Genomic DNA, 72,089 nt, shown 5'->3' with positions numbered 1-72,089 from the left:
AAACAGCAGAAATGTGATTTTAGTTTTTTTCAAGAAGTTCATTCAACGCCTAAAGATGTACATTTCTGGAAAGCTCAAAGGGGTAATGATGTTTGGTTTGCTCATGGGTCTGAGCGTACAGCTGGTGTTGCAATTCTAAAAAACAAATTTTCTGGGGACATTTTATTTTCTGAGGGGATTCCCTTGGCCATTTCATTATTTTAATTATTAAACTAGATCTGGTGTCTATAATTATTATAAATTTTTATGGGTACAATTCTAAAATTGAAAATGATGCTCTACTCAAAAAGTTAGAGAGTCGTATTACACACTGTTTATCTAAATTCCCAAATTCACTTGTTATTATAGGAGGAGATTTTAATATCACCTTAGACCAGTGGTTCCCAAACCTGTCCTGCCGGCACCCCAACACTGCACATTTTCTTTGTCTCCCTAATCAAACACACCTGATTCAACTCATCAGCTCATTATCACATGGGTTGGGGTGCCGGCAGGACAGGTTTGGGAACCACTGCCTTAGACAACTCCCTTGACCGATGGCCACCTCGTAGTGTAAATGATCATAACTCCACACTAAAGGCCTTTATGCAGAAGTTTAGTGTAATAGATATTTGGAGAGAGAAATTCCCTGGTATTAATTCTTTCACGTGGAATAATAAGGCATGTACCGTTATGTCTCGTATTGACTGCTGGTTAACTCCGTGCAATTTACATAAAGAAGATATCTCTGTCAATATTCTTCCCACGCCATTAACCGATCATAATGTCTATCAACATTTCTTTACATTCCTCTCCTTCCTCCAGCTATCATAACTCTTATTGGAAGCTCAATAAGTCATTATTGGAACATGAATTTGTTAAGGTGACCATTCGCAGTTTGATTGCACAATATTGGAATATAGCTCAAATTAGTAATAATTATTGCACCAATTGGGAGTTATTTAAATTTGAAGCTTGTAAATTTCTTAGACAATTTGGTAGTTTTTTATCTAAAGCTAAAAAACTTGAAGAGGAGATGATCATTTCTAAAATTACGTCTTTTACTCATAAATCTCCTCCAAATTTGTCAGATAGTGAATATCTTGAGTTATACACGCTTCAAAGCCAATTAGATGATATTTCTAAAAGGAAGGCAGAGGGGGCTTTCATTAGATCTAGACAGAGATGGTTAGAAAAAGGTGAGCAGAATTCAGCATATTTCTTTCAATTTGAAAAATTCCATGCAAAAACAAATACAATTTTGCATTTGAATATTAATGGTACGATAACACATGATTCAAAGGTGATTGCAGATTACTGTTCAACCTTTTATAGCACTCTTTATAAATCAGGATTTAATGAAAATTACTCCTCTGTTTTTATAGATAGTCTTACTAATTCGAAAACTATAAATGAAGATCAAAAAGAAAACTGTGATAGTTCTATATGTATAAAAGAAGTCCTTCAAGCTATTGCAGAGCTTAGATTAAATAAATCCCCTGGTGTAGATGGGTTAAACTCTGAACTCTATAAAACCTTTTCAGAAGAACTTGCTCCTTTTCTATTAAATCTTTTCTTACAGTCTATTGAATATGGTAAACTCCCGCCTACTCTGACTCAAGGCCTAATTATCTTAATTCCCAAACCAAAACACTTTAATTTTAGACAATTGGAGACCAATTTCCCTACTTAATAATGATTATAAAATGTTAGCCTCTATATTAGCTTCTAGAATTAAGACAACTTTGGATTTCATTATCGATGACACACAGTCAGGGTTTATGAGTAATAGACACATCTCGAATAATATTTGCTTGGTATTAGACCTTGTAGATTACCCACATCTATACCCAGACGAGAGTTTCATTCTTTTTTTAGACTTTCATAAGGCCTTCGACACTGTTGAACATCATTTCATATATTCAGCCCTAAACAAATTTGGTTTTGGTGATTTCTTTATTAATTCCGTTAAAACTTTATACTCTAATGCAAATTGTTCAATCAAACTGCGTAATGGCACCTCACCCAGATTTAATCTCAGTCGTGGTGTCAGACAGGGATGCCCTATTTCCCCATATTTATTTTTACTTTGTTCACAACTTCTTGCCGACCGTATTAAACAGAGCCCTTTAAGAGGTGTCACTGCTGCTGGCGGTGAAATAATTATTAGTCAATTAGCCGACGATACCACACTTTTTTTAAAAGATGTAGGAGAAATACCTTTAGCCCTCAAGATTATCCATACATTTTCAAAAGCTTCAGGACTTTACCTGAATTTAAATAAGTGTGAATTAATGTCTCTTAAAAACAGTAATCTTCTGTCAATTTGTAATATCCCCATTAAAGATGAAATCACATATTTAGGTATTAAGATTGTAAAGAATGAAGAGGAACGATATAAACTTAATTTTTCACCAGTCATTGACAAAACAAAACAAAATGAAATCAGTGGTTATTGAGAGACCTATCCTTGAGGGAGAGAGTACTGATCACAAAGGCATCTCGAGACTTACATATGCAGCGCTCTCCCTAGCAGTTAATGATAATACTTGTAAAATTATTGATAAAATGCTGTTTAACTTCTTATGGAAAAATAAAACCCATTATATAAAAAAATCTGTGGTTATGAACTCAACTGAAAATGGAGGCCTGAACTTCTTAGATTTTACCAGCCTTAATCACACCTTCAAAGTTAACTGGATTAAGCAATTCCTTAAAAACCAACATCTATCTGGAATATTATACCACACTTTATCTTTTCACAAGTTGGTGGTCTCCAGTTTATTTTGCTTTGTGACTACAGTATTACCAAGCTTCCTTTAAAACTTTCTAACTTTCATAAACAAATGCTTCTTTCCTGGAATTTAATCTATAAACACAATTTCTCTCCAAACAGATGTTTTATCTGGAACAATAAGCATATTCTGTATAAATCTAAATCTTTATTTCTTATGAAATGGTTTTGTAATTATATAGTTTTTGTTAGACAACTGTATAACAATGAAGGTCTTATGTTGACCTCTGAATTCCTTTCTAAATATAATATTCCAATTACTCCTAAGGACTTTGCTGTGGTTATGGATGCTGTTCCCTCTGGTCTAAACATGCTTCTTAAAAACACCTGTCCTCTGCTCTCTCCATACTCGCTGGATCCTGCTGATACTGAAGTAGGCCGTTCTGTTTCTCTCTTTCCTGTATGAAAAATAATAATCGTTGTGTACGGGCTTTGCTCCAAAGGGATATTGTCTCCAGACCTGCTATTATATCATTTTGGAATGGTTATGCTGATAATCTGTTATGGAATAATATCTGGAAACTTCCTCACAAATATTTAATCACAAACAAAATCAAAGAAATTTCACTTAAACTCATTTATAAATATTACCCATGTAATTATTATCTTGTGAACAGATTTAATTGTGATATTGATACAGTTTGTACATTTTGTGATCTACATGATGAAACATTTTATCATTTATTTTGGAGTTGTCCTCATACCATTTGTTTTTGGTCAGATTTCTGTTCCTTTATTAAGGCTCATGTCATGCCCAGCTTTCAACTGTGCTTTAAAAATGTATTATTTGTTTTTTTCGCTTATGACAAATCCTTTCATAAGGAATATTACTTAATTAATCTGCTGCTTCTGTTAGCGAAATTTAGTATTCATAAGAGTAAATTTGGAGGAAACAAGCCTTTATTTTTCATTTTAAGAGCAGAAATTGTACAATACCTAAACACAATATTGGGTTTGAAAAATAAGAAAGCTACAAAGTGTGTCTCAATCTGTAAACACTTTAAAATTGTATTTAACTTGTAAATTTGTCGCTATTTATGTATGTATTTTATGTTTGTTTATCTGCTTTACTCGTTGTACCCCCCCTGACTGTAATTGTAATTCTTAAAATCAATAAAAAATAAATAAATTAAAAAAATAAAAAAAAAAAAAAAAATATCAACACTATATAGAGAAAAAATTGCGCCAAAATGACATTTTTTTTGGAAGATATCCATAGACATTTATTAAACCATAGCAAAAGTAAATTTCTTACTTAAGTTAATTTTTCATCTCTATTTTTTTGTGTTTATTTAAAATAAGACAAATCTGATATTATTTTAATCTCCAAGATGTTATTTAACAGTTGAGATAGTTCTTTAATGCTTCGCTAACTATCAGAAGACACTAGCAGGGTTTAAATCCCAGTTGTGCAGGCGGGGGCATGTTGTCACACTGCGTTACAATGTGCCCCTATTAGAAATATGCTATTATATTCTATACTTTTATTAATTTTATTGAGAAAACATGAGAAAAAGGTGAATAAAGACTGAGAGTCAATGTTCAGAAATTACTTATTATTTATTTGTTTTGAACTATGTTGTATAGCTGTGTTTTCATGTGTTCGTAGTCAAAACTCAAAAATGAGTTTATATTTAATTATTAAAAATTACCATTATTTTATATGAAAAAGTTTTTTAATTGTATTTTATTTAGAAAATATTTTAGTTTGTTTTGTATATTTTTTTATTAGATCAGATAACATTTTAAGCTGTCATAAGGTCATGTTACAATGTGCCCCACACATGTTACAATGTACCCCACCTATGGGGCATGTTGTCACATTTCACTTCCATTCTTTCGGGGTATATCAAGAAAAAAGTATATACTGTATTGATGAAACAAAAACACATAATTGTAGTAGACATGTGGGAAATTAATGTGGGAAAAATAAATACTCTGAACCATAAGTAGATTTACACAAACTGAGAAAGTCAAAAAGCGTTACTTTGTGCCCCGCTCTCCCCTACTCATTAAAAAAAAAAAAAAAAAATTCCTTCCTTCTTTAAATCCTCGCTTATCGGGCTTATCAGCTACTCTGAACAATGCCTGAACTTCGGATTTTGAGCACTACTTGCGTTGTTTCTTGCTTAATTTAGTCCTAATTTGTAAGTCGCTTTGGACAAAAGCGTCTGCTAAATGACTAAATGTAAATGTATTAGTGATGTAATGTGGGTAATACCCGCCCAATCTAGTCATGGTGATATAGTGATCAAGGAAGAGCCAGGGCGTGTGGTTTGGACACACACACACACGCGCGCGCGCAGAGAGAGTCCACAGGGATGATGCTGGATCAGGTCGTGTTGTTGGCAGCCGTCACAGTGCTGGGAATGATGGAGCAAGGTAACTATGGTCAAATCAATGTTCGTCAGTCTGCTCAGAGAAACAGTTTTATACAGTGTGATGAAAGTGCTTGAGGAACTTGCCTCTTTCAAGTAGGACACGTAAACTAGTACGTGACCAAAGTAACTCCAATAATCATGTTGGCTCGTAGATATCCTAGAGGAGAGGATATGAGAGGATACCTCGAAACGAGTAAACAAGTGGAATTATTGTATCACATGTTATTGTGTACTTAAATGGATAGTTTACTCACCCTAATGTCGTTTATGACACAAAAGATAGTATTTTAAAGATTGTTTTGGTGACCGTTGACAAAAATACTGAAACATGTTTATCAAAATATCAGTTGCGCTTGACAATAAGGTTCATTAGTTAACGTATTAACGTATAACTAACATGAACTTAAATGAGCAATACGTTTGTTACTGTATTTGTTCATCTTTGTTAACGTTAGTTAATTAAAAAAAATACAGGTGTTCATTTTGTGTTAGTTCACAGTGCATTAACTAATGTTAACAAGATTTTTTTAAAATTATAAGTAAATGTTGAAATTAACATTAACACAGTTTAATTCTGTATTATAAGTGTAGTTCATTATTAGTTAATTATGAATTATCCCTTTAAGATTTGTCAGAACAGGAAAGTTATTTATACATTCACTAAAACAAGTGTTAATATATTTTTGCTTGTCAGGTGAATGTATGACGACATGTTTCAATTAAAGAAACATCCGGATTAAGAACGGGATATTTCACAATGTGTGTTAGAAATTTGTTTGCCTTAGGTTAAATCTGCGTTCCAGGCAACCTGTAACCCGTGTTTTTCCAACCTTATACCCGTGAAAGTGCACTGCACGGCAGTCAAACCCGTGACTTCCCACCCGTGAACTCGTACTAGATCGATGTAACGTTACTCCCAGTACGAGTTGGAAACAGGGGCGGACTGGCCATCGGGAGCACCGGGACATTTCCCGGTGGCCTGACGGTCGTTCTGGCCTGCCGGCTGCCGCTGTGCAGACCATCAGCCTGGCATGTGATAGGCTGGTGTGCAACTACGAATGCAGACGCAGCAAGCTGCTGCAAAATCCCAGCCATGTTCGCCAGTAAGGGAACAGGTCGGTCAAGATTACATTTACATTATATTTATAATAATTTGGCATTGGGGTGTGCGATATGACGATTTTTGATCGTGGACGATTAAAATGTCTCCATGATCTGCTTTTGAAGAAATATCGTAGAATCGTGGTGCATTCTATCAGTTGCTGTTCTGGCGCCTCTGTCCCAACATCCTGAACAACGCGACGTACACGCTGCGGAACGGGACACTGCAGTTTACAAAAGTTCATAATTTGCATGTGCTTTAATGCCTTGTCGGTTAAACATTTAATTCGCGTGCTGATGCGCTGTTCTAACGTGTGCGTTTCTCAGCGCGTACATGTGAAGTTCACATGCACTAAAAGCCTGTCTACCAGCGCCTGGATACTGGACAAAGTTATCCTTTGAGTCTTATTGTGCTAATACTGTCAAATACACACAAGGTTTACATAAACAAAGTCGGTTATGTCTAAAGTGAACGCAAACTTGAGAAAATTTAGAGAAAATCTGCTTGTCAAATGCGTGTATAATAGACGCGTCGCGCGCAACTCTTAAAGAGACAGTAGTAATAGTAAACACGATGCCGCTTCTCCTTAAAGGGATAGTTCACCCCAAAATAAAAATTCTCTCATTATTTACGCACTCTAATGTTATTCCAAACCTGCATTAATTTCCTTTTAATATTTTCTAATATTTTTCTAATATTAATATTTTGAAGAATGTGGCTATCCAAACAGTAGCTGGTCCCCATTGACTTCCATAGGAGAAAAATATACTATGGAAGTCACTGGGGTACATCAACTGTTTGGTTACCCACATTCTTCCAAATAACTTTTATTTTCAACAAAAGAAAGAAACTTATTCGAGTTTAAAACAACTTGAGAGAGTAACTTATGACAAATAGCATTTTTAGGAGAACTATCCCTTTAATGTTAAAAAACAACAAAATGCAAAGAGAAAATCACTCACTGCTCCTGACTGATAATTTTTAATAGTAGCTTTAATAAGTATCAATGTATAATTTATACAGTGAAGTCTATGTTTTGTTTTATTTTCATATTTGTTATTTTTGTTATTTTAATTACTTTCTTCAATGCTACTGTTAAATACACCTACTGTAGCTGAAAACATAAAGCAAATGTTTATTTAATTTGTATATTAAGTTGTGTATGAGTAATGTGTATCTTTGATCTTAATATTTAATAACAAAGAAAATGACAAAAAAATATCTTCGCCCCTGTCTGCTATTCTTTTTTATTTTATATTTTGTTACCTAAGGCTTTGTTTTTAAAATATGGACATTAGTTTGGCTGTAATGCTCAGTCACAAAATAGTAAAACCAACATTAAAAAAAGAATCGTGATAAAATCGTGAATCGTGATTTTTCTGAAAAAAATTGTGATATTATATTTTTGCCATATCGCCCACCCCTTTTGAGCACTGAAAATACATAAAATGTAAATATTTCAACATGTGAATGTGTCTCTTATTATCTCTTTTAAAAAGCCAATTTTCTATTTGTCATTGGTTTGGTAGTATAAATGGTGTATTCCTAGTGAGTTTTTAAGGGTTATTTTTTTATTCATTTATATTGCATCTGGTAGTCTACCTGTTACATTAATAGGGTTAGCCTACAAGTTTATCAGTCCAGTAGATTACATGAATAGGGTGGTGGTGACTGCAGCAGCAGAGGTGGCCTGGCAGTGGAGTCAAATTCCCGGCCTGAATTATTGTCCCAGTCCGCCACTGGTTGGAAAAACACGGGTTTGCCTGGAACGCGGCATCTGCGTTGAAGCCGGTGTATGAGGGTAATTTATTATTAATTATACCATTATTATTATTGTATGTAATTTATTATTAATTATACAATTATTATTATTAATAATATTATTATTACATTATCCCGCTTATTAGCCTACACGGCTACTTGCCACATAAGTAAATCATTAAACACGAAATATTGATCTGAGTTGAAATATTCTATCAGGTGTTTAAACGCAAGCTCGCGGAGAGAGCGGTTTCAGCGGCGAGATCAAACTAGACGGACATTTAAGAGATGCAGTATACAGTTATTATTAATTTCAACACATTAATAATTATGGAGATAAGAGATATTGATTTCAGAAAACTGTTTTAAAATCGTTTGTATCTTATAATCCAACAGTGTACAAAACAATAGTCACAAAATGGCGGCAGCTGCGTTTGTGTGAAACAAGAGCGAGTCCACGATACTGGATGGCATAATTAAATAACTGTACACAAAATATTTGATTCGACTGAGTTTTAATATTTTATTTGCTCACCAAATGCAAAACTTCCACAAAGCGTATAGCGCTGCTGACTTCAGTGACCCGGATGAGCCTGTGTTTCTGTATTCAGCGGTTGTTATCTGGGATTATTACATGGCTTGGTTGAATTCCAATGCGGTGTGTTATTTCGCGTTTACACGTTGCATTTCTGCTATGGCAAAGTCGCTGTCTACGTGCTCGCAACATCATAACAACGTAGAATTGTAAGACGTGACAGGGCTGTAGCAACGTTGTTGCGCGACATTCAGCAACTGCAAGACAACGTTCTGACAATATTTTTATATGCTGCTATATCCCCCATTTAGCATTTTGTTAGATAATTATATACTTTTATCGTTTATTGTTTATCTATTTTAATGGGGCTATCAACACCTGCAAGTGTAGCCTACACTTTGAAGAGTAAAAATGAAGGTTTCGTTAATTCAACTTTATTAAAACTGCATATGATCAAATTGCACTTCCAAAAGTCATACATTTGTGGAAAAAAAGGGGGAAAAAAGAAATAAACGAATATACAAATTTATTTTAAGTATAATAAATAAAATATAAAAAGCAAAGGCAGATCAGAACATTTAAAGAACAAAACCAGGTCTGTATGGCGGACAGTAGCCGAAAGCCGGTGTCACCGGGGAAACATCCACAAATCCAGAGGAGCAAAGAAACGAATGAGACTAAATAGCGGAAAAATCAAACGAAAAACTAAACAGTGCGAGCGATGCTACATTAATCACATTATAAATTAAAGTTGCAGGTTGTGTTTGATAGCTGAGGTAGGCTAAACGCAATAGGCTACTCGCGTATCCTTGCTCGATGATGAATGAGAACACAATGGAACAACAGGTGGTTGGAATTTAAAATGCTGGTTTTCCCGCTTCAGGGCAGTGAAGAGTAGGCTAGCCTACATTATGTAGTCCAGTGGTTGTCAAGACACCGTTGGCACAACCTTAAGCAATGGCCCTGAACGGTGGTTTAATGTCAACATTGTGACAACGCTGTAACAACCTTCACTACACAACGTAGTTATAGCAACCTTTTGGCCATGTTGTTAAAACATTGTTATAAAGTTGGCTACGTTGTGCCAACGTTCTGTGTTTGCTGGGATGTATAGCGGGGCGGTTGTTATAGCTAGGGCTGGGACTCGATTCCAAAAAGAATCGATTCCTCGATTCCGAGGCGTTGGGAATTGAGAGTCGATTCCAAAGGTTGGAATCGATTCCATTAGGGGAATCGACTCCTCTTTAAGATTTTTTTTTTTTTTTTTTTAACACAAACCGCAGCCAGTTGCTGAATTCATCTGTCAACACAGTCACGTCACCTGTAAAGAAATAAAGTTCAGACTGCTAATATACAATAGTGGCCACGCGACCTAGGATACATTTATTGCATTCGCCGCGTGAGCTGGAGGAATGGTTATTGTGGGAACAGTGCTTGTGTGTAGGGGTGCGTGCGAACCATAGACGGTGCGAACATTATAGTGTGCACGTGACCTACGTATGACACAGACAGAAAAGAGCTCTTTTCGTGCTTTATTTGTGTCGCCGCAGGTGTGCGTGTAAAAATAGTTTATATGTGTAAAGGCCTAAAAAAAGTGAATATGTGTAAAGGCCCTAAAAAGAGTTTATAGGCTATGTGTAAAGGCCCTAAAAAAAAAAAAAGTTGTGTAAACTAAAAGGCCTAAAAAGTTTGTAGCCTATGTGTAAAGTGTGCATGAGTCTGTTCCTGAACAAAATGCTTTTAGAATTTAACAGGAATTTTAGCTATAGTTTAATGATACTGGATGAAATATATGTACCACAAATAAATAAAAATCGATCTATCCACATACAAGTGTATACACTTAGTATGTGGATAGATCGATTTTATGTGTGTGTGTGTGTTTAGTTAGGTATGTATGTAAAATAAAATCTACCGCATGTATATGGTGAACATATTCCTAGTCTTTGCACTGTACTGTCTACACCTGATGCAGGAAGCACGACGTGACAAATCCCCAAAGTAAATGCCTCGTTCTATTTATGACCAAGCACTCGCAAGTCACAATACATCTATAGGAAGGACAAATGGATTTGCAACGGTCGCTTTGTCACGCCCGGTGTAGAGAGTTTCTTGCTGTGTGGCACGGTAAGACGCAACAATGTTAGACATGCTGTTGGTATTAAAAAAGAAAAGAATCGAAAATAACAGTGAGGAATCGATTCCAAGAATCGATTCTTTTCGATTCCAGAAACAGGAATCGGAATCGGAATCGATTCCAAAAAATCCGGAATCGAACAGCCCTAGTTATAGCGAATAACAACCCCTTCAGGTGATTCAAGACCCCTCCGCTTGTCGGCGTTGTTATTCGCTATAACAACCGCCTCGGTCTACATTATCCCTTACATATCACACCGCTGGATGGAGCTGTTATAATTGTTATAAAGAACGAATCAGAATCAAGTATTCCACAGAGCCGTGTAAGTCTAAAGATCGTATTTACCAGCTGAACACACACCACCACAATGTCATAAATACAAGTGGGAAGCTCGGGATTTTCTGTAAGCCCTGATCTTTATGAGTTGGGGGCGTGTCAGTGCGAAACATGGCGGAATACCCCAATACTTATTTATCAGTGATATTGTCAGGCTTTTCTATTTACAGCGAAGTAAGCTAATTGCCTGAACAGAAGATGATGGCATTATAATATAACGATGTAATATGTAACGATAAAGTTTGCAGTGGCTTCATAAATTAATTAAAAACATAAAAAAGCGAAGCACACCTGATGCACATTTCTTTGTTCTTCATTTTCTAGAATTAGAGTTTAAGAACCTTTGCTGTATTTTTGTGTAATTGATTAAGAGAAAGTACACCGCCATCTTACGCCAACGAAAGTGACTTGAACGCACATACCGTCGTAAACACGACTACCCAACTCGTAAATATGAACTTCCCAGGAGGACTTGAACACACCATAACATACCACTGGATGGTGCTATTAACCAATCAGAATCAAGTATTCCACAGAGCCGTGTTATAACCATAGACTGTAGGTAATAACGTGTTTATTCCCTGTTTCCCTCAGCGTACTTCTCCCTGAAGGTGATCTACGCGCGCCGCAAGCACTCGGTCTCTCCGCCCGCCACCACCGGCCCGCCCGAGTTTGAGCGGGTTTTCCGAGCACAGTGAGTCAGAGGAACCGCACTTACACACATGATATGAATGCTGAGAGGCTTTGTCTCATATGTTTGTCATCATCTTGCTTTTCCAGAGCGAACTGTTCAGAGTATTTCCCCATTTTCATCTTCTCTCTTTGGCTGGCTGGAGTTTTCTTCAGTCAAGGTGAGTCTCTCTCAGCTGAAAGTCCAAGCATCATCATCATCAGGTAGACTACTGCCAACTTTGTTCTCAAAGAAGAACATATTAATTAATTATGTTTCCGCCACTGAATAAAAAATGTAATTGCGACTTTTTATCTCACAATTCTGACTTTTTTTCTTGTGTGATATAAATTCACAATTCTGACTTTTTTCTTGTGTGATATAAATTCACAATTCGGACTTTTTTCTAAAAATTGCGAGATATAAAGTCGCAATTCCGAGTTATAAAGTCATAATTGCGAGATATAAACTCGGAAATTGTTATAAAGTCAGAATTGCGAGATACAAACTCTCGATAGTGTGTTATAAAGTCAAAATTGCAAGATATAAACTCATAATTGTGTGTTATGATGTCAGAATTGCGAGATATAAACTCGGAAATTGTTATAAAGTCAGAATTGTGAGATATAAACTCGCAATAGTGTGTTATAAAGTCAGAATTGTGAGATATAAACTCGCAATAGTGTGTTTTAAAGTCAGAATTGCGAGATATAAACTCGGAAATTGTTATAAAGTCAGAATTGCGTGATATAGTTATTCCAAGTTATAAAGTCAGAATTGCGTGATATAGTTATTCCAAGTTATAAAGTCAGAATTGCAAGTCAGAATGACTTCTTTAAACTCTAGACTTTATATCTCACAATTCTAAGAAAAGTCATAAAATAATAATTTAACCCTCTTACTGCACACAATTTCTTGGCTCATTTGGGAACATTTTATTGATTTATGGATAACTCCCCCGACCCTGGCCCCCCGAAATTAGCATCATACAATGCTCAGAGAGCAATACAAAAATCACAAATCTTTTTCAAAAATGTTGATAAAAATCATTAAGTAAAATGGGAAAAACACTTGAAACTCATTGATATATTTGATAATATACAGGCATAGGTTTGTATCATGTAGTGTGTCATGTCATATCATGCACTTCACGTAATGATATTTCACTCCTTGTGCAGAAATATAGCAGTTCCTCTCTGCTGTGAAATAGAGGTGTACGTTACACTGGGTGTTCCTGTGCATCCAGTTTCTGAACATGCAAAATAAAAAAACTTCATAAAACCTGCCAAAATACACACACACACACACACACATTTTTTATGTAAAGCTCATGTCATTTAAATAAGATAAATAAAGCAAATAATCTTGTCTTCTTCTCACACAATGTGCTCCTGTGACCATGTGTCAGAACAGGACATCGCATCTTCAAATGGTGCATGATAGTGACTCTTAAACCTTACTGGACTGTTCTTTGATACTTTTTCAACCATTCTAATTGGTTGCAATCATTTAAAAAACATGTACTGAACATAGGCTTAAGAAAACGTCCCGTTGCCCTGTGCTGTAGAGGGTTAAACTCGCATTTGCTAAAAACAAGTCAAAATTACACGTTTATATCTCACAATTCTGAGGGATAAAAGGTCAGAATTGTGAGAAAAAAAGTTGCAATTATCTTTTAAATTGTTTTATACCATGGCGGAAACAAGCTTCCATAATTAATCGTGATAAAATGCAGCTGTAATATTTTGTGGTATTAATAAGACTAGCTCAAGCAGCTTGCAAATACAGTTGTAATCGAAATTATTCAACCCCCATTGCAAATCAGATTTAATGGCACATTTACAGACTTTCAGCTGTTTGCAATGAACAAATCAAACAAAAGTAATTGAAATGGCTCAACACAACAAATGTTTCATGTGAAAGAGCTTTTGAAAAAGCAACCTAAGCTAGTTATGCTGGCATGTTTTCGTGGATTATTATTGCATTCGACAGAAACACACCGCACTGAAAATGTCTTGATTTATATACAGTAACAGAGAGCATCTAATGTTTCATTTGAAAGAGTGAAAATGCCTATATGTTTGGTCAGACTGGTCAGTTTTGACGGGTTTAGAAGGGTTTTTTGGGAACTTGACGGATGGTAAGTCTAGCAAACCACCTTAGGCTGGCCTAGAAAGAGGAACTTCCCCTTGTGAGAAGTGTACAAATAATACCTGCCTTGTTACTGTGGTTAACTATATTAAGTCTATCTAGATTAAACAGCTCTCACATCTGACATTGACTTCCACCATAATCTGACATCACACACCTCAGTTTTGCATGCAAACAAAACAAACTTTGAAAATGTTTTATGCAAAACAGTGCAGTCCTGTTGTTTTGTTGTGCTCTTTAAAAAACACCTCGGTTCAGATCTAAACGAATGAAACAGGTCCATAAGCTGGTGATCAATGTTAGGTTAAATCAAGCATCACAGTTACTATTACACTCTTAAAAATAAAGCTTCTTGATTGGCATCTATGGTTCCGTGAAGAACATTTAAAGTCCCCCTGTGGAGAAAATCCAGCTTTTAATGTTGTTTATATGCCTATGTGGTGTTTTTAATATGCTTTAAGACAAACCATGTGTAAATTCATAAGTCGACTCCATTGCTGAGTATTTTCTCCTTAAAACTGCAGTGAACCAAAGACTCAGAGTATAGTGCAACACGTACCTGCTTCCGTTGAGGGGCAGAGTGAGTGTGTGGAGGCCTCTTGGATGCGTCCGGAACACAGACACTGCTGCTCGCTGGCGATAGAAGAGGGGCCTGAGGGTGATAAGGCATAGCGTCGTACACCGCCAATCGCGCCCTCTTGGGACCCAAAGGTTTCAGAAACTGCTCTTTTATTGAAATTGTGGGTACCACTGGCCAGTGGTGGAACAAAAAGAAAAGAAAACAAAAGATTCTCCACCCGGCCCTCTTTCGGGGGAAGGAGCGGACGGAGGGTTTGAATCTGCAGCCTTCTGCCGGCGGACGGGTGGGAGCAGCAGCAGTCCTCCGGGGCAGGATGTGGCGGATGGCCTCCCTCTGCTTCTTGACTGTGTTGCTGAATAACCCAACCTGGGAGGGGGGAGTCCATGAACCGATATTTATCGGTCTCCTTCATGTCTGCCAGGTTGAGCCAGAGGTGGCGCTCCTGGACCACCAAGGTGGACATCGCCTGACCAACGGAATATGCAGTTTCCTTTATCGCCTGGAGGGTGAGGTCGGTTGCTGCTCTGAGCTCCCGGAGGAGTTCTGGGTCAGAACCACCCTCGTGTATGTCCATGAGTGCCTGGGCCTGGTGGACCTGCAGGAGCGCCATGGCATGGGGGGGCGGAAGCAGCCTGTCCACAGGCTCTGTAACCCTTCGCCGTTAGACCGGACGTAAACTTACAGGCTCTGGATGGGAGGCGTGGATTACCCCTCCAAGAGGAAGCAGATGCCGTACACAGTTGCATCGCAACGGCACGCTCCACTGGCGGGATATCCACATATCCCTTAGCTGCTCCGCCATCGAGAGTGGTGGTGAGGAGGGAGGAGCCACTAGGACGGCTTCTGGCACTAAATGGTGCCGTCCACATCCTAGTGAGCACCTCCGGGGGAGAATGGCACCGGGGTGGAACGAGGTGGAGGGTTGGAACGAGGTGGAGGGTCCATTCTGGATCCGGCTCAGGCATCGCTACACTCCCCAAAGGGGGCAACGCAGCCGAGTCCTCATCTCCAGATGAGCTATTCACAAAAGCAGCCTCAGCGTGCTGAATGCCCAAACACGAGAGGCACTATTGTGGCAGTCTGCTGGCGCCAGGGAACGACAGCACCCAGAAACGCACAGGCAGAATGACATCCTGAAAAGGACAAAAATCTTTTTAGTGCTGAGGCACCCAGGGATAGCCGCGGTGTAACAGCAGGGATGTAGTGCAGCCTGCTGTACACTCTCAAAGGAACGCCCACCGAAACCGACACACTCAGTAATGATGCTGTGAAAACAGTAGTTTGTGAGCTGTAGTGCTCACAGCTACCGCTAATCGCGCTATCACGCCAACACTGGATACAGAGCTTTTTTCTTCAATTGCAGAGTCTCTTGCAGCACTCGTGAAGACCAGTGAAACCACTCGGCTGCGAAGTGAAAGACAAAAGGTGCGTGCATCCGTTTCTGTGTTTATACCCGCCCTGCGGGGCGGGGCGCAAGATGCAGATCTCGCATGCCAATGTGCATTGGCTCGTTCTGTAGGAAGGACATCATAGACTGCTATGAACTTGATCCGCTGTGGATCTGCCTGCCAGATCTCGGTCCAGGAGATCTTCATCTCCAGCGCACTCTCCCACCTCTGCTGCACCTGTCGTCGGTCCCTACCTTGGGCCTGATATTTTTATAATGTCTTGTACCGTTAAACATGGCATCACGTGGATGAATATACTTATGCAAATGATATGCATAGTAAAACGAGGCGTTGCAAGCTCATATATGGTTATTTCGGGGTGGAGACGCGAATGCGCACAATCTTCCGTTTACTGGGATTTATAAAGGGATTTTTGCGCAGGTTCTGGCAAACGCACAGGTTTATAAGGCTGAATTTTTTTTTTGCCGTAGGCCCTATGCCATTTTTGGCTTCCGGGCGCACGTACACTTTTAGTAAGAATCCTACGCACAGTTTTATAAATGAAACCCCAGATCACTGAAAGATTCTTTGAGTAACCAAAAATGGTTCTACTATGTGATATTTTTCTCTCTCTCTCTCTCTCTCTCTCTCTCTCTCTCTCTCTCTCTCTCGTGCATGCTGGGAGTTTGTAGACGGAGCATGAGTGTGTGTTGGAGTGAGCTCTACGGTGCGAGTGAGTTTTCGATCTTTTTATCTATCTCTTGTGGTTTTGTTGCGGGGTAAATAGAGGAAAGTTTGTAGGTGTTTGTGAGGAGCGTCGTCGGTCTGCACTGATCACTATGGCGGCGTCTCAGCACGCGAGTTTGGAAAGTTTAACGCGCCGACACGGTTAAGGTAGTACCCGCGGAGCGTTGTTCAGTTGAGGACTGCGTCCTTGCTGTTGCTGCTGTTGTTGGTCATGATTGCATTCTTTCTACATCAAGAATGAATAGCGCAATAGTAATGTTTTTGAACAATGTTGACAAAGTTAACGAAGTTGTAGAAACCGGGATTGTTGTGAATGATTCCCTCACTCCAGTCATGCCTTTAGTACAACCAGCGAAAAGAGTAATATTATCAAATGTCCCACCGTTTATTAAAAATGAAGTGATTGAAAGGGAATTGTCCAGACACGGAAAGTTTGTGTCAAAAATGAAGAAAATCCCACACGGTTGTAAATCGCCACAGTTGAAGCATGTTGTATCATTTGGGAGGCAGGTGCACATGATTTTAAATAACCAGAATGAAGAGCTTAATTTAGCCATGAAGTTTAAGATTGAGGATTTTCATTATGTTATTTTTGCTACCTCAGATTCGATGAAGTGTTTTGGTTGTGGACAAGAGGGTCACGTGATACGCGTGTGCCCTGAGAAGAGTGCAGACCAGAATCACAATACAGGCGAAATGCAAAATACAGATCATGCACAAACAAGTGATACAGTATCTTGTGTTGACAAAAGTGGAAGTGACGATCGTGAAAGCAACAAAGATGAGAGTGTGGCCTCAAACGAAATTGTGCATGAAGGTGGTGTTTCTGAGGTCAGTGAACAGGCCATATTAGAGCACGCTGTGGATGTTGACATGACATAAGATCAGAGTATTTTTAAAACACCGACTTTAAAAAGGAAGACTAAGACCAAAGAAAACAGGGCTGTTAAAAAAGCCACTGGAGCAGCTGTTGTTGATGCAAGCGAGGTGGACTCAGAGTCGAGTAATGTTGAGGAGTCTGCTATGAGCCGCTTTCCAACCAAGTAGTTACAGGAACTTAGTTCTAGGAACTGTCCACTTCTAAACAGTTCTAAGAACTACTCTCCCCCAAACTCGGTTTTGCTGTTTGCGTTCGCACTGGCCAAGTGGCCATAGGAACTGGTAGGAGGGGTAAGGGTGTGACGCAAGCACGGTGACTTTTATTTTGCCGGCGCGACGGACCTTTATTTTGGCGGCGCTGAGAACGCCAGAGCAAACAATGCTCGCATTCTCTGTGTTTATTAGTTAGCGATCTGTCTAACAGTACTGTTTAACATGTTATTAGATAGAACTGTTATAGAAAGTAGACAGTATATGAAAAAAGGTTATTAGCCTATGCCGTGTGGTTGATGTCCAGTGTTGCTAGCTGGGCAGATAAACATAATCATGTTTGGCTTGGTCCCCTCAAAGTTGCGTTGGATTTTCTCTTCAGCATAAAGGTTTAGAGACCCATCTATCACTGTTTTCCATGTTTGTATAGTTAGTTTATGGAGTAAATATATAGGCTATAATCTGTGTGTTTACATTATAGCTGTTTTAAAAATGGCGGGTGCTGGTGTTCCGCGTGCGTTCGGTCAATCAGCGTACACTAACGTCACGGGTAGTTCCTATAGAGCTCGGGCGTAGACGTTATGGAATGATGCATTGTGGGTAACGGCGGCCATTTTAGAGGCAACGCAGAAGCGTTCGGAATAAAGTAATAGCGTAGCCGACCGGTCTCCACCGGCACCGAGAAAGAAAGAGAAAAAGTTATGGGCCGTGACAAAAAAAGTTGGCTATACCGTATACTGACAAACTTAATAGGTATCTCACTATAGGTGAATCGATCCCTATGAATAAAGTCTGGAGTAGGCTAATACCAAGCCTCAGTTTCCCTGATATTTTCCTACCTGGTCTGTGGAGTGAGCGCTTACACCTCCGATCCAGAGCCGGATTTACAATTTCCTGAGCCCTCGGCAACAACATTCACACACACATTTTAATTGTTTAATAAACAAATGGGGTTTTTTTTGTCACAGTCGGCTGCAAAGATGAGGTTGACGATGCTGATTGGCGATCTTCGCTGTAAGTGAACGCGCCAGAGAGACATGCAAATTGCATACGGATTAACTTTAACCGATTAACCGAGCTCTATAGTGCTGGTTTAGACCCTACTCTGAAGTAGGACCTAAATTAGTTCCTCCAAATGGAGTTCCTAGAACTAAAATCGTTCCTAGTTCCTGCGGTGCGAACACGCCGACATCCGGGTACTTTAGCCAATAGTTCTAGGAACTGTGAAAAGGTTCCTCCGGTCGGAAAGCAGCTATGGATAGTGATTGTGAATCATCGGACTCTGTGAGCTCAGCTTCACAGAAGCGAACTGGCCGCAGTGCTTACGTATTGGACAAAATTAAAAAGTTTCTTCAGACCACGAAAGGCATGAAAGGTGTAAATGTAGAATATTATTTCCCAGATCGTGAGCTGTTTATAGATTCTACCAGGGCTTTAATGAAGGAGGGTGGAGCTTTCACTGAACAGGAAGTTTTTAGGCTGAAGAAAATTGTTAAAAGAAGTTAAAAATAAATTTATTAAACGATGAATTCGAACCAGTCTAGCTTCCCTTCTTTTTTTTTGAGATGTTTGTTACTGGTGTGCTCATATTACCTTTTTATGAGTAGGATACGATTGGGCACACTTAACTTAAATGGTGCACGGGACAGCAAGAAAAGAGCAATGCTTTATGAACTGATTAAACAAAAGAAAATTGATGTAATGCTGGTTCAGGAAACTCATAGTGATGTTTTTAATGAGAATGAATGGTTAATGGAATGGGATGGGTCAATTATTTTAAGTCACAAAAGTCACTGTAGTGGTGGCTTTCTTTTTAAGAAAAACTTGAAACCAATTTCATATGAGACAGAACATGTTGCTGAGGGACATCTAATGAAAATAACAGCAAAATTTGAAAAAATGTTTTTAGTTTTTATAAATGTGTATGCTCCTGTTGTTGGTCCTGAAAGGGTTGGGGTTTTTTTGGATAAATTAAGTAATATTTTGTCAAGCTGTAAAGAGGAAGAGTTCGTATTTTTTGGAGGAGACTTTAATTGTACGGCAAATGATGGAATGGATAGGAACCATAAAGAGCCACATCTAGCTTCTCAACATGCTATAAGAAAACTTATAGAAGAGCATGATTTGTGTGATATATGGAGAACTTTATATAAAGAACAAAGGCAGTACACATGGGCGCAAACAAAAGAAAATTATATTTCTATGGCTAGATTGGATAGGTTCTATTGTTTTAAATACCATTTTAATGTTATTAAGAAATGTAAGATTTTGCCTAGTGGGTTTTCTGATCACAGCCTAGTAATCTGTAGTGTTTTCATTAATAATATAAGGTCTAAGAGTGCCTATTGGCACTTTAACACTTCTTTGTTTCAAGACTGTTTTTTTAAGGATGTTTTTAGTTATTTTTGGAAACAGTTCAGTTCCAGGAAAAAAGAGTTTTCTTCCCTGCAACAATGGTGGGATCATGGGAAAAAAGAGATACAGCAACTGTGTCGTCAGTACACTCTCAACGTATCCAAGGACATTTCCCAATCAATGAAGCCTTAGAGATTGAAATAGTGGAACTTTGGTAGAGTCCACAGGAAATCGAGGACATATTGAGCTCCTCAAAGAACTCTGGATAACCTGTTAGGCATCAGAGCACAGGGAGCTTTGATCCGCTCATGTTTTCAGAGTGCAGTAGAGATGGATGGCCCAACTAAGTTCTTTTTCGGTCTGGAAAAAAAGAATGGTCAAAGCAGACTTATACATTCTTTATACTCTTTGGAGGATGTAGAAATTGTGGAGCCTAAGGAGATTAGAAAAAGAGCTGTTTTATTTTATTCTGAGCTTTATAAAAGTGAACATACAGAGGGAAGGTGAGCTGGACAGCTCTTTTTATATGGGTTTGCCTAAAGTTCCAGAGGAGACCAATTCTTGGCTTGAGAGGCCGCTTTCAGCATCTGAACTGCATGTTGCTCTGCGGAGCATGGATTGCGGTAAGGCCCCGGGAATTGATGGTCTACCAATTGAGTTTTATAAAACGTTTTGGTCAGTGCTGGGGGGTGATTTGCTGTCTGTGCTCAATGATAGTCTGGCCGGAGGGTTGCTACCGTTGAGCTGCAGGAGGGCGGTCATTACCCTGCTACCTAAATAAGGTGACTTAAAAGAAATGAAGAACTGGCGCCCTGTTTCACTTTTGTGCTCTGATTTAAAGCTCTTTTCTAAAGCTTTGGCCATTAGGTTGAGGGAGGTAGTTGGGCATGTTATTCATCGTGATCAAACTTACTGTGTGCCTAACAGGTCTATTCATGATAATGTTTATCTAATTCGGGATATTTTGGACCTCTCTAGGCTATTGGACATAGACACTGGTCTCATTTCTCTAGACCAGGAAAGGGCATTTGACCGGGTTGAGCACAGCTATCTCTGGCGCACGCTAGAGGAGTTCGGGTTCAGCTCTGGTTTTATCGCCATGATTAGGGTTTTGTACCGGGATGTTGAGAGTGTACTGAAAATTAATGGTGGTCTCAGTGCTCCTTTTCAAATTAACAGGGGTATTAGACAAGGTTGTGCACTTTCAGGAATATTGTATGCTCTTGCCATTGAACCTTTATTGGTTAAGATCAGAGAGAGCATTGAAGGTTGGACCATACCTTGCTCTGGAGCCAATTTTAAGGTATCTGCATATGCAGACGACATTATTGTTTTGGTTAAAGGGCAAAATGATGTTGATCATCTTAAAGACATTTTAAACAAGTTCTGTTTATTCAAAGGTACCTCACAGGACCTAAGGATCTAGTCTGGAGAAAAGTGGCTGATGTTATCTTTAATCAAGCTGTCAGACTGGGATTGAACTCTGTTTTGTTTTTAATGGACTCGAGTAAGCTGCAGTGCAATGGACTGACTCCTTTTTATAAGGGACTTTTTAAAGTTTGGGACTTATTTGAAAAGAAGAGGTTGGAGCCGTCTTCCTCGTTGTACTGGCTTCTGGAGGAACCTCTTGTACATGGTGCCCGGTTTGATGTTACTTGTGAAGTTACACCTGGACTGAATCATTGTTTAATTACCACCAAGACTTTAAAACTGCATTGTTGGATGTTGCTGGTTCTATCTTGAATAATGCTCAGTCCATGGCCTCACATCTAGGTATGCATTCGGTACGGTATGTAGGAAAGAGTCTGGATGTTTTTAAACAGAAATTCGCAGAGGTAGAAAATAATCTGTTAATTGATTATTATAATGGAAAGGGATCTGTACAATTAGGAACCAGTTTCCCAAGTATTTCTCTTAGTCCCAATCTCAAAGGACTGTCTGGACCTTTTCTGAACCTAAGGGGGCTAGAAGGTTTAAGTTTGCAGGATGTCCAGAGTAAAGTTTTGTATAAATGTCTTGTAAAAGTTTTAAATAAAGCAAAATTAAAAGAGCGCAGTGATACAGTGTGGAGAGAGAAATTGGGAATAGATGATGGAGATAAACCTGTCTGGAGAGTTTTATATAAACCACCAATTGAAAAACGTACAGGTGATATTCAATGGAGAGTTTTACATGGCGCAGTTGCTATAAATGCATTTGTGAGCTTAATTAATCCCAATGTATCAAGTGATTGTCCTTTTTGTAAAATGAGGGAGACAATTTTTCATTGTTTTTTAGAATGTTCAAGACTGCATGATGTTTTTTTTTTTGGATGTTCTTTTCATGAATTTTGGGGAGATTTTTTCTTCTAAAATTTGGATTCTTGGACCCAAATATAGTGTGGCGCAAAGAGTAAAAAGTCAATTGTTGAATTTTTTAATTGGGCAAGCCAAACTTGCTGTTTATATAACTAGGAAAAACAAAATAGAAGGTAGAGAAGGACAACATGTGGTTACTGTATTTAAAAATATGGTAAAAGCAAGGGTTATGTTCGATTTCAAGTTCTATAAACTGATGAATGACTTAGAAAGTTTTTTACCCAAATGGTGTTTTAATGGAGCTATTTGTGCAGTTGATGAAGAAATGTTGTTCTTCACTACCATGTTACAATAAGTCTTGTTTTTTGTACCTCTGTTTTTGTTTTCTGGATAATGTGATGTTTTGCTGACGTTGTAATGATATAAATAAAGTGTGTTGAAAACTCAACTCTCTCTCTCTCTCTCTCTCTCTCTCTCTCTCTCTCTCTCTCTCTCTCTCTCTCTCTAGCATTGGCAGCGCTCTTCGGGATCCTGTACCTCTATGGCCGCTATCTGTACTTCCACGGCTATGCGGAGTCGGCTCAGGGCAGGTAAAACGCTGTGTGTGGTCAGTAATGTTGATGTTGGTGTGTGTGGTCAATAATGTTGGTGTGTGTGGTCAGTAATGTTGGTGTGTGTGTGTGCTGGTGTCGGCTGACCTGTGGCTGTCCTCCGGCAGACTGGAGCCGCTGTACTTCAGTGCTAAGATGCAGTGGGCTCTGATCGCTCAGTCCGGGGGGTGTGTGTGTGTGTGTGTGTGTGTGTGTGTGTGTGTGTGTGTACTCACCTGTCTCTGTCCTCTGTTAGACTGGAGCCGCTGTACTTCAGTGCTAAGATGCAGTGGGCTCTGATCGCTCAGTCCGGGGGGTGTGTGTGTGTGTGTGTGTGTGTACTCACCTGTCTCTGTCCTCTGTTAGACTGGAGCCGCTGTACTTCAGTGCTAAGATGCAGTGGGCTCTGATCGCTCAGTCCGGGCTGGGTGTCGTCTGCTCCCTCACACACGCCTATCTGGGACTGGACCTGATACACTCCGTCACTCATCTACTGGGCCTGACTGAACACACATGAACAACAAGCAGCAATATAAAACATTTATATAGCATTACATTTATAAATCAAATATCGGATGTTAATTAGTGTTTTTTTCTACTGAGAATGTCCAATAGTGGAAGTATACATCTCACAGGAGAATTATGTCTTTTGTATCCTAAATACAATTAATTCATTTCTTTTGAATAATTTTATACAAATTACAACTTGACCAGAAATGACATACAATAAAAATATTCTGCTTCCAAGTGATATTTGGTAATATTTAGTATGTTTTCTTCATACATCACTTCTCATATTTACTCTCAAGCTTTTCACTGACAATGTTGTCTAACAAGGTAAACGAGTATTGACTTAAGAAATTAATTTAATGGATGGAGATAGACAGATAGATAGACAGATAGACAGATAGACAGATAGATAGATAGATAGATAGATAGATAGATAGATAGATAGATAGACTGAGATAGATTAGAAATAATAGAGAGATAGAAAGATTAGAAATAATATATATACAGACAGATAGAGAGAGATAGATAGACAGATAGATGGATAGGTAGACAGATATAGATAGATGGATTGACAGATAGATTAGAAATAATAGATTGATGGATAGATAGATAGACAGATGGATGTTAAACACATGATATAAAAAGTTTAAATCTGTTAGTACAAAATATATGTCAAGACTCAACTTTTTTCCATAATCATTTAATCTCAGTATATTTTGATAAATATTTTTTCTCTGTGGTTATGTTTAAAGGCATGTTTTTCTAATCTGTAAGCATTAGTAAACGGTAAAGACTAGACTGTTGTTTGACAGACTTCACACAAAAATCTCTAAATCCTCAAGTGTTTGACTGAATTGCTCTGCATCTGTGGACAGTGTTTTGTATGTTTGACCGCTAGGAGGCGCAACAGCTGCGTAGATCAGTGCCTGTCAGTAAAGACTTGATCAGTGTGAATTCTTTATTCCCTGCTCTGGTGTTTGATGAAATACCATAAAGCAGAGTCACTGAAGGCTGTGCTGTATTGAGCTGATGGACATCTGCCAACATATAGAAGCCCTAGAATGAGGCTTTGCTTCTGTACAGCAGCACCACAGAATCACTCAAACTACCATTCCTGATGGTAAAGATTATAGGACCAGATTTAAATAAGCTTTGTAATTTCAAAATCTGATTTTCTCCCTTTAAAAAAATGCATGAATTAATAAATAATTTCATAAATAGTAATGCTAATTTTATTTGTTATTTTAAAAGTTCTCTCATTTTCCTTTACAATTAAGCTGAAGTATACGCTCTGTGACGCATGCTAACCAGCTGCGCGTTTGGACCAGACCTGCATGAAATGACTGTAGAAATTAGTCTTGGAAAACACATTTCTTAGCTATTGTCTTAATTTCGTGATACAATAAACATGTTAAGACAAAAAACCAAACACACAAATGCACAGACACCATGAGCGAATTACTGGATGTCTGACTATAGCCTGGCTATCTTTGATTATGTCTGCCTTCTAAACTACTTTTAACTCTCTCGCATTTTTGATCATTTTCGCAAAACTTTCATGTCCCCCAGAATATTTTGTTGCACATAAAATATAGAGCCTCTGCTTTTAAACATTTTATTCTAGCTCTATGTATTGTTTTTTTTTTATCAACACTTTAATGTGGGTAAGTTTCATAAAAAAATCTACATTTTGAGCAAAAAACTGAGAAAATCGCATTTTCTCAAAGATTACGTCTAGATCGGATTCAGATCGATGATCAAAACACAGATGAAGTAGATTTTGAGTCCATCAACCCCCTTAAAGCTTCAGTCGTTTCCTCTTCATGGGTGTTGTGATTAGCAGTATCAAGGTAAACAGTCACTCTCAGGAATCATACTGTAGCACTGATGAGGTAGGTATTGTAGCGAACGAAAAAAATTATGACCTTGAGGGAACAAACATAGTCCCTGAACCATCTCAACGGCCTCCTGACTCACTGAGGCCGCAGTTGCCCTTGTGTAACTGAGGCTGGGCTGTATATGAATGCGAGGTTTGCAGCTCAAGAACTGGTGTGGCTGCATGTGGGTCTGCCAGAGGACTGGAAGTGCTCGACTGGGGTCCTGGTCCAGCCTCTGGGATAGGCACAACTGTAGAGGAGGCCGGTATTTGGGCTGTAAACAAAGCGTTTTTAATGCGTTTCAATGCGTTTCTCAAAGTGTTTTTAACCCACTTCCTCTATAAGGTGCCGATCTGTCCCGGTGCACGGCCACCTTCCTACCCCTCGAGGCAACTGAACTCGGTCAACAACTTCTCAGATTCTCCCCAGAACACTGCACGGCCCAACCCACTTGGGGTCAAGTTTAGGGCACCTGCCCTTCTTTTTCTCAGGGCTGTACACCCACACCAGCTTTCCCGCTGTGCAATGGTCATAATTTCGCTTCTGCCGGGTCACCGCTTTTAACAACTGCTTCCTTGCAAAATTATGAGCGGCTTCCAATGAGTCCTGAAGCTTTCTAGCATACTCAGGCCCCGGGGGCACAGCAGGCGCATCAGGTGGCCTCCCGAAAGACATTTCCCCAGGTCTTCTGATCTCACCGCCCCAACATCAAAAGGGTGGGTGTGCAAGAGGTTGAGTCTTGCACAGCGGATCGGCACGCCATTAGGATAAAGTGCTTATCCCAGTCTCGCTGATGCTTGGCAGACACAATGGCCAGCTGTTCCGCCAGTGTCCTGTTAAACCTCTCAAGGAGGCCATCACTTTAGGGATGCAAAGGGGTGGTTCTTGTTTTGTGAATCCCTCATTTTTCACACATCACAGAGAAGACACGCGACTCAAAATCACGGCCTTGGTCGCTGTGTATGGATTCTGCAACCCCGAACCAGCTGAACATGCCATCCACCAACGCGTTCACCACTGTCTCGGCTTCTTAATCAGGCAGGGCGTAAGCTTCTGGCCATTTAGTGAAATAATCCATAGCCGTCAGCACAAACCTGTTAACACTCTCCGATCATGGAAAAGGACGCATTACATCCACCCCCACTCTCTCCATTGGGCCTCCTACGGGGAACTGTTGCAGGGGAGCGAGGGACTGGACAGGCGAGCCCTTGTGTGAAGTGCAACCATCACACCGCCGACAAAAATCCTCCACATCTCTCTCGAGAGAAGAGAGAATGGCCACTCCCTCCCACAGAGGTCACTGCTGTGTTCGGACCCACTGGATTACTGGCTGCAGGTCCGCATCTTCCTCTTGCAGCCGCCTCCAGTCCTCTACTCCCACTGTCCCCACCGTCAAACAGCCCGGCTTATCACCATGCTTACAAACCACAGAAGCCCCCCTGGCATCCAGGTCCTCCAGCTCTCTTTCCCTGGTTTCTCTTTAGTCACAGTACCGACACCCGTAGGCAAAGCATGGCCGACGAGAAAGAGCATCTGCGTCTGTATGGTCTGACCCTGGACGGTGTACTACTCTCATGTTGTATGCCTGAAGTTCCTCAATCCAGCGTCCCAGCTGGCCCTCTGGCCCTTTGAATGACATTAGCCATTGGAGAGCTGAATGATCAGAGCGTACAGTGAAAGGTAGCCCGCACAGGTAATGTGTCGGACTGCAAAAAGCACTGCAACAAGTTCCCGTCTGGTGACACAGTATCTGCGTTCGGCCTTTTTGAATGCTTTAGGCCACAACTTGCTCACCCCCACCCCCCGCCTGAGAGAGAACCGCCCCCATACCCACATTGCTGGCGTCAGTATCCAGAATGAAGGGCAGTGCCAGGTCAGGGGGGACCAATACAGGGGCTGTGACCAGAGTCTCTTTCAGGGCAGCAGAAGAGTTTTGACACCCCTCAGTCTAAGCGAAGGACTTATCCTTCTTCAGCAGGCGGAATAGTGGGTCCGCAATGCTGGAAAAACCATGCACAAACCTCCTGTAATATGAGGCCAACCCCAACAGCCCTTGATCATCTTCCCTTTGTCCATCTCTTGAGACTCCTGCTGGTGATGACTCATATTGGGATGATCATGCGGACCCCGTCACATTTCCCTGGTTACTGGCTAGCTTAGGACACTGACGAACTAAATGTCCAGTCTGCCCACAACCCCAACAAATCCTTGGCCGTGTGCAGGGGCGTTGATCAGGTTGCAGTGCCACAGCTCGAATTAATTCAGTAATCTCTGAAACCCAGGCTGGCCTTTCGCTTAGCCCCTCCCCCACGCCAGTAGACCTAACCGACACAGATTTGTGCTGTCTCTCGTCCGGCATGCAAGTTCCCCAAACAATCTCCCTCTCCAACACCATCTCCAAGGCATCCTGCAGGGTTTAAGGATCGGCTAGTTGTGTCTGTCTACGGAGCTTCACAGGGGTAAGGCCCTGTATGAATTAGTCTCTCGCAAGCTCACCTTGAACTGACGGTGACGTGGTCAAATGCTCGCCGAGTCAAATTTTCAATATCATTTGCCAGCACTCTCAGTTGCTCTCCTGACTGTCTACGTCTATTACTCAGTTCAGAACACAGGAGCCCTGGCCTCTCAAACTGCCCAAAGCGCCTTCTCAGTGCCTCGACAAGTGCATTATAATTGTGTCTATCCTCTGGGTTGAGCAGTCACAAACACTTTGGGGGCCACCGGTTCCCTGGGCGCCGCCATGATATAACCCGATATAACCCCCTAATCTTGTTATAGTTGTAATATATTCGTTACTATGACTGTCGTGCTCGTGCTATCGAGTTGATCATGATAACTTTGTGGGTGTTGAGCGTCGTCTTCCACGTGAAACCAAGCTGAACCATTAATGCGTTAAAACACACATTACTACTTAAACACATGCGACATGGATTACCATAGTAACACATTGCTTTCACCGGTACAGCAGATTCCGACATATTAGTTGCCTGGGTTACGGTCGCGTACGTAAGTGTGGGGTGGAGCTATCGAATTAAGGGCGAGATCCTTTTGGGCTAGGGGCGTGTTTGTTTTGGGCTAGGGGCGTGTTTGTTTTGGTGATTTCAAATATCAACATTAGCCAAAAGTGTTTTTCAAAAACTACTGATCTCACCTTTAACAGTTTTAATGCTCTTTTATTAACGTGAGCACCTGTGTGGCTGATGCTCTTTCTTCACAGTCCAGCAAACCTCCAACTTCTGGACCTCTTTTCCCCAGATCCCAGCCACACATAACTGCTCTGGCTCGTTCTTCAGGAAAACATCCCACGCCCTAAAGCCCCACACAACCAGAACACATAACACATGAAAGAACATACATGTACCTAGATCACACTTGATATAGAACATCAACAGTCTTTAGACTTGCTTGTTTATGTTTCTTCTTCTCCTGTGTTTTGATCAGGAGATTCAGTACTCTTTCAGAAGGTGTGTAATAGCGCCCCCTACAGTATAACAGTGTAATTCTGTCAATGGCAGGGAAAGAGTTAAAAATCAAATGGACCAACATAGTTTCAGAATTGAAACTAGTTAAAAAGAAAGAAAGAAACCTCAGTGGCAAAGTCAGCGACTGCATGTGCTGCTAAAACTAGGTGTGCTAGGCGAGCTTCAGCCAGACTGATGTTGACATGTTCAGTAAAGCTGGAGGTGGAGGTAATGGTGAACATGTGTCTGTTTATAAGAGGAACTGAAGGAAGTAATCGAGGCTTTCATGTTGCATGAAAGAGAGCGCTGCACATCTGTGTGACTGTGCCGCTGACTGAAGGCGTGTGGCATCGTCAAGATGTGATGAAGTGCTGTGAATAGTTCTAGTGTGATGATGAATTGTGTCCACTGGTCAGATGGGTCAGCTGACGATAGCAGACAGATCAAGATCAACGTGATTAGGGGTTTTAATGATAAAATATGCCATTTAGAAATTACATTTGCCAAGTCCATTGTCGTCCTAATGTGAATATTAAAGGGTTAGTTCACCCAAAAATGAAAACTCTGTCAGTAATTACCAAGGGTGTAGGTTTGATTTTGAAATTGGTGGGGACGGGGACATCCACTGAAGCTGAGCTGCATCTGTCATTAAAGGGACAGTTCACCCAAAAATGAAAATTCTGTCATCATTTACTCTCCCTCAAGTTGTTTTAAACCTGTATGAATTTCTTTCTTCTTCTGAACACAAAAGATATTTTGAAGAATGTCGGTAACCAGACAGTTGATGGACCACATTGACTTCCATAGTAGAAAAAAAACTCAATACTGGTTACCGACATTCTTCAAAATATCTTCTTTTGTGTTCAGCAGAAGAAAAAAATGCATACAGGTTTGAAACAACTTGAGGGAGAGTAAATGATGACAGAATTTTCATTTAAAAGTGAACTTACAGAAATTAACTGTTGGCATATTTGTTTCACATCAATAATGTCCAGTTTGCCCTGTTGGACATGACACACAGCAATACTGTTAAGTGTCACTTGTGCCATTGTTCTGAGCCATGTTTTCAGTGTCCTAAGTAGTCCAGTCATTTTAAGCCAAAATGGGGGTCAACCTTGAACAAACTGCAACAGAAGCAAACTCAACTGATTTTGTATCCTCAATATGTCCTGAGTAAGCAAAAAAAAGCCCCGAAGAATCCCATTAGGGGAAAGTTTTGAAAAAGACCCAAATATAGCCTATTCATATGCCTATTCATTCTTTTTCTTACTTGAATAGGGTAAAAAATTTAACCTTTAGATATCACCATGAAAATTACTGAGTTGATTACTTACATCAAGACAAGCAATGTGTTTTTATGTTTTATGGGGACTTTTTACAGACATAATGATTTTATACTGTACAAACGGTATATTATATCCCCCCTACATTAACTGCCTATCACAGAAAACTTTCTGCATTTTTACATTTTCAGCTGTTTTCCAAAAATAAATAAATAAATAAATCCCCCCATGGACAAGTATTTCGGATATTGCCATCTTTGTGGTGACATTTTGTCCCTATAATGTAGTGTTACAAACACTTATACACACAATCTCTCTCTCTCTCTCGATTGTCAAACTAACGACTGTTCGCCACTTATCCCGCGATTGTAATACAGTAGTAAAAACTGATTTGTCCCGCATGTTTGTGCACAGAACTGTTGATTTCTCCCTAGCTTACCGCATCTAGGTTTCCTTCGGATGAGCATTGCCGCTTCACACCAGAGTAGAGGTCTGCGCGGGACTGTTTTTTAAGTCCCGCTCCCGCCCGCTCCCGCTGGGGTTATATCCCGCACCCACCCGTTCCCGCTATATATACACTATTTGTTCACCCGCTGTCTGCTTAGAATAATTTTCTTCCCGACCCGACCATCCCGCTTAATATAGATCTCCCAGAATTTCACATGTAGGCCTACATTTTCACAGAGAAAATAAAAATGTAGTCTGCACAAATTATTATTATTTTTTTTATTCGCCTTGTCAATATACAAAATTTAACATTTTGCTGCAGACAGTAGGGGAAAAAATGTCGCAGCGAAAAAAAAAAAGAAGTGTAGGCTATTATTTTTATTCGTAGCCTATTATCAAAATTCGTAACATTTTGCTGTCAACACAGGAAAAGTGTCAGAGAAAGAAAGAAAATATGACATGTCATTAAGCAAAATATGTAGGCCTTAACCGAACAATATGTAGGGCAGGTCGATAAGATTAAGATTAGGTAAAGCGAAGATATGCTGTTCTTAAAGAACGTCGGCGTCGGGAACGTGATATTGAATGACCGACCGCTCCCGTTCAAATTACACCAGAGTAACCGACCGCTACCGTTTTTTAGTCGGAAATTTAATCCCGCGGCGCAACATATCTGGTCGGGTATGCAGACCTCTACACCAGAGCCTCTCACTAGTTAGATAGAAAAAACAAAGCCAATCAGTTTAGCGATGTGTGTTAGCAGGCGGGACTCAGATTAACCGTTTGTGTACCATGAATTGCGCATTTTTCTCAGAACGCTCTTGTAAGAGATTTTAATCTAAATAAGATGTTTCCTGATTAAATAAAATAAGCCTAATACATACAAACCACAAGACACAACCGGACAACAGTGGTTATATATATATAAATATATTTTAAGTTTTGATCGAAATTATTGATAGGGACATATCAGTGTCACTGGATATTGGTAGGGACACGTCCCTAGCGTCCCTACTAAATTCTACGCCCCTGGTAATTACTCTCCCTCATGTTGTTCCAACCCCGTAAGACTTTCGTTCCACTTTAAGGGGGATTTTGTATGTAGAATTGAGAAACTCTTGTTATAAGCGACACCGGTGGCGGTTAAATGAACTGCAGCACACGCTTATTGCTCGCGCTCGATACTAAAATATATAGGCTATGTATGTATACTATAAAGTATATGACTATAAACTGTATAGATCTGGCAATGTGATAGTATATTTTGAATGAATCCCTTTTCTTTGCACAGCACATTGACATTACGTTACAGAACGGCTCTTGTCTAAGTCTCAGCAGTGAGACAGAAAGCGTTTTGAGAGAGAGGTGTAGTCGTTTCTGTATTTATCCATCACATCACAGAAGTCCTTCACATCTGTCAACGCCTCTGAAGGAACAGTGTGTGTGTGTGTGTGTCACGTGGCATATAATGATCCTCATGATCACACACACCCTTCAGAGAATCTGGGATTTCCACCTCAGAGATGAAAGGAACTTATAATAATTAGCTGCAATAAGAAAACTGGTTCAAAAATTAGATTATTCATACACACACTGACTGACAATCTCACCATTTTACTGCTTCTCCAGATGTGAAGATGAATGCGTGTTTCTCTCCTCGAGTCTCTGTCGAGGTCAGCTGGTTTGAGGTGGAATTTTTAGCAGAACATTATCAAGAAATATTTTGCTGAGGGATGTAGTAATGTGTGTTTTCAGAGTCATTGGTTGTGTGTGTGTGTGTGTGTGTGTGTCGTGTGTGAGAGACAGAGAGAAAGACAGAGAGAGAGAGAGAGAGAGAGAGAGAGTGTGTGTGTGTGTGTGTCTGTGAGTGATCTGCAAAACAACAGTTTATCTTAGAGATACAGTAAACAACAGGAGCACCGGAATAATCTTAACAGTTTTACATATTTGCATAAACAAAAAATAGCTGCCTGTCCTCCATAAACAAGCTATACACCTGCGACACTTACCACAAGAGATCTTACCCCAAGTTTGAAATGAATGAAACAGCTGTTCAAACATTCAAGTATTTTCTGTTAGGCTGCTTTGAAACTGTATTGTGAAAAGTGACATATATAAATGTTTATAAATTGAAAGACATTAACCTGAGCACCATCTGAACATCTGAACTGCGTGAACTGATGCATTGAGCTTGATAAATGAGCGTTTGAGCGAACACACACACACACACACACATACCAGCTGATGTGCTTCAGTGATGAGTGTGTCTCTTGGCCTCTGGTATCAAACTCTCACATCCAGTGGTGTTTCACTGCTTCCTTAACGATTGTGTGACCCATTAACCCCTGAGGGCTCTGTTTTATTAATGAATATAATATAAACTTACACATTGAACGCACTGTCGCTGCGGTGTGTTTATTTTGCACACTAATGCGAGGCTTTACCATGTGAGAACTGATAGGGCGATTGTTACGAGACCCCCAGAGGAGCCATTCAAACATCATCATCATTGTCTCTCTCTCACTCACTCACTCACTCACTCACTCACACACACACACACACACAAACAGGCGCACACATCTTTGTGGGGACTCTCCATAGACTTAATGGTTTTTATACTGTACAAACTGTATATTCTATCTCCTTACACTAACCCTACCCCTAAACCTACCCATCACAGAAAACTTTCTGCATTTTTACATTTTCAAAAAAATATAATTTAGTATGTTTATTAACCCATTTCCCTCATGGGACCGCTGGCTGGTCCCCACAATGGAGGTGATCTCAGGTTTTACCATCCTTGTGGGGACATTTGGTTCCCACAATGTAATATAAACCAAAAGACACACACACACACACACACTCTCTCTCTCTCTCTCTCACTCTCTCACACACACACATACTCTCTCTCTCTCTCTCTCACACAAACGCACACACACACTCTCACACAAACACGCACACACACACTCTCTCTCTCTCTCTCTCACACACACACACATACACACACTCACTCTCTCTCACACAAACACGCACACACACACTCTCACACAAACACGTACACACACACACACACACACACACACTCTCTCTCTCTCTCTCTCACACAAACGCACACACACACTCTCACACAAACACGCACACACACACTCTCTCTCTCTCTCTCACACACACAAACACGCACACACACTCTCTCTCTCACACTCTCTCTCTCTCTCTCTCTCTCTCACACACACAAACACGCACACACACTCTCTCTCACACTCTCTCTCACAAACACACTCTCTCTCTCTCACACACACACACACACACACACACACACACACACACACACACACACAGGTGCTGGTTCTCCAGATTCACACTGATTTCCTCTGACCTGGCCGTGTGGAGAGGAAGTTGTGTGTTTGGCCAACAGGAAAAAAATCATAAGGGACTTTAGCAGCTTCCTGTTGCAGGAAACACGTTCAAGGATGCAGAAGGGGAGATGTGTGTGTGTGTGTGTGTGAGAGAGAGAGAGAGAGAGTGTGTGAGAGAGAGAGTTTATGTGTGTGTGTGTGTGTGTGTGTGTGTGAGAGAGAGTGAGTGTGCGTGTTTGTGAGAGAGTGTGTGTGTGAGCGTGAGAGTGTGTGAGCATGTTTGTGAGTGAGTGTGTGTATGCGTGCATGAGAGAGAGAGAGAGTGTGAGTGCGCGAGTGTGTGTGTGTAAATTATCCCTAAAGTCAGAGGTTTAATGATGGTGAATAACACTGATGTAGAAGCACTTAACCTAAACTTGACATAAACTGTAAACATTTCCCTCTAATCTGATTGGCTGATTGCATGAAGCATAACTAACCAGCTGACCAGTCTCTCTGCACAACATCGGAAACACCAGGCCGGTGAGTTAAACCGAACTCGAACAACATTTTAACATGAAAATCCTCCTGCATGTATTTAGTGCTAAAAATGTAATCATACTCAACACCGCTGGAAACATGTTTCTGCAGAGGTTTATTGATATCAACATTCATACATCAAACAGATGTTTTAACAGTGTTGTACAGTAGAGATGAGCTGATCATGTGACTGTGTTAGCGATAGAAGAGCAGCACAGCTGAGTCAGTGAGGCGTCTGGAAGCTCCTGTGAAGTCTCCACACTGATCACTCGTGGGGAAATATCCTCCTCCGCCGATGCAATACTGCAGAACACACACACACACATCAGACTGACTCCTCCACAACATCACGGTCTGAGAAACACATGACTTACGTGCTGAGGACTGCACTGGGTCGGCCTGACTCCAGAGCACATGGCCATGGCTGCTTGATCCGCGCCAAACACTCGGAAGGTGACAAAGCCAGACTCAAACTCCTCTGAGAAACACACACACACAACATTTCTGCATATGCATCCTCTGTGCTTCATCATCAGTGTGTCGAGGGCCTGTTTACACCTGCTCACACGCGTTCTCTCTGCGCCGACACTGTTGCTGGAGTAAGAACTCGAGCTGCTGCGTTTTGGACCAGCTGTGGTTTGTTGATTAAGCGTGCAGGGCAACCACCCAGTAGAGCATTACAATAATCTCGTGAACGAATAACTAATTGTTCCGCATTTGTCAATGAGTGCATATGATGTAATTTAGATATATTTTTAAGATGGAAGAATGTGGTTTTACAGATGAAGAAATATAGAGCTGAGTATCGTCAGCATAAGAGTGAAAACTAATGCCATGTTTCCTAATGATATCTCCCAAGGGTAGCATGTACAGAGTGAACAGCAACGGTCCTAGTACTGAGCCTTGAGGCACGCCATACTGAACTTGTGATCGATGAGACATCTCAAGCTAAGTGTAATTGAAACGGTTTTAACAAATCACCCAGAGAGCAACATAGTGTCGGCCCAGATCCGACCCACATCTGGGCCGTGTGGAATCCATGTGTACCGGATCTGGGCCGGATCTGGGCCGACACTATGTTGCTGTCAGGGCCGATAGCTACAAACACATGACGTGAGCAGGTGTGAACAGGCCCTGTGATGTGAAGTAGAGTTGAGTACTTCCAGCAGACTGCCCGTATAAGTCTGCAGTCGAGTCTTTGTCTCCCGTGTCAAACACCACCGGACTGACGGCTCCCGCATCACTGTCACACCGTCCGGCTCCGAACCGCACCGGGAACTTCTGTTACACATTCACAAAACATCTCATCGTCAGCTCAAGTGGCACGTTTACATTTGTTCAATGAAAATACTAATAAAAATGCTTTAAAACATTTAGATTTTCCCCCAGAGTTATTTTGGGTATGTATGGGGTCAGTGTCTGTCAACGGGAGTTTTTGTAGTTGAACAAATGCCTTTTGCTTCGAGGAAAGACACTACAGGCAAACACATTGTTTTTATCAGGCACTGCTCAGGTTTGAGATTCTGGGCTATTTGCTTCCATAGCTTGTCTTTTTTCAGACTCGTGGAAAGAAAACCTCCAAAATGTACATTTAGTTGTTTATTTTAATACACTTTATCTATTTGCATCTGTAGATTTACAAATACAATACATATCTTGATTTTTTTCACTCTTTTTTTCCCTCTAAATATTTTTTTCAGAAATCTTTACACACACCATACTTCACAGTTTTATTCCTATCTACAAAGACAGCAACATAGTGTCAGCCCAGATCCGACCCACATTTGGGTTGTGTTTAATCCACTTGTACCCAATGTGGGCTGGATCTGTTGCTGTCTGGGTATATTCTGAAGGTTTGCTTATATAGCATTCATCTGATATACATTTAACATTTTATTCTTAGAAACAAGGTAAAAAAAATAAATAAATTCTGGCGGTTGACAGCATAATTTATGGAGTGATAAAACAAGATAAAACTGTAAAAAAAATAAACTCTAATATATTAACAAAATTTCAGTTTCAAAATGTATGCAAATTAACACATTTAAAGTCACCCTGTGGTCAATAATTTTATCCCTTAAAACTCTTTGATTTCAAAAACACACTTTGACATCGCTGGTGTTTCTGACGTCACAAACTACCTTGTAACCAATCAGATCAACGTGTGATCGTCAACCAGTGGATCTCTGAGCTGAGTGAGTGAGTGGAGGCGGGGCTCATTTGCTTATTCATAGAACCACGCATACTAAATGAGGCAAGGGTGTCGAGTTACATTCAAGATATTTTAAGACATGAAGAATTTTTTTCATGGAAAATTTTTTTAAATATGAGTTTTAAGGGATAAAATGATTGACTACAGGGGGACTTTAAAAAATGGTGCGGAAAGCAAAAGCGTGTATTATCGTTTCATCTGTGTCCACTGCAAATCACACCGTTTTTACTTATTACAAGCATCAGTGTAAATGTGGCCGACTCTTTAGAGGCAGTACATCCGTGCATGTTGGATCTTTATTCTGCAGGGCGACTGCACACAGGAGAGTGTGTCTGACCTTGAATAGGTGGTAAAGGTTCCCAGTGTCTCTCAGGAACCCGCTCTCTGTATGGTAGCGCAGGATGGCAGAAGACGTCCAGTTGCTCAGCTGCTCGTTGTTGGGAATGTGCCACACGGACACGTCTTGAGCAGGGATGTCGTAGTAGCCTGGATTCTGTGGGATTCGACAACATTCGGGCATCAGATTATCAGTAATAGACTCTCAGTCTCGGTGGAGTCCATGATGTAGGAGTGAGAGGGGCTAGTTGTCACACACTAGTTTTAAACACTTCCACACATTCATGACGAAACTTGGTGTATTTACTAGTTGCCATATCAACACTATATAGAGAAAAAAAAAATTACATTCAGAAATCTTTGGAAGATATCACTGAACATTTATTTGACCATAGCAAAGTAAATTTCTTATGTTAATTTTTCATCTCTGTTTTTTGTGTTTTTTTAAAATGAGACAAATCTGATCTTATTTTAATCTTATATCTGTTATTTAACAGGTGAGATAGTTGTTTAATGCTGATCTAACAGCAGAAGACACTCGCAGGGTTTGAACCGGGGCATGTTGTCACACTGGGTTACAATGAGTCCCTATTAGAACTATGATATTCTATTCTATGAATTCTATTGAGAAACCATGAGGAAAATGTGAATAAAGACTGAGAGTCAATCTTCAGAAATTATTAATTATTATTATGATTTGAACTATGCTGTATAGCTGTGTTTTCCGGTGTTTGTTGTCAATCTCAAAAATGTGTTTATTTCTAATAATTAAAAAATGCCATTATTTTATATAAAAAAAGTCAATAATTGTATTTTATTTGACACAATATTTTAGTTTGTCTTGTATATTTGTTTGATTAGATCAGATAATATTTTAATCTGTCATATTATAATGTATGGGGCATGTTGTCACATCTCACTTCCATTCTTTTTAAGGGTAAGTCAAGAAAAAATATACTCTGTATTAATGAAACAAAACCACATAATTGTACTAGATATGAGAAATGAATGTGGGAAAAAGAAATACTCTGAACCTTAAGTCGGTTTACACAAACTGAGAAAGTCTAAAAGTGTGAGGTCTCTCTTACCTTGTAGTCGTCGCTGGTGGAGCCCTCTGCGGTGCCGAAGGTGTGTGTGTTGGCCCACGAGCCGTCTCCTTCGGGCCGGTTCTGGTCGTTCCCCTGCTGGCTGGACCAGCGGTCTCCAGAAGAGCACTTTCCTCTGATGTTGTTCTCATGAACGCTGGCCACCAGAGTCCACCCGCCTCCCGCCGAGCTCATGTCACAGAACGCCTGGTAATACGTGCCGCTCGCTGTGCTCAAGATGTACATGCCGTCTGACGAGAAACAGCCCAGATACACTTTCAGAACGGGCTTACTCGCTCTCTCTTTATTCTGATGGTCCCTTTAACACATTCTGTTGACTATAAGTAACGTTACACCTACATGTGTACTAACTCTCATTAGAGTGTTACTAGAGTATTAGTAGAGTATTAATAGAGTATTAGTAGAGTGTTAGTAGAGTATTAGTAGAGTGTTACTAGAGTATTAGTAGAGTATTAGTAGAGTACTAGTAGAGTATTAGTAGAGTGTTAGTAGAGTATTAGTAGAGTGTTAGTAGAGTGTTAGTAGAGTGTTAGTAGAGTATTAGTAGAGTATTAGTAGAGTATTAGAAGAGTGTTAGCAGAGTGTTAGTAGAGTGTTAGTAGAGTATTAGTAGAGTGTTAGTAGAGTGTTAGAGTATTAGTAGTGTTAGTAGAGTATTAGTAGAGTATTAGAAGAGTGTTAGTAGAGTATTCGTAGAGTGTTAGTAGAGTATTAGTAGAGTGTTAGTAGAGTATTAGTAGAGTATTAGTAGAGTATTAGTAGAGTGTTAGTAGAGTATTAGTAGAGTATTAGTAGACTGGTAGGGTTCGGGTTAGAATACGTTGACATGTAGGTACAATATAGTTATTTATAGTCAGTAGATTGTCTGTTGGAGGAGCAGCACAATAAAGAGTTAGCAGATATTAAGCAGACAGTCTACTAATACTCTAATGAGAGTTTGTTGAGCAGCAAAGTTATGTAGCAGCAAAGTTACTTATAGTCAACAGAATGTCACCTTTCCAAGTGTTACCTTGACTCAACTGAAAGCTTGTAAACAGCCTTACATTAAATCATCATATAAAACAAATTGAAGTATGTGAATTATGGAGTGACCAAATAATGTCAAACTAATCAAAAGTATGCATAACACATCCTAATCCTACCCTAACCCTATAGTAAGAACATGTGGTTAATTAATAATGCAGACACAGTACTTACATGTATAATTACACTGTAACAATGACACCTTAAAATAAAGTGTAACCCAACACTCTTGAGTTTGAGCTTCTTCTCTGTCCAGACTCCCGCTCTACTCATTCTGGACACTCAAACTTTAAATCAGTTTAATGCCGTTCAATACTATTCCTTCTATTCCAGCACTAACAATACTTTTTAAAAATGAATATATTGTTAAAAAACATTTTCAACACTGATAATAATCAAATGTTTCTTGATCATCAAATCCTCATATTAGAGTGATTTCTGAAGGATCATGTGACACTGAAGACTGGAGTAATGATGCTGAACATTCAGCTTTGATCACAGGAATAAGTTACACTTTACTAGATATTCACATAGAAAACATATATATCCACATATATATAGAAAACAAACATTCACACATATATTCACTTCTCAAACATAAGAGTGTTTGGTTCCCCTTTATTTAAAAAATGATTAAAAAAGAAAAAAGATGAGAAATATAAATTCATTAAGTGTGTCTGAACGTTTGACTGGTGGAGTTTTTAAGGATGGTTTTAAGATTGAAATCTAACAGAGCTATGGCAGCACTCACCCTCCGTGACGCTGTATTTGTCCCGGATCTCCAGGCAGCTTCGAGCGAGAGTCCTCAGTCTCGCGTGATACTTGCCCAGCTCTGGGTTAATGTAGGTGCCGTTGATGAGGATCGGCTTCGGGCTGATAGCGGCTCCCAGAACTGCAGACAGAGATATGATGACCACCACGCCTACTAATCTGCCCCACAGCAACATAGTGTCGGCCCACATCCAATCCAGGTGTGCCAGATGTGGGCCGGATCTGGGCCGACACTATGTTGCTGTCTGTGTTGAGTTAATGAGTTAGGTGTAGCTCCACATTTCAGAATAATTTCACATCACACTTGCAAAAAATGCTTTTCAGTCTTTTCTTAACTATTCTTAAATCAAGATGCATTTACTAAAGTAGTAAAATGCCATATAACATTATGCCTTGTTTTCTGGGGAAATTAATCAAAATTAAGGGAGTTTTTGCTTAAAACACGCAAAATGATCTGCCAATGGGTTAAGAAAAATAATCTTGTTTCTGTTGAGAAAATTGAGATTAAGACAAAATCTTATGTCATTTTACTCATCTAGTAAATGCATCTCGATTTAAGGATTTTCAGATATTTGGACTGGACACGAGACAGAAGTAGTGAGTTGTGAAAGTGTGTTCTGCAGTGTGTCCACTCACCGGAGCGCTGCAGGTGCAGAAGGCACATCAGGAATGAAGCGCAGCGAAGCATAGTGTTGAGTTCCAGCTCTCAGTCACGTCTGATGAACACTGTTCTGTCCTGCAGCTTTTATCCCATCATCCCAGCGGATATCTGGAGTGAAACGGCCTGATTGTGCAACACCAGCTCAGTGTGTACTCATCAAACACACTGTAGAGCCAGGGCTGGAAATCAGGGAAATGCCCATTACTGAAACACCAACACATCATCATAGACTGTTTACTTTTTTTCTGCAACTTATCAGTTTGTTATTGAACATTACATCCCATATTTATGTTCTCGGCACGTGCTTTCATCACAACACATTACAGGAAAGTGCATGTATTTGTGAAGTGATGAATGCACTGGATCATTCTGAGATTATGTTCTTATATGAAATAAATGGTAAAATCTAAATCATTTGGCTTTATTCAAGTCAAAAATATTATTTAACATCTCAGAATTAACCTATTGATTCATACAAACAAAACTTAGTTAGTATGTGAAGCAGTTTTTACTGTGAATGTTTCTTTTTCGTTTCCGTCTAGCTGTTGCTTTGTGTTTCTCCTTTATTTCTCTGTTTGGCACTTGGGTGTTTTACACTGAAGCTTCTGGTGAAAACTGTGTGATTGTGCAGAATTAAAACTGTTCTGTGGCCAGCGGGACGTTTGCTTGCACAGTGAACCCAGCCGAGGCCAATGTCCACTGAAGTGTGTCCGTCCGTCAGTATCGGCTTCATTCAGGCATTTCCCAATCGCTGATAATCTGCTGAACTCCCCAGATCGGATCCTTCCCGAGTGCTTTCGGGAATTTACCACATCACAGAATATCAAGAATTAGGCAATGTGGTTCGTGAAATATTTGGCAATAATTCACAATTTGCTTGTTTTCAATATATATTATAAAACACAAAACTATTTTTCTTCCTAGTCAGCTTGTCAAATAGAAAAAAAAATTAGTATTCGATTACTGTTATTTTATTAATATGACTACTGTAACTACTGAACTCTATAGAGATGAATTTACAGTCCTGATACACTCACCAATCATTGCTCTTGCTTGGCATCTTTCTGAAGTGTCAGATTAAAAAAGCTTTTTAAATCAGATGCATATCCAATATCTGAACATCTGACCTGCTTCTAAACACGAGTATCTGATTCCACAAGGCGATCGCTTTTTAATGATTTTTAATCTTCAGCAAATGTGATGTTTATCTAAAGTAATTTTTGTTTGTTAGTATGGTTGAATTGGATCATCGAAGGTTAGCAGCAAATACATTGGGTAATAAAGTGAGATTAAATACATCAAGTCTATTGTGTTATTTAACATAATTGTTGGAGATTCGCATAATATTGTGAGTTTGCATTTCACTGTGTTTATTCATTGTGAGGAACCCTGAATCTGTTTTTGTGCCAGTGAGATGAGTAAATGCTCACATTTAGTGTAGAACTACAATCCCCATCATGTTCACACACAGCGCAGACAGCAACATAGTGTCAGCCCACATCCGGTACTCATGGATTCCACACGGCCCAGATGTGGGCCGGATCTGGGCCGACACTATGTTGCTGTCTGCTCTTGCCATACGCGAGAGACTGTCCATGAATTTTCTTGGCGATGATTTTTCCGGGGTAGGTTGCCAGGTCTTTCACCAACTTTCCCCATTACACGGCTTGGGACTCACACACACCTGCATACACACCTATGTACAATTTAACGTTCCCAATTCACCTATAAACCAGAGCACACACGAGAAGAACAAGCAAACTCCACACAGACAACACTGAGCGCCCCTTCCTCTCTGTAAACCAGCATAAATCTGTCTTTATGTCTCTCTCAGGTGATCACCTATCCTGTCTTGGTTCCTGCCCCTTGTCTTAAAACGAACAATTAAAACGAACACCCTGATCCAACCCTGGTCCAAAACGCAGCAGCTCGAGTTCTTACCAGAACCAGGAAGTATGACCATATTAGCCCGGTTCTGTCAAAACTGCACTGGCTCCCTATTAAACATCATATACATTTTCAAATATTGCTGATTACTTACAAAGCACTAAATGGTTTAGCTCCGCAGTACTTGAGTGAGCTCTTAACGCATTATAGTCCTTCACGTCTATTGCGATCTCAAAATTCCGGCCAGTTGATAATACCTAGAATATCAAAATCGCAGTAAGGGTAAAATCTTTCCGTGGCAGGGGCAGCTGCCACTGGCGCCTGTCACTCGACCTGCCACCGCTATATGCGCCTGTCACTCAACCTGCCGCGCCTGTCACTCGACCTGCCACCGCTATATGCGCCTGTCACTCGACCTGCCACCGCTATATGCGCCTGTCACTCGACCTGCCGCGCCTGTCACTCGACCTGCCACCGCTATATGCGCCTGTCACTCAACCTGCCGCGCCTGTCACTCGACCTGCCACCGCTATATGCGCCTGTCACTCGACCTGCCACCGCTATATGCGCCTGTCACTCGACCTGCCGCGCCTGTCACTCGACCTGCCACCGCTATATGCGCCTGTCACTCGACCTGCCGCGCCTGTCACTCGACCTGCCACCGCTATATGCGCCTGTCACTCAACCTGCCGCGCCTGTCACTCGACCTGCCACCGCTATATGCGCCTGTCACTCAACCTGCCGCGCCTGTCACTCGACCTGCCACCGCTATACGCGCCTGTCCCGCGACCCGTCACGGCTATGCGCCTGTCCCGCGACCTGTCGCGGCTATACTCGCCTGTCAGTCGACCCGTCACGGCTATACTCGCCTGTCCCGCTTTCTGTCACGGTTATACTCGCCTGTCCCGCGACCCGTCACGTCTATATGGGGCTGTCCCGCGACCCGTCACGGCTATACTCGCCTGTCCCGCGACCTGTCACAGCTATACTCGCCTGTCACTCGACCTGTCACGGCCAGGGGCGGCTCCAGAGAATTTTTAACATGTGCTGAGGGGGTGCGAGATCGCTGAGGGGGTGCTAGATCATTGACTGGGGGAGCTGCCTAATTATAGGCTATTTATATATATATATATATATATATATATATATATATATATAGGCTACATACATAAGTTTGTTTCCGCCACAGAATAAAACATTTTAAAAGATAATTGCGACTTTATTTCTCAGAATTGCGAGATATAAAGTCAGAATTGCGTGAAATAAAGTCGCAATTGCGTCTTATGAAGTCAGAATTCTGACTTTTTTTCTCGCAAAATGCGACTATATCACGCAATTCTGACTTTATAACACGCAATTGTGAGTTTATATCTCGCAATTCTAACATCTTTTCTTAGAATTGTGAGATATAAACTCACAATTGTGAGATATAAAGTCCAATTCTAAGGGGAAAAAAGACGGATTTTTTTTTTTTTACCTCAGAATAGTTTATATCTCACAATTCTGACTTTATAACACGCAATTGCGACTTTATATCATGCAATTCTGACTTTATATCTCGCAATTGCGACTTTATTTCTCAGAAATAAACTTTATTTCGCAATTCTGAGAAAAAAAGTCACAATTCTGACTTGATATATCGCAATTGTGAGAAAAAAAGTCAGAATTGTGAGATAAAAAGTCGCAATTATTATTATTTATTTATTATTCAGTGGCGGAAACAAGCTTCCATATAAATGAGCAAAACCTGCCCACTAAATATTTAGCTATAATATTCAATTATTTTAATGACCACAATTAAAGTTTTAATTTTATTAAATTGAACAAGCGCAATATTCAGCATTCAATCAAATAGAAAAGATGTTTTATTAATAATAATGTTATTTCAACATAATATCTCGTTATTCCGACATAATATGTGTGCGTGCAAACAAGCAAGATGGGCATTTGTAAATCCGGTGACGCGTGCATTGATTTTTATTAATAAACTAGTGTTTTCTGGCAGTGTTGGCTGCAAAGATGAAGTTGACGATCGCCATATTCGTAGTGAACGCGCCAATAGAGAGAAATGCACATAATGGATTACATAATCACAGAGTAGCCTTTTTCTTTTCGTTTTGAATTATTTCGTTTAAAGACATTTCAAGCTTGGTGTATTTGATGTATTTCTCATGTCTATGTGAGGCATACACTGAGTTTCGTTAAGTTAGGATGAGATGCGCTCCAGTTCACGTGCAATGCAAGTGACTGCACGGGCGCCTCCATGATTATATTGTCCGTTATATTTGCTTCCTATTTATTAAATCCAGGCAATTGGTTGATTGATGAAAAATTTATTAAAATTAAGATACAATTTATACAAAACGAAATTCACTTTAAAGAAAGGTTTTCTACAAAACAAAACTTAATAAAGTGGTCAAAATCATGTCTGACCCGCTCCATGTCTCTCGATATATATTGTGCATCCTCTTACTTGTGCTGTTCACTTTTCATAAATCAACGTAAATGGAAAAAAATAATACTATAATATTTTAACAAATATGAAACTAAATGCGCTTATTTAATGGCTACAACAGTATAGTAGGCCTACATCTGTATTTGTACAAATTGCTGCACATTCATTTAATTCTGAACTGTGCACACATGAAAGGCATTTGTTCAAATCAAGTTCATGGATAATTGTGCGTGCATTTATTAATCATTATGATACTAAAATCATAACAAAGTAGGATATGCTATGTACAAAAAATCAGATGAGCCCAGAATATGAACGCAAAGTTTAACTACACGTTAAGCATTTTCCTCCCATAGAAAAACATTAAGAACACTTAATGTGGCTTAATGCAGATTAGAATGTCCCCTTATTATGTCGAAATAACGAGATATTATGTCGAAATAATATATTATGTCGAAATAACGACTTATGTCGAAATAAGACTTCTTAATAAATTAATAATAATAATAATACCAATAATAATATTGATAATGATGATAATAATAATAATTAATATAGTAATAATAATCATTGCTATATCAAGCCAACCTCACTGCATGCTATCTTAAGGTAAACTTGCACTAGCTAATGTTGGACTACTGAGACGTTAGTCACGGCCAAGCTATTTCATTGTAGCCTATTTTGTAATTCAAAGGATATTCAAAATATTTCAAGACAGTGCACCTTCTGGTCAAAAGTTATACATATTTTCCAAAAATGTTGATAACTTTTGAATAAATCTGCCTATTGTAATGCCACTGGTAAGGTTTGTCATTGTCACCTCACTCTGACCACATCACATCGATTTCGTAATGCGCCACCTATTGGTCGAAAATGATATAGGCTACCATTTAACCATAAGTTAGGCTACTGTTTGATTTTTCAGCCATTTGCCCAAAATCCTCCAAAAAGTGTTTAATTGCTGGTTGCAGTTGGTCTGACACTCCCAGCAATGTTGGCATGTCTTGTCTGCTTTTCAAATCTAACCTAAACAGTGTTAGATTTTAATAATAAAAAAAAAACATTCAAAATCGGGATGCGTTTTCCAGGTCATCTTTGTTTTTTTAACAGTAGCCTAACTTCGGGTCACGTGACAGGCACAAACAGTGGTTCGACTTCGAGTGAGAGGCGCATTTAACGCTCATGGGACGCAAGGCAGATGCATAAAGCTGTGATGGATCGAGTGGTAAGCGCATAGCCATGACGGGTCACGGGACAGCCGCGTATAGCCGTGACGGGTCGCGCGGGACAGCCGCGTATAGCAGTGACGGGTCGCGGGACAGTCGCGTATAGCCGTGACGGGTCGCGGGACAGCCGCGTATAGCCGTGACGGGTCGCGGGACAGCCGCGTATAGCGGTGGCAGGTCGAGTGACAGGCGCGTATAGCGGTGGCAGGTCGCGGGACAGCCGCGTATAGCGGTGGCAGGTCGAGTGACAGGCGCGTATAGCGGTGGCAGGTCGCGGGACAGCCGCGTATAGCGGTGGCAGGTCGAGTGACAGGCGCGTATAGCGGTGGCAGGTCGCGGGACAGGCGCATATAGCGGTGGCAGGTCGAGTGACAGGCACGTATAGCGGTGGCAGGTCGCGGGACAGCCGCGTATAGCGGTGGCAGGTCGAGTGACAGGCGCGTATAGCGGTGGCAGGTCGCGGGACAGGCGCGTATAGGGCAATTCCACGCAAAACGGTCACATCCATAACGCCAACTAAATACCATGGCATTGTGTTGGTGTTATGGATGTGACAGTTTGCGCGGAATTGCCCTATAGCGGTGGCAGGTCGAGTGACAGGCGCGTATAGCCGTGACGGGTCGCGGGACAGCCGCGTATAGCCGTGACGGGTCGCGGGACAGCCGCGTATAGCGGTGGCAGGTCGAGTGACAGGCGCGTATAGCGGTGGCAGGTCGCGGGACAGGCGCGTATAGCGGTGGCAGGTCGAGTGACAGGCGCGTATAGCGGTGGCAGGTCGCGGGACAGCCTCGTATAGCGGTGGCAGGTCGAGTGACAGGCGCGTATAGCGGTGGCAGGTCGCGGGACAGGCGCATATAGCGGTGGCAGGTCGAGTGACAGGCACGTATAGCGGTGGCAGGTCGCGGGACAGCCGCGTATAGCGGTGGCAGGTCGAGTGACAGGCGCGTATAGCGGTGGCAGGTCGCGGGACAGGCGCGTATAGGGCAATTCCACGCAAAACGGTCACATCCATAACGCCAACTAAATACCATGGCATTGTGTTGGTGTTATGGATGTGACAGTTTGCGCGGAATTGCCCTATAGCGGTGGCAGGTCGAGTGACAGGCGCGTATAGCGGTGGCAGGTCGCGGGACAGCCGCGTATAGCGGTGGCAGGTCGAGTGACAGGCGCGTATAGCGGTGGCAGGTCGAGTGACAGGCGCGTATAGCGGTGGCAGATCGAGTGACAGGCGCCAGTGGCAGCTGCCCCTGTCTCCTATTTAGCATCAAAACTCTGGAACAGTCTTCCTACCATTGTCCGGGAAACTAATAACACAAGACTATAAACACATCTCTTTGGCCTAGCATACACATAACACATTATAAACTTCTATAACTCAATGTCAGGCTGCATAGATTAGATCAGCCGGGAACACTTCCCATAAATCCTGATGTGCTCGTCATTACCTCATCATTCTCTGCGCAGGGATCAGCCATGACAGGCTCGTCTCGGCTCTGTCCTCAGGTGAGTCTGAATCACGGCACCTGTGGAGTGTGTGTCAGGGCTGGCTCGTGTCTCGACAGGCTCCTGAACACACGGGGTGGTGTGTGGAGATCCTCAGAGGACGCTTGCAGAGAACATCAGCTGTAGAACTGAAAGAGTGCAGATGCTAATATAGTCATGAGGATAATGAGAGTAAAGCTTGAAGTCCAAGACCGAGAGTCCGAGCTCAGAGACCGACTCAATTTACAAGATTAGAATAGACTCTTTACAATAAGGTTCATTAGTTAACATTAGTTACTGTATTAACTAACATGCACTAACAATGAGCAATACATTTTTTACAGTATTTATTCATCTTTGTTAATGTTAGTTAATAAAAATCCAGCTGTTCATTGTTCATGTTAGTTCACAGTGCATTAACTAATGTTAACAAATACAATCTTTGATTTAATAATGTATTAGTAAATGCTGAAATTAATATGAACTAAGATTAAATAAATGCTGAAGAAGTATTGTTCATTCTTAGTTCATGTTAAGGTAGTTAACGTTTAATAATGAACCTTATTGCAGAGTGTGACCCAAACTTATGTTGTAAAATTCATCTCATGTTGCTTGTCAGTTACTAAAGTGTTTCTAAGAAATTACCAGCATTTTGTCTGTGTTTGTGAGGCAGTCGCCAGTTCTGTGTGGGTGAAGAGCAGTGCTAAGGTGGTTATGAAAGTCGGTGTTACAGTAAATGCGTAACGGATAATGTAGAGCGAGGTGGTTGTTTTAGTGAATACACCTAATTTATGATTATTAATGTGATAGGGGAAAAGGCAATAAATAAGGCAAAAAAGTTCAGTAGTTAACAGACTCCAATTCCTCAAATAAACCATAAACTTTTTTTCTTTTTTTTTACATTTCATAGCAAAATAATAAACAGATCAAATGACAATTTATTACAGCTAATAAAAAACATTTGCTGTCGTTATCCTTATAATACATCATGTATATCATGCATTTATGCATTATTTGTAGGGGTGTAACAATATATCCTCACCACTGCTGACCGGGAGCGACACACAAGCCTTGAGTTTCAGAGATACTCTGACCCAGTCACCTTGCCATAACAGTCTGGTCCTTGTCAAAGTCACTCAGATCTTTATTCCTGCCCATTACACTGAAAAGATTTGAGCATGACAGAAAATTAATGTTGAATTTTATGATTGGTGTTTCTGATGTAAACTCCCTTTGCGCTCTTTTTTGTTTTTTTTAGATATTTATTCTGTTGTCCAGCACAATGGCCAACTACTGTTGTTTTTATGTGCTACATAAATAAAATTTTATTTGATTTGATCATGACAGACCTGGAGAAACTCTTTGACAAATAAAGAGCAATAAATAAAACATCTATAAGCCTTTTGAGATTGTTTATAATTAATAGTTTTGTATTTGTGTTTTATTCAAAGTTTTACAGCATTATTTTTTAGCATTTCAATGCAGGTCAATTTTGAATGCATTTTACCTGAAGAAATCCTGACGTTTGACCTGTGTGTACACACCCAAAGGTGATCATTAACTCCCTCTTACAACACTAACCAGGAAGAGACTGACTTATTATTTCTCCTTTCTGTCACATCGACTTTGTCTCAACAAAAGCAATAAAGAATAAGCAATCAATGGAGAACAAAGACAAAAACTTTACAGAAGGACTTTTGTGATTTCTGAACAGACAGCAGATCTTTGATTCTCATTGTGATTCATTTTTGAAAACCGTTGTTCAGAAAGTCAAAGTAGAGTTTAGTTTGCGAGACTCAAACGGAGAAAATGGCTTCAGCAGCTGAAGATGATTATATTTGTCCTGTTTGCTATGAAATCTTCAAGACTCCTGTTATTCTGTCCTGTAGTCACAGTATTTGTAAAGAGTGTCTACAACAGTTCTGGAAAGCTAAGGAAACTCAGGAGTGTCCTGTCTGCAGGAGAAGATCCTCAAGAGATGATCCTCCAGTTAATCTCACATTAAAAAACTTGTGTGATTCATTGATAAAGGAGGGAAATGAGAAACGTTCATCAGGATCTGAGGAGATCTGCAGTTTACACAGTGAGAAACTCAAACTCTTCTGTCTGGAGGACAAACAGCCGGTGTGTTTAGTGTGCAGAGACTCAGAGAAACACACCAATCACACATTCAGACCCATCAGTGAAGTGATTTCATCTTACAAGGTAAGACAAATGTTTCTTGTTTCACATGTAAAGAACAATAATTAGTCATAAACGTAGATATCATCACATTCATGCATTACTATTTCAATGTCATTTTACTCAACTTTATATGACATTTACTGTGCTGTAAAAGTATTTGCCTATCCTGATTTCTTATGTTTTTGTGTCTCATACTAAATAGTGGAGCCTTTTTCATAGATATCATTATTTTGCACACAAATTTTTTATTTATTTTTAAATGGAGCGGACAACTTTTGTTCAGCCTCATTGGAGGGTTTTCAAGCATGAACTGCCTGTTTAAGGTCCTGCCACATCATCTCAATTGTGCTTTTTTTGAGCCGTTCAGAGATGGATTTACTTACTATTCTTTGAATCATGGTCTTGTTGCTTGAGCTTCAGTTTGCAGGCTAAAGATAGGATATTGTGCTTTAACATTTTCTGATAGAAAATAAGAAAATCCAGTTCCTACGATGTTGTTCTTGGCCCTTTGGTGACTTTGAGCCACTTCTGGGAAGGTTTGCTACTGTGCCGAGTTTTCTCCATTTGGATATAATGGCTCTCGCTGTGGTTCTTTGAGTCCAAGAGCCTTTGAAATAGCTTTGTAATCCATCACAGACGGATGTGTTTCAATCACCGTCTTCATCATTATTCCTGGAGTTTCTTTCACCTTTGTCAATAGTGTGTTACTGTTTAAGACCTTTTAACCAACTTCATGCTGTTGAAAAAGTCCTATTTAAGTGTTTATTTGATTGACCAGGGCTGCAGTGATCAGGACTGGCTGTGTTTAGTCCAGCTGAACAACATTATAAATACAGTCTCAGAGATTTGAGGAATTAGTAACTATGGGGCCAAATACATTATCACGCAGGTCCAGTTAGTATTGGATAACTTCTTTTCTTCAGTAAATAACATTGTCATTTACAAACTGTACTTTGTGTTCACTCAGGTTGCCTTTGCTTGTAAGTTTTAATTTCTGAATCAATTTAGTTTGAGATTTACACAAAAACAGAAGAAATCAGGGTGGGGGTGAATACTTTTGCACAGACTTGTATGATCATATCACTGTATTTTCTTCTCTTCACTGTAATCTGGTGTTTAATGTATTTTTGTTCAATTCTAGGAGGAGCTCAATACAGCACTGAAGTCCTTACGACAGAAACTTCAACACAATGAAAAGAAGAAAGGAGAGTTTGAGAAAACAGCTCAACACATCAATGTGAGGAAACAGAATCAAGAGTCATTTTCATTACAGCTGGAGGATCACTTTATACCGTTATAAATTGATATATTTAATATAATGGATTCCAGTTGATTATTTCTGTAAATGACGAGCAGCTTCTGCTTCTGGATCCGTTATATGTCGGGTATCCGAGATTTGTGTTGATTGAGATGATTGAAGTGAATGTGATTTGATTTCAGTCTCAAGCTGAGCACACAGAGCGTCAGATTAAAGAAGAGTTTGAGAAGCTTCATCAGTTTCTCAGAGACGAAGAAGAAGCTACAATCACTGCACTGAGAGAGGAAGAGGAGCAGAAGAAGCAGAGGATGAAGGAGAAGCTGGAGGAGATGAACACACACATCTCAGCTCTTTCACACACAATCAGAGACATGGAGGAGATGATGAAAGACAATGACGTCTCGTTTCTAAAGGTGACAAATCAATCTGGCTTCATTCTTTGTGTATTAAAACAACTTGTATAGAGAGACTCATTGACACTGAGAGTGTTTGATAAGATATTAAAATGTTTTCAAACTCTATATTTTCCAGAACTTTAAGGCCTCAATGGAAAGGTGAGTGAGCTGCTCGTATCTCTTCTCTCAGTGGATCTGAACTCAAATTCACTGCAGTTCTGACTCCTGAATGTTCCTCAGAGTCCAGATCTCACAGCCGGATCCACGGATGAGTTCTGGAGCTTTGATTCATGTGTCGCGTTATCTGGGTAACCTGCCGTTCAGAGTCTGGAAGAAGATGCTGGAAACTGTCCAACACAGTGAGTCTCAGCAGATTTGACACCAGTGCAGACGATAGTTCACATATAAACACACACAACATCAACATTTGATAGAAAAATACTTAATAATCACTTGACTTACTAAGTGAATCTGAACTGTATTTCAGAAAATCATCAGATCATTCAGCGAACTCATAATGAAAAGTCTATTCCTCATGGTTTATGTTTATGTATTAGGATACAATAGTGTTTATTGAATACTGATATTAAACCTGAAACCTCAATCCATTCTGACAGTAACTGAGAGACCATTGTTATGATAGTATGATTTTGTCACGGTGCGACAAAAATTAGAGAAAAGACTAAAGTCCTTGTGAATGCAATGTTGTTGTGGAGACCTCCAGTGGACACCCGTCTCTGTTGCACTGCGAATCTGTTGCCATGGCAGCAAGGCCAATTGACCGATTGACAGCAGGTGTGGAGTAATTACAGAGAGTGTTGTGAGAGGGACACGTATTCAGATGGGGCTTTAAAAATAGAGAGGAAGCAGACTGTCGTGTGGTTCTCCTCCTGTGAGATACTGTGTTTGTCGGCGGGTTGTTTTGTATTTGAGGCTGGGCTGTGAAGCGGGCGAAGGTTGAAGCTGAGAAGTGGAAAGAAGAGAGTGAAGTATTTGTCAACGAAAACCCAAGGAATATCGTCAGCAGTGGGGAAGACGCAAAGTGATGAGTATCGGATTCGTTGTTTATATGCACTAACACTGAAGTGGTGTTGAGAGTTTGGAAAGTGTGTGGCATGAGTGAACTAGTACACCGAGTGAATTGTTGATCTGTCTCCAACTTTTGTCCGCTCCTCGCTGAATGTGACGATTGCTGCACCCGTTGTCTGCTGTCTCTGGAGAGAAGTTGAGCCCTTGCGAGAGACGAGAGTTGATCTGGTGGGAGAAAGACCGGTGGGTGAGTGCTGGCCCGAATGTACGGTGTGCGAGTGGAATGCAGTGCCTGAAGTGATGATTCACACGGTTTGTGTTATGGAGTGAAGTTCATCGTGTGGAGAAGTAATAGTAGTCTGCTGTGCACTCTCTCCTTACAGTCTTTCACCCGCTGTCTCCAAGGAAGGTTTTGATATATCAAGCGCCCAACTTACTATTTTGAGACAGCCCGGCTCTGTTAATGCTGAATGTTTTATATGCTGTTGAACTGTTAAACCCTGCTACATTGTTACAGTGTACAGCTGAAGTGGAGTGTCTCGCTTAAAGCATCCTCCTCGCCTGGTGGTTTCCACACGCCCCTAACGAAAGCCGCTGCCCTGTTTAGAACGAGAGAAGGTATTGCAGCTGAATGTTTCATCTACTGTTGAATGGTTAAATCCTGTTACATTGTTACAGTGTACAGCTGAAGCGGAGCGTCTCGCTTAAAGCATCCTCCCCGCCTGGTGGTCTCCACATGCCCCATTGAAGGCCTCCGCCCTGTTTAGAAAGAGAGAAGGTATTTCAACTGAATGTTTCATCTGCTGTCGAATAGTTAAACCCTGCTACCTGGTTACAGTGCACAGCCGAAGTGGAGTGGCTCGCTCAAAGTGTCCTCCCCGCCTGGTGGTCTCCACAGGCCCCATTGAAGGCCTTTGCCCTGTTCAGAAAGAGAGAAGGTATTTCAACTGAATGTTTCATCTGCTGTCGAATAGTTAAACCCTGCTACCTGGTTACAGCGCACAGCCGAAGTGGAGTGTTTCGCTCAAAGTGTCCTCCCCGCCTGGTGGTCTCCACATGCCCCATTGAAGGCCTCCGCCCTGTTCAGAAAGAGAGAAGGTATTTCAACTGAATGTTTCATCTGCTGTCGAATAGTTAAACCCTGCTACCTGGTTACAGCGCACAGCCGAAGTGGAGTTTCGCTCAAAGTGTCCTCCCCGCCTGGTGGTCTCCACATGCCCTATTGAAGGCCTCCGCCCTGTTCAGAAAGAGAGAAGGTATCACTGACGAACACTTGTATACTGCTGAACCGTTGAACCCTGTTGTATTGTTGCAGTACACAGCTGAAGGGGAGCGTCTCGCTCAAAGTGTTCTTCTGCCTGGTGGCTCTCCATGCCTACGTCGTAAGCCGCTGCCCCTTTTGAGAAGGAAAAGGAATAGCTGCGGCACGTGCCTCGATCGAAGTGTCTTCCTGTTGTCCAAGGTTTCCTCACGTCCCGGCTAAAGGCCCCCGTTCTAACTGGTCTGGCATAAAGGACACCTACCGGGATATACTTACCTGTTTCCCCTCCTGGCCCGGTCCGCTCGCCATCTGTGTCCCTGTGCTTCGTCCGAGTCTGAGGCAACCGTACCCTGAGTACTTACCTGGTTCCAGTTCGAATGGGGTCCGTATAACTACGACTTCCTCTTGAGTCCTGTAAAGAGTACTTACCCAGTGACCTACCTAGACGGTGTGAGTTTCTCCTCTGATCCCTCTCCAACGAGCTGCAGGGCCGCCACGATCGTTCTCCCCTCTACGGTCCAGGGGGCCATCGAATTCCCTCTGGTGACAAGAAAGAAGATTTTAATTAGGATTTTCAAATTACTGCTCTTAACTTAATAAAGAAATCTGTTATTCCTTTATTACTTTGTCTGTCTGGTCCTTGACACGTTCCTCGAGGTGGTACCCGGTTTCCAGGGGTGGGTGCAGTCTGGTTTGGCCCACCCCGACCTGTGACAATTTATGATCTCTTTCAACAAAAGAAAAATGTTTTACATTTACATTTCTAATACATCATATCTCATCCTGTAATCTGATGTTATTCTCTTTGCAGCTCCGTTGACTCTGGATCCAAACACAGCAAATCCTCGTCTCAAACTCTCTGCTGATCTGACCAGTGTGACGAACAGTGATGGAGATAAAACACTTCCTGATAATCCAGAGAGGTTTGACTATTATCCATGTGTCCTGGGATCTGAGGGCTTTAACTCAGGAACACACTGCTGGGATGTGGAGGTTGGAGACAATACATGCTGGAGTCTTGGAATAACCGCAGCATCATCACACCAAAGGAAGGGACTGGATTTCTCTAAGTCTAATGTCTGGTGTGTAGGGTACACAGACAGCGAATACAGCTCAAGATCCCCAGAGCAACCCGCCACTCTCTTCACTGTTAAACAGAAGCCTCAGCGTGTGAGAGTTCAGCTGGACTATGACAGAGGAACAGTGTCATTCTCTGATCCTGTAACTAAAGTCTGTCTGCGCAGATTCAGGACATCCTTCACAGAGACTGTCTTTCCATTATTATTTAATGGCTGCACAACTTCTCCTCTGAGGATCTTACCAGTTAAACTGTTTATTACAGCAGAAAATCACAGTTAAATCTGATTCTGCTTCTAGATTAATACAGTTTTGCAAATTATGCTTCAATAAATCAAAGAGTTTCATTGATCAATCACACTTCAATGTAAAGTTTAGAACCAAATTAACTCTTGTGTTTCCTTAAGGACATGTTTGTCTCTTTCAGTTAAAAAAAAATAATACAATTTTCCTGTGTTAATGCCAACTGCATCAATTTTGGCACAAGTGTGTATTTTTACTTGAATTTTCTTCTTTCCTTTCCACATTGTACACAAAATATTTACACTCAGGACCTGAAGGACAACATTTTCCCCATTGAAACCCATTAAAACTGCCAATTTCTTTCTATCCCAGGGCCATTTAACTATAAAATGATGCAGTCTTTGTTAACAGACTTTTGTTCTGTTGGCCTTTTCTTTTTAATATAATTTATTTTTATTTTTTTACAAGATGGTGGCGTTTTCTCAGGTTTGGCCTATTGTCACGATTTGGTCTTGTCTTGGTCACGTTTCATGTCTTTGTCATGTTTCATGTCTGTCATGTGATCCCCTGTTCAGAGTCATGTGATCCTGCCGTGCGTTCCCTTGTCTGATGTGTCATGATGTTATTGGTTCATTGTTCACAGGTGTCCCTTGTTTAGTCATTAGTCTTGTGTATTTAAGCCCTCATGTTTGCCTTGTGTCTTTGTTTAGTATGGTTTTGGGTAACTGCTGTTTGTTCTTGTTTCGAGTTTTCATGCCTTTGTTTTATGCTTGATCATGTTGGTATTAAAGTTGCACTTGGGTTCTCTACATCTTGCCTCCTTACGTTACACCTATACAGTGAATACTCACTTTTTTCCAGTTTTCTGCTTCTGCATATCAGAGTCAGTTGGATAAATTATTGTGAAATAATTGTGTTTGTGTTGCTGTGAGGTTTGTATATATGTACTAAAATTTGTATCTGTGCATGTAATAGTTGATAAAGAAAAATGATTGTATTGTAAATCTCAAATCCCAAAGTAATTATTAATATTATAAATTCAATACTTAAGTAACCATTAAACAAGTCATGCAATAATGAAAGTATGTTTAAATTCATGTTTACAATATGTAAGTAAGGGATAATGTAGAAGCTTATTTTAAAATGCTAAATATTCAAAATATAATAATGAAAAGCTCTGTAAACAATTGCATTTTTTGCAAGACTATAAGTGTGTCCCATCGAGTGATCAAAAGTTCTACACACACTTGCAGTCTTTACGCCTACTTAAACGCTTGTGCCAAAAAGAGGAAATACGTCATGCAAGTAGACAAGTGTTCAAGAGCTCGAGTGTGTGTGTGTGTGTGTGTGTGCAGGGCATCAGTTATGAACTGTAAACTCTGGCTCTCATTCTGTCTGCTGTCTCTCATTTCTCTCCGTCTGTATGCGTGAGGTTTTCATCAGTGACTGAAGACTCCGTCTAGCGTTCCTCTGGTAAAAGAGTGAATGAGAGAGAAGTGTTCACTACTTCATGATCTGTGTATTCATGCACATGTTTGACACAGAACAGCTCTGAAAACATGAGTGAATATGAAAAAGAGCAAAAGAGACCAACTGTTATATCTTTAGTCAAATTAGTGCTCGACGGTTTAGGTTTAGCTCGATTCAAAAACTCGGGCCTGGGAGGAGATCGGTGAGGCCATGGAGAAGGACTATCGGCTGGCCTCGAAGAGATTCTGGCAAACCGTCCGGCGCCTCAGGAGAGGGAAGCAGTGCCCTACCAACGCTGTCTACAGTAGAGGTGGGGAGATGTTGACCTCATCTGGGGATGTCGTTGGACGGTGGAAGGAATAATTCGAGGATCTCCTCAATCCCACCACGTCTTCCATTGAGGAAGCAGAGGCTGAGGGCTCAGAGGTGGACTCGTCCCTCACCCAAGCTGAAGTCTCCAAGGTAGTTAACCCTCTGGGGTCTAAGGTGTTTTTGGGGTCCTTGAGATGTTCTGACATGCCCTTACATTTGTGCTTTTTTCAGTTGCTTAAGAACATATTAATGGCAAAAGTGTAATTACACTCTATTTAGCACAAACAGGGCTACCATAATATGTGAGCAACATATATGTTCATGTTTTATTTTTGAGAGAATAATGTTTATGCATGGTTATTGAAAAAACTAAAAACTAAAGTTTCTGAAATAAGGCCACAAAACACATACTAAATATGTGTCAATAAGACTTTTGTGTTGTCGCCTAGAGTTTTTTCTTCAAAATGATGTGAAAATCATCCTCCCTAATCATTCACATAACACAATACATTGATTTAAATTTTGCAAAACACTTTCTGTTTGGAAAGGCAATATGCGGGCGCAATATGGGGCATCAACGATCCGACACCATCATGCATATTTAGTGGTTCGCACCTGAGGAGACAATGGGGCCCTCATACTTAATGAGCCATTCATTCAGGTGTGTGACTGAGCCACAAGAAAGAATGCAAGAACAATATATATATATATATATATATATATATATATATATATTCTACCAAATTGGTTCACAGTTGGAAGCATCTCATTTTTTTTTTTTCACAAATTGTATAATATCTTACCTTGTAAATATATTTTTTTATTAAAAAGGTTACAATTACAACAACAATTCAAGTGTAATCTTTCTTTGTAAAAACTAAAGTATACATTTTATCATACATATTTCAAAGTTAAGGATTTGATTGATTATTTGATTACTTTATTTTTGACAAAACATACTATATTTAACATATGAGCTAAAATTGACAAACAAAAACTTATTTGAAGTGGCACATATTTTACAGTAAAAATGTATACTCTATCCAAAACTAGTCAACGAAATGTTGTCTTTCATATGTCTGTAACATAGGTCTTTCGTTTATATAAGAAATATAAATGTTAATTTGCTGTTTAATACGTTGCTTATACAAATACATTTTATTAAAACATATTTCAGTCGCTTTTTACTCATCTCAGTATAGCAATACAGTTTGCTAAAAGCGGATCCTTCATTCACACACAGAAACGCAATTCAAATTTAAACTGTCTTTTTGCGAGTTGTGATAAACAGCGCGCAACTCTGCCGTTCATTCATTCATTCCCACACACACACAGAAACACGATTCACTTGAGAATGAAAAAAACTTACTACAGTATTCCATCCGTTGCTCCTCGAAATACCAGCACTTCTGAGGTACATTTTCCATTATTATTATTACGACAGTATTATTCCTCACAGCGCTGCGAGACGGTGTAAACAAGTGCAATGATCTGAATAAGCCTGATGTGTTTTCTCGCGCTGATATGGGGGCGTTCACAGTTTGCATGGATTGCCTCAGTCATTTGCGTTTGAATAGTGCGCGCTCTCCGTGGGCGGGGTCAGATTAAAACATAATGAGCTGAGATGAGAACGACTGACATCTCTCTCTTTTCATACAGATTACATAAACAGAGAATATTTGTTTTTTTATAAATTTCATTTAAAAGAAGAGAATTCAAGCTTCATGCCTGTGTGTCTGTATGCCTGTTTGACTGAGTATTCGCTGAGTTATGGTTCATTTTCTGACGTGTTTCAGAATGGACTTAACTGACAGAGAGAAGGCAGAACTCGCATCATGTTTATTGTTCTTTATTTGGCAAAAAGCAAAACACTTTGCTTTTATTGTGAGTATACACAAAAATAATACACACTTAACAGGATCGATTGATGTATGAAACTTGTTTGTAAAATCAAAGTCAACAGAGTATTTCGGGTCTCAATTCAACTGATAAGGAAAAAAGCGAGCAGATCACGCCGGCGTGATTGCCGACCTCAGATGGTTAAGAAGTTCCTCGGTGGCAAGGCACCGGGGGTGGATGAGATCCGCCCTGAGTATCTCAAGTCTCTGGATGTTGTGGGGCTGTCTTGGCTGACACGCCTCTGCAGCATCGCGTGGCGGTCGGGGACAGTGCCTCTGGGATGGCAGACCGGGGTGGTGGTCCCTCTTTTTAAGAAGGGGGACCAGAGGGTGTGCTCCAACTACAGGGGGATCACACTTCTCAGCCTCCCCGGGAAAGTCTATGCCAGGGTACTGGAGAGGAGAATACGGCCGATAGTAGAACCTTGGATCCAGGAGGAACAGTGTGGTTTTCGTCCCGGTCGTGGAACACTGGACCAGCTCTATACCCTCTACAGGGTTCATGGGAGTTTGCCCAACCAGTCCACATGTGCTTTGTGGATTTGGAGAAGGCATTCGACTGTGTCCCTCGCGGCGGCCTGTGGAGGGTGCTCCGGGAGTATGGGGTCCGGGGTCCTTTGCTAAGGGCTATCCGGTCCCTGTACGACCGGAGCAGGAGCTTGGTTCGCATTGCCGGCAGTAAGTCAGACTTGTTCCCAGTGCATGTTGGACTCCGGCAGGGCTGCCCTTTGTCGCCGGTTCTGTTCATAATTTCTATGGACAGAATTTCTAGGCTCAGCCAGGGGCCGGAGGGGGTCAGGTTTGGTGATAAAATGGTTTCGTCTCTGCTCTTTGCGGATGATGTTGTCGTGTTGGCCTCATCAAACCAGGACCTTCAGCATGCACTGGGACGGTTTGCAGCCAAGTGTGAAGCGGCTGGGATGAGAATCAGCACTTCCAAATCCGAGGCCATGGTTCTCAGTCGGAAAAGGGTGGCTTGCCCACTTCAGGTTGGTGGAGAGTTCCTGCCTCAAGTGGAGGTGTTCAAGTATCTCGGGGTTTTGTTCACGATTGAGGGAAGGATGGAGTGGGAGATTGACAGACGGATCGGTGCAGCTTCTGCAGTAATGCGGTCGATGTACCGGTCTGTCGTGGTGAAGAAAGAGCTGAGCCGCAAGGCGAAGCTCTCGATTTACCGGTCAATCTACGTTCCTACTCTCACCTGTGGTCATGAGCTGTGGGTCATGACCGAAAGGACAAGATCCCAGATACAGGCGGCTGAAATGAGGTTTCTCCGCAGGGTGGCTGGGCGATCACTTAGAGATAGGGTGAGAAGCTCGGTCGCTCGGGAGGAGCTCAGAGTAGAGCCGCTGCTCCTCCACATCGAGAGGGGTCAGCTGAGGTGGCTCGGGCATCTGTTCCGGATGCCTCCTGGACGCCTTCCCGGGAAGGTGTTCCAGGCGCGTCCCACTGGGAGGAGACCCCGGGGAAGACCTAGGACACGCTGGAGAGACTATGTCTCCCGGCTGGCCTGGGAACGCCTCGGTGTCCCCCCCGGAAGAGCTGGAGGAAGTGTCTAGGGCAGGGCTATTCAATTAGCTTCATTCGAGGGCCATCAAGTCGATTATCAAATCGAAAAGTTGAGGTGGGCTGGTGGGTTGGTTTGGGGGTTTAGCTTATTTATTTATTATTTAAGTTAAAGTAACCCTAAAAAAGTATGGTATTTACTTGGAAATGTGGTACCCAACAGTATGCAGATATAAAAACATAATAAATAAAAACCTGATAATTTACAGCTGTGTACAACTATTTTTCTTGGAACAAATAAATTAATTATACAAACTCGTAGCTTTTGGTGAGAAATAATAATTATTTTGTTTATAATTGTTATGCTTAAATGAAAATATTCTGACAGTGAGACTTGATAACCACAGGCTACTCACTCCCACTGTATAAAAAATGCCTAAAAACAATTTAAAAACTATACACACCTTTACAAAGAAACTGACATAATTTCATAACAAACATTAATTATATATTCCTCTACCCACCTAATAAATCGAATGCAATATAAATCATATTTATTTATTACTACATACAGTAGTATTCAATATAAATATTGCACATTTCTGCCCAACCATGGTAAATTACTACAGTACATTCATGGTAAATGTTTGTAAGGGTGATTAGGGGATTTAAAGACTTCTAATTTCGTTCATGCCACAATGTTTCTTCTGCTTTCCTCATCAGTCTTGTTGGGAATGTTGAGGCTATTAAATGCAACGCTGTTTAATAATAGTGTCCGGGACCGGGAGTAAACGCAACTATTTGTTGTTACTGTACTGACCGAGAAACCGCTTCAGATGATTCAGTGACGGAGCGGTCCGAATGAATCCGAATAGGTTTAGACCGTTACTGACCAGCCACTTTGACACTCTCGCCGGCGGCAGTGTGAACGGACATGCAAGCGCGTTTAGAAAGGATCGAACCAAAAGAATGATTCATTCACGAATGATTGGTATCGCTGGTTCAGTCGACATAAATTCGGGACACATATAATAACTGCTGAAATATTTGCACATAAAACGTTTCTCAGGTCAATCGGAGCGAGTATCAAACTAAATTAGCCGCACTGCCAGGAAAAGAGGAGGAGGGAGGTTGGTGCCGTCGGGCCGCATGGAGATGATTGGCGGGCCACCAATTGAATAGCCCGGGTCTAGGGAGAGGGAAGTCTGGGCATCTCTGCTTAGACTGCTGCCCCCGCGACCCGGCCCCGGCCCCGGATAAGCGGAAGAAGATGGATGGATGGATCCTTATAATACATCATGTATATCATGCATTTAGTATGCATTATTTGTAGGGTTGTAACAATATATTGTCTCAGTTATCGTTGAAGGTGGACAGGGGTCATCATAGGCTCTCTGATCGGTCTTTGGCCCCATACGCAGCAGAATGTGATGCACTGTGTGTTGTGACACATTCCTCCCATGTAAAGCGACCTTGAGCGATGGAAAGGCGCTATATAAATAAACATTCTTCTTCCCATAACATCATTAAAGTTGTGTGTGACTTATGCCACACTAGACCTTCTGTTGGCTCAGACCAGACGGGATAGCCTTCATTGCCCTCGTCCATCGATGAGTCTTGGGTGTCCAACACCTCGTCGCCGGTGTGTGTTCGTCCCCCCTCGGACACTGTTGGTAAATCCTCACCACTGCTGACCGGGAGCGACACACAAGCCTTGAGTTTCAGAGATACTCTGACCCAGTCACCTTGCCATAACAGTCTGGTCCTTGTCAAAGTCACTCAGATCTTTATTCCTGCCCATTACACTGAAAAGATTTGAGCATGACAGAAAATTAATGTTGAATTTTATGATTGGTGTTTTTGATGTAAACTCCGTTTTGCACTCTTTTTTTGTTTTTTAGATATTTATTCTGTTGTCCAGCACAATGGCCAACTACTGTTGTTTTTATGTGCTACATAAATAAAATTTGATTTGATTTGATCATGACAGACCTGGAGAAACTCTTTGACAAATAAAGAGCAATAAATAAAACATGTATAAGCCTTTTGAGATTGTTTATAATTAATAGTTTTGTATTTGTGTTTTATTCAAAGTTTTACAGCATTATTTTTTAGCATTTCAATGCAGGTCAATTTTGAATGCATTTTACCTGAAGAAATCCTGACGTTTGACCTGCTTGTTTACACACCCAAAGGTGATCATTAACTCCCTCTTACAACACTAACCAGGAAGAGACTGACTTATTATTTCTCCTTTCTGTCACATCGACTTTGTCTCAACAAAAGCAATAAAGAATAAGCAATCAAAGGAGAACAAAGAGAAAAACTTTACAGAAGGACTTTTGTGATTTCTGAACAGACAGCAGATCTTTGATTCTCATCTTGATTCATTTTTGAAAACCGTCGTTCAGAAAGTGAAAGTAGAGTTTAGTTTGCGAGACTCAAACGGAGAAAATGGCTTCAGCAGCTGAAGATGATTATATTTGTCCTGTTTGCTATGAAATCTTCAAGGCTCCTGTTTTTCTGTCCTGTAGTCACAGTATTTGTAAAGAGTGTCTACAACAGTTCTGGAAAGCTAAGGAAACTCAGGAGTGTCCTGTCTGCAGGAGAAGATCCTCAAGAGATGATCCTCCAGTTAATCTCACATTAAAAAACTTGTGCGAGTCGTTCCTGAAGGAGAGAAATGAGAAGCGTTCATCAGGATCTGAGGAGATCTGCAGTTTACACAGTGAGAAACTCAAACTCTTCTGTCTGGAGGACAAACAGCCGGTGTGTTTAGTGTGTATTAATTCACAAAAACATGACAATCATAAATTCAGACCCATCAGTGAAGTGCTTTCATCTTACAAGGTAAGACAAATGTTTCTCGTTTCACATATAAAGAACAATTATTAGTCATAAACATAGATATCATCACATTCATGCATTACTATTTCAATGTAATTTTACTCAACTTTATATGACATTTACTGTGCTGTAAAAGTATTTGCCCATCCTGATTTCTTATGTGTTTGTGTCTCATACTAAATAGTGGAGCCTTTTTCATAGATATCATTATTTTGCACACAAATTTTTTATTTATTTTTAAATGGAGCGGACAACTTTTGTTCAGCCTCATTGGAGGGTTTTCAAGCATGAACTGCCTGTTTAAGGTCCTGCCACATCATCTCAATTGTGCTTTTTTTGAGCCGTTCAGAGATGGATTTACTTACTATTCTTTGAATCATGGTCTTGTTGCTTGAGCTTCAGTTTGCAGGCTAAAGATAGGATATTGTGCTTTAACATTTTCTGATAGAAAATAAGAAAATCCAGTTCCTACGATGTTGTTCTTGGCCCTTTGGTGACTTTGAGCCACTTCTGGGAAGGTTTTACTGTGCCGAGTTTTCTCCATTTGGATATAATGGCTCTCGCTGTGGTTCTTTGAGTCCAAGAGCCTTTGAAATAGCTTTGTAATCCATCACAGACGGATGTGTTTCAATCACCGTCTTCATCATTATTCCTGGAGTTTCTTTCACCTTTGTCAATAGTGTGTTACTGTTTAAGACCTTTTAACCAACTTCATGCTGTTGAAAAAGTCCTATTTAAGTGTTTATTTGATTGAACAGGGCTGCAGTGATCAGGACTGGCTGTGTTTAGTCCAGCTGAACAACATTATAAATACAGTCTCAGAGATTTGAGGAATTAGTAAGTATGGGGCCAAATACATTATCACGCAGGTCCAGTTAGTATTGGATAACTTTTTTGCTTGAGTAAATAACCTTGTCATTTACAAACTGTACTTTGTGTTCACTCAGGTTGCCTTTGTTTCATGGTAAGTTTTAATTTCTGAATCAATTTAGTTTGAGATTTACACAAAAACAGAAGAAATCAGGGTGGGGGTGAATACTTTTGCACAGAATTGTATGATCATATCACTGTATTTTCTTCTCTTCACTGTAATCTGGTGTTTAATGTATTTTTGTTCAATTCTAGGAGGAGCTCAATACAGCACTGAAGTCCTTACGACAGAAACTTCAACACAATGAAAAGAAGAAAGGAGAGTTTGAGAAAACAGCTCAACACATCAATGTGAGGAAACAGAATCAAGAGTCATTTTCATTACAGCTGGAGGATCACTTTATACCGTTATAAACTGATATATTTAATGTAATGGATTCCAGTTGATTATTTCTGTAAATGACGAGCAGCTTCTGCTTCTGGATCCGTTATATGTCGGGTATCCGAGATTTGTGTTGATTGAGATGATTGAAGTGAATGTGATTTGATTTCAGTCTCAAGCTGAGCACACAGAGCGTCAGATTAAAGAAGAGTTTGAGAAGCTTCATCAGTTTCTCAGAGACGAAGAAGAAGCTACAATCACTGCACTGAGAGAGGAAGAGGAGCAGAAGAAGCAGAGGATGAAGGAGAAGCTGGAGGAGATGAACACACACATCTCAGCTCTTTCACACACAATCAGAGACATGGAGGAGATGATGAAAGACAATGACGTCTCGTTTCTAAAGGTGACAAATCAATCTGGCTTCATTCTTTGTGCAGAAAACAACTTGTATAGAGAGACTCATTGACACTGAGAGTGTTTGATAAGATATTAAAATGTTTTCAAACTTTTCCAGAACTTTAAGGCCTCAATGGAAAGGTGAGTGAGCTGCTCGTATCTCTTCTCTCAGTGGATCTGAACTCAAATTCACTGCAGTTCTGACTCCTGAATGTTCCTCAGAGTCCAGATCTCACAGCCGGATCCACGGATGAGTTCTGGAGCTTTGATTCATGTGTCGCGTTATCTGGGTAACCTGCCGTTCAGAGTCTGGAAGAAGATGCTGGAAACTGTCCAACACAGTGAGTCTCAGCAGATTTGACACCAGTGCAGACGACAGTTCACATATAAACACACACAACATCAACATTTGATAGACATATATATGTATATGTATGTATAAATCACTTGAATTACCAAGTGAATCTGAACTGTATTTCAGAAAATCATCAGATCATACAGCGAACTCATAATGAAAAGTCTATTCCTCATGGTTTATGTTTATGTATTAGGAGACAATAGTGTTCAATACTGATATTAAACCTGAAGCCTCAATCCATTCTGACAGTAACTGAGAGACCATTGTTATGATAGCATGATTTATGATCTCTTTCAACAAAAGAAAAATGTTTAACCTTTACATTTCTAATACATCATATCTCATCCTGTAATCTGATGTTATTCTCTTTGCAGCTCCGTTGACTCTGGATCCAAACACAGCAGATCCTCGTCTCACACTCTCTGCTGATCTGACCAGTGTGATGTTCAGTGATGGAGATAAAACACTTCCTGATAATCCAGAGAGGTTTGACTGGTGTCCATGTGTCCTGGGATCTGAGGGCTTTAACTCAGGAACACACTGCTGGGATGTGGAGGTTGGAGACAATACAAGCTGGATTCTTGGAATAACCGCAGCATCAAACCAAAGGAAGGGAGAGGATTTCTTTGAGTCTAATGTCTGGTGTGTAGGGTACACAGACAGCGAATACAGCTCAAGATCCCCAGAGCAAGGCGGCACTGTCTTAACTGTTGAACAGAAGCTTCAGCGTGTGAGAGTTCAGCTGGACTATGACAGAGGAACAGTGTCATTCTCTGATCCTGTAACTAAAGACTGTCTGTGCAGATTCAGGACATCCTTCACAGAGACTGTCTTTCCATTCTTATCTAATGTCTGCACAACTTCTCCTCTGAGGATCTTACCAGTTAAACTGTTTATTACAGCAGAAAATCACAGTTAAATCTGATTCTGCTTCTAGATTAATACAGTTTTGCAAATTATGCTTCAATAATAACACTGTAATCAAAGGGTCTCATTGATCAATCACACTTCAATGTAAAGTTTAGAACCAAATTAACCCTTGTGTTTCCTTAAGGACGTGTTTGTCTTTTTCAGATTAAAAAAAAAAAAGTCCTGTGTTAATGCAAACTGCATCAATTTTGGCACAAGTGTGTATTTTATTTGAATTTTCTTCTTTCCTTTCCACATTGTACACAAAATATTTACACTCAGGACCTTAAGGACAAAACTTTCCACATTGTAACCCATTAAAACTGCCAATTTATTTTTATCCCAGGGCCATTTAACTATAAAATTATGCAGTCTTTGTTAACAGAGTTTTGTTCTGTTGACCTTTTCTTTTATATATATATATTTATTTTATTTTTTTATAAGATGGTGCTGTTTTCTCAGGTTTGGCCTATTGTCACGATTTGGTCTTGTCTTGGTCACGTTTCATGTCTTTGTCATGTTTCATGTCTGTCATGTGATCCCCTGTTCAAAGTCATGTGATCCTGCCGTGTGTTCCCCACTCTCAGAAAAAAAAGGTACAGTTTTGTACCAAAGAAGGTACAAACCCCTGTCACTGGGGCGGTACCTTTTACTGGTACAAAATTGTACCTTAATATAGAGGAACAAATTTGTTCCATTCCAGTTTGTACCTTAAAGGACATGATTTGTACCATGGGCACCCAAAATGTACCTTTTGATTTTTAAAACTTGTTGGTACAATATTGATCAAATCTGATCCTTTAAGGTACCACCCCAGTGACAAGCCCCTTTGTACCTTAACTGTGTCAAATTTGTTCCTACGAGAACTATTAAAGGCTATTTTCCCATTGAATAACAAGCACATTCAACAACTGAATCCAAAAGGCATCAATTTAATCATTTCTGTAAATACATATCAAATACATATGAATGTTTGAATACTTTCATTCCAACTTACAGTAAAGTATTTCTTTGTGTAAATACATCAAAGACTTCACAATACAATAAAGACTTAGCAAAATTAACAGAATATGACTTCTTTAAAAAGATTTGAAAGAATTTAAAATGCAATTACACTAAAATGTTACAGTACATAAAATATATTTTCTCATCTACAACAAAGCTAGAATTGGTTTTTTCCCTACTTTTCACACAATACCCTTGCATTTATTTAACTTTTTTAAAACACCATCCTCCAACCGAACTGCTCGGCAATTTCAGATCCCTCCATTTTTCCACTGCTGAAGATTCTGCTCTCACTGAAGACTCGTCCAGTCAAGAAGTTCCCAAGATCTGCACAGTGGGTTGAGATGTAGCCGGTTCTTCCTGAACATAATGAAGAATCAATATTAGAAAAGACAGACGTAAATTTATTACATTTATACTCCCAATGACAAGCTCAAATTTGACCTCTAGACTTAAAGGGATAGTTCACCTAGAACTGAAAATTCAGTCATTTACTCACCCTCAAGTTGTTCCAAATCTTTCTTTCTTTACTTGAACAAAAAAGAAGATATTTTGAGAATTGAAAATGAAACAGTTGATGGGGCCCCATTAACTTCCATAGAATATTTTTCATACTATTTTCATACTATGGAAGTCAATGGGGCCCCATTCAAATAGAATATTTTTTAATGGGGCCCCATCAACTGTTTCATTTTTTGGGTGAACTACAAATCCTGCAACATCTCGTTTGGCATCCATGTAATGTGCTTCTATAACGGATTTCAGCTTAGCCAACCTCAACACATTGGACAATTTTACTTAAAGTGTTAGTTCACCCAAAAATGAAAATTATTTTGTTAATTACTCACCCTCATGTCATTTCACACCTATAAGACCTTTGTTCATCTTCGGAACACAAATGAAGATATTTTTAATGAAATTCTGAGAGCTTTCTGTCCTTCCATTGGGAGCAATGCAACTAACACATTCAAGGCCCAGAACGATAGGAACGACATCATTGAAGTAATCCATGTGACTCCAGTGGTTTAACCAATTTTATGAAGCGATGCAGGTGCTTTGTTTTAGCAAAAAACACAATTTACCACTTTATTTACGAAAATACTGACCTGCAATTCAGTAGGGGGAGCACTACGACGCATGCGAATTGTGTTGACTCAAGACCGGGTGTTGTTCACAGTTTCACAAAAAAAAAAAAAAAAAAATCTGCATTTTTACATTTTCCACAAAGTTTTAAATTATTCACTTAAAGCTTCATATAAAATACCCAGAAAAGTAAAATGTTAAACTAATCCATTTGAATTGAGAAGTTTAGTAAAAAATGTCTGAAGAGAATAATAACCAGTATAATAAACAGATTAAATTTAGGATTTTATTCACATTTAAACATTGAACAAACAGAAGCTCAACCGCACTTGCTTTGACAAGCGAGAACAAACCTCAATGGTTCTTGCGGAAGCTCAAACGTGCTGCAAAACACAGGAGAATGAACATCATCGGTTTTCGCACGTCAAGCAAACATGATTGAGCTTCCGTTTACCGCAACTGATGTGTGAATTGATGAATATTTATGTGAATAAAAGCCTAAATTAAATCTGTTCATCATATAAAATGATCGTATCTCTACAGAAAAACTTGGACTAAACTGCTCAATTCAAATTATTTTACGATCTCTTTATTATGGTAGCATACAGGTATCAAAAGACATTTTGAAATTTAATATGCAAAATGGCAATGTAATATATAAAATGGCAATGTATTTCTTATTTAAATTTACATTTTCCATACCATATGTGTGTCAGGATTCCATCACCATCTCCTTCCACTCATTCCCTCACTCCGCCCACTCAGTCATTCATACGCTCATTGTCACCTGATTACTAATCACCGTCACCTGGACCTCATCATCAGTTCACCCATATATACCTGCTACAAATATTCAGTCATTGTCTGATCTCGTCTATACATGACACAGACTCTCTGCCATACTTACCTGTATACCTACCTTCGATCCCGATCTTCTCAGCCAGTCACCATTCCGTCTTCTAAGGAATTCCTTCATCATCTGCAAGAGAAAGAGAGAGAGAGACTTGGTTACACTTCAGTTAAGCTATCATCTGAAATTCAACTTACTGTTTACTCACCTGTTTCAAATTAAAGCATTTAACTTACCATTCTGTCTGCTTCGTCTATGCCAAACCTGACAGAAGATCAGACCACCATGCAGAATCCTTCGGAATCCACAGCGAATTCACCTGTCAATCCGATCGCCATTCATCAACACACCTCTTCAGCTTCACTTCCTCAAGCGCCCGTTGCTTCGTTCACTGCCATGGCCCGACCAGCGACATTCTCCGGTGAGGCGGAGGACTGCAGTGGGTTTCTACTTCAGGTATCTTTGTATTTCTCCATGCAAGAACATCAATTCATCAACGATTCAGCTCGTGTTGCTTTCATCATTTCACTTCTGTCTGGGCAAGCACTTCAGTGGGCACAGTCTCTGTGGAATTCGGATTCGGAAGTCGTCAAATCCCTCTCCGGTTTCATACAACACTTCAAAGAAGTTTTCGGTCAAACAGCTGCCGATCTATCAGTACATGATCAACTCTACAATCTTCGTCAAGGCCAATCTTCTGTGAGTACTTTCTCTTTACGATTCCGCACTTTAGCGGCATCCAGTGGATGGAATGAGGCAGCATTGATCACAGCTTTTCGTCATGGTTTGAACCCTAACATTCGTCAGTTGATGGTGGTTTACGACGACAGTCTGGGAATTGAGAAATTAATTCAAAAATCCATTCGAGTTTCGCAAAGACTATCAGCCTGTGATTCTCCGACTCCCACTGTATGTCCTCCGCCCACGGTTCCATCAGTCACTCCTCCAGCACCAGAGCCTATGGATCTCAGCTCCGCCCATCTTCCAGCTTCAGAGCGTCAACAACGAATTCTTCATAAACTCTGTCTCTATTGTGCATCTGATAATCATCTTCTCAGCTCTTGCCCTGTTCGACCTCCATGCCCAGCGGTAAGCACAATTCAAGTCTCCCCTAAAATTGAAGCTTTAAATCGCACCACAGTGCATGTATTACAGTTTTTCTCGATTGGTTTGGCTCATTTCTTGAAACCGAGATGACATTCTCAAAACCATAAGGTCATTTGGCCAAACAGTCTTACAGTTCTGCTCAACATTATAGCTCACTAGCAAAATAAAATATCTTTCCCCAAACTCTTCGTCCATGCTTCAAAAGCAGATTCCTTTCCCATATAAAAGGTCAGTACAGTCAAAATAGCACAGATCCTTCTCAATTGCCTTGGCACATGTGCATTCATTTAGTGCTTTTGTCAAAATAACCTGGATGGTTTAGCACAACACCATGGATCCCCTGCAAAAGCTCATATCTCTCCCAAAACAGTTTATCCATGTGTCAAAACTAAATATCCTTCTCATATAAATAGTCAATGCCCCCAAAATGCATTATACCTTTGGCATTGTTTAAGCACTGCAAGTCAAAATGCTTAGACGTTTTGTCACTGAGGCACAGGTCTAGCAACAGAATACCACTATGAATAAAACTAAAAGATTTTACAGTAAAATCAGCCTCCAATAAACCACTCATACTCAAGGAAACTGTAAACATTTTTATTCGTACAAAGAAATGTTAACATTAGAGAACATACTGTGAAAAGAAAACATATACAGGATTCTGTAAATGTGAACAGTTATAAACACAAACAAAAAACAAAAAAAACTCTAGCCTACCATACTGTAAATAAAGTTTCAGAACTATAGTACAGTAATATTTTCAGTGGTCGCCATTGTCACCCTCTCTTTCCTGGCCACCATCCTCATCCTCCTGGCCATCGACGCGCTGCTCTCTGTTAGGCCATAAATTCTCATCCACATCGCAACGGATATTTTCTCTTGCGATGCAGCGAGGGAAGAAACGGCGTGAATGTCTCAACCATCCCCTACATTGATCCCCTGTGATGTCCTCACATGCAGCGTCCATTGCATGCAGCAGGGCCCTCTGGTCTTGAGCCTGATGCTCATACACCCTCCACCTCCAAGCTGAAAAAAACTCCTCAATTGGATTTAGGAAAGGAGAGTAAGGTGGAAGAAACTCCATTAGCATCCGGGGATGGGTGGTGAACCAGGTTCTGATGCGTGGGCCACGGTGGAAGTTCACATTATCCCACACAATGACATAATGTGGTAGCTGAGGTCCTTCTTCACCTCTCTCATTTTCCGGGATCAGATCAGTATAAAGGTGGTCCAAAAAATTGAGGAGCTTTTGTGTATTGTAGGGCCCTAAACTGGGAATGTGTGTGGCCACACCTCTTTCTGATATAGCGGCACACATTGTTATATTTGCTCCTCGCTGGCCTGGGACATCCACAGTGGCTCGGTGGCCAATGATGTTACGGCCACGCCTTCGACCTTTGGCCAGGTTGAAGCCAGCTTCATCAACGAACACTAGGATGTGAGAGGTTTCGTTGCCTTCTAATGCCATTATTCTCTACAATAGAATAAAAATAAATCTAATCAGTCAAGTAGAGACAGATACTGCAGGGAGGATCTAAAGTACTGTAAAAAGAGGGAGTGAAAAACTGAAGACAATTTCTAGGCAAAATGCTCTAGTCACACAAAGCTGGATTCTGAAGGTAAAAAGGATAAAGCAAAACAAAAAAAAGTGGTAACCATGTCTTACTGTAATAGTGTTACAATGATAGACAACCAGTAGTTGACTTACATGCACATACTGGTACCGCAGCTCTTTCACTCTGTCAGAGTTTCTCTCAAATGGTACCCTGTAAATCTGTTTCATGGTCATCTGATGTTTCTTCAATACCCGGTCTATTGTGGAGATGCTGATAGAGTTTATATTTTGGAACATTACATTGTCTAGAAGGATTGCATTACGAATCTGTCTCAGTGTGATGGCATTATTTGCAATGACCATGTTGCATATTTCTCGTTCTTGTTGTTCATTTAGAAGTTTTCTTCTGCCACCCACTTGAGGCTGTCGTCCAATCCTAGACATACAAGTCAAAGGTCAACACTGTAAATTTGTTACAAAATGAGTTACCAATGTAATTGTACTGCTGTTTTATGGTACTAAAAGTGTGATGCACTGCACAGTGACTGGAATACTATTCACAGTATTTTCTCCATTTTTTTTTCTTTGTC

The 72,089-nt window shown here is 40.5% G+C and overlaps 4 protein-coding genes across 5 annotated transcripts in view; 2 read left to right on the top strand and 2 right to left on the bottom strand.

Moving 5' to 3' along the window:
• Nucleotides 1-4,843: 4,843 nt before the first annotated feature.
• Nucleotides 4,844-23,643, top strand: ltc4s (leukotriene C4 synthase). Of its 2 annotated transcripts, none has more exons than XM_084132437.1 (5): nt 4,844-5,155; nt 11,620-11,719; nt 11,806-11,876; nt 22,811-22,892; nt 23,259-23,643. In XM_084132437.1, exons 1-5 carry the CDS (start codon nt 5,095-5,097, stop codon nt 23,407-23,409), a joined length of 465 nt encoding a protein of 154 aa, XP_083988563.1. In that variant the 5' UTR covers nt 4,844-5,094; the 3' UTR covers nt 23,410-23,643. The 2 variants fall into 2 exon arrangements, with proteins under 2 accessions (XP_083988563.1, XP_083988562.1); XM_084132436.1 differs by lacking the exon at nt 23,259-23,643 and adding an exon at nt 23,021-23,200 and having other exon boundaries at nt 4,848-5,155.
• A 10,798-nt stretch (nt 23,644-34,441) lies between these two features.
• Nucleotides 34,442-40,616, bottom strand: itln3 (intelectin 3). Its single transcript, XM_084132435.1, has 7 exons — nt 40,430-40,616; nt 39,774-39,914; nt 37,982-38,229; nt 36,895-37,050; nt 35,506-35,626; nt 34,720-34,823; nt 34,442-34,648 (listed from the first exon to the last, which is right to left on the bottom strand). Exons 1-7 carry the CDS (start codon nt 40,479-40,481, stop codon nt 34,541-34,543), a joined length of 930 nt encoding a protein of 309 aa, XP_083988561.1. The 5' UTR covers nt 40,482-40,616; the 3' UTR covers nt 34,442-34,540.
• Nucleotides 40,617-49,086: 8,470 nt separating this feature from the next.
• LOC311095398 (E3 ubiquitin-protein ligase TRIM35-like) lies at nt 49,087-66,049 on the top strand. Its single transcript, XM_084133882.1, has 9 exons — nt 49,087-49,709; nt 50,830-50,925; nt 51,129-51,359; nt 51,478-51,500; nt 51,582-51,700; nt 54,443-54,962; nt 62,672-62,865; nt 64,845-64,973; nt 65,365-66,049. The coding sequence occupies exons 1-9, from the start codon at nt 49,314-49,316 to the stop codon at nt 65,907-65,909; spliced, it is 2,253 nt and encodes a 750-aa protein (XP_083990008.1). The 5' UTR covers nt 49,087-49,313; the 3' UTR covers nt 65,910-66,049.
• Nucleotides 66,050-70,128: 4,079 nt separating this feature from the next.
• Nucleotides 70,129-72,089, bottom strand: part of LOC311095419 (uncharacterized protein) — a 2,934-nt gene continuing 973 nt past the window's right edge. The window contains exons 2-3 of the mRNA XM_084133898.1: nt 71,653-71,935; nt 70,129-71,418 (exon numbers count right to left, since the gene is read on the bottom strand). Coding sequence (XP_083990024.1) covers nt 70,705-71,418; nt 71,653-71,935 — 997 coding nt within the window. The 3' untranslated portion in view covers nt 70,129-70,704. The remainder of the gene's footprint in view (nt 71,419-71,652; nt 71,936-72,089) is intronic.

Source organism: Abramis brama (assembly GCF_963993115.1).
Source record: "Abramis brama genome assembly, chromosome: 13".
Taxonomy (NCBI): Eukaryota; Metazoa; Chordata; class Actinopteri; order Cypriniformes; family Leuciscidae; genus Abramis; species Abramis brama.
The sequence above is the reverse complement of the archived record's forward strand: the minus strand, read 5'-3'. Positions and strand labels throughout refer to the sequence as shown.

Bases quoted from the DNA above. Each gene is read 5' to 3' on its own strand.
- ltc4s (XM_084132436.1), top strand. From the start codon at position 5,095: ATGATGCTGGATCAGGTCGTGTTGTTGGCAGCCGTCACAGTGCTGGGA. The intron at 5,156-11,619 runs GTAACTATGGTC...TGTTTCCCTCAG, and splicing joins GCTGGGAATGATGGAGCAAG to CGTACTTCTCCCTGAAGGTG. The intron at 11,877-22,810 runs GTGAGTCTCTCT...CTCTCTCTCTAG, and splicing joins TGGAGTTTTCTTCAGTCAAG to CATTGGCAGCGCTCTTCGGG.
- itln3 (XM_084132435.1), bottom strand. From the start codon at position 40,481: ATGCTTCGCTGCGCTTCATTCCTGATGTGCCTTCTGCACCTGCAGCGC. The intron at 39,915-40,429 runs GTGAGTGGACAC...CTCTGTCTGCAG, and splicing joins TCTGCACCTGCAGCGCTCCG to TTCTGGGAGCCGCTATCAGC. The intron at 34,824-35,505 runs GTACTCAACTCT...TGTGTTTCTCAG, and splicing joins ATACGGGCAGTCTGCTGGAA to AGGAGTTTGAGTCTGGCTTT.
- LOC311095398 (XM_084133882.1), top strand. From the start codon at position 49,314: ATGGCTTCAGCAGCTGAAGATGATTATATTTGTCCTGTTTGCTATGAA. The intron at 51,701-54,442 runs GTGAGTCTCAGC...TTCTCTTTGCAG, and splicing joins GCTGGAAACTGTCCAACACA to CTCCGTTGACTCTGGATCCA. The intron at 54,963-62,671 runs GTTTATTACAGC...TCTGTCCTGTAG, and splicing joins AGGATCTTACCAGTTAAACT to TCACAGTATTTGTAAAGAGT.